Source organism: Scardinius erythrophthalmus, assembly GCF_964197995.2.
Source record: "Scardinius erythrophthalmus genome assembly, chromosome: 3".
Classification (NCBI taxonomy): Eukaryota; Metazoa; Chordata; class Actinopteri; order Cypriniformes; family Leuciscidae; genus Scardinius; species Scardinius erythrophthalmus.
This window is the reverse complement of record NC_138223.1, coordinates 20,256,957-20,329,045: the sequence shown is the minus strand read 5'-3', so window position 1 is coordinate 20,329,045 and position 72,089 is coordinate 20,256,957. Positions and strand designations below refer to the sequence as shown.

The following is a 72,089-nucleotide window of genomic DNA, read 5'->3' as shown; positions in this document are numbered from 1 at the left end:
TGCTCAAAGTAAAAAGAAATAATATTTTATGGTGCTAGTTTTAATTAAAAAAAAGAAGAAAAATAAATAAATCAAGGAAATTGGCATTTCTTTCTTTTTGCTGTATCGAAAACATACCAAACCGTAACACGTGTATCGTATTGAACCGAACCGTGAATTTTGTTACATCCCTAGTGGTAAGTGATAAATTACACTGGATAAAATAGCTCCACTTGTCTTGTACAAATGGTGTAATTTTGCAGCAGGTAGGCTAGAAAAAAAATATGTTTATGTTAGCTACCTGCCTGACGGCAAATGCTGCTTGTAACAAACAGTTAGTGCAACTTTTTTTTCGAACGGATATGTTTTTTATTGGGGGGGCCTCCATGTCCATTTTGCTTGGGGCCCCCAAATTCCTTCAAACGGCCCTGCATGTTCTAAAGAGAGAAACCCGTAATTTAGAGCGTAAATGGAAACAAACCAACTTAGAGGTCTTTAGAATCGCATGGAAAGACAGTATGTCACGTTATAAAAAGGCCCTAAAAGCGGCCAGGGCTGAGCATCTACGCAAACTAATAGAAAACAACCATAACAATCCTAAGTTCTTATTTAACACCGTGGCGAGACTAACAAATAAACAGATGTCTCCTGAACAAAATATTCCATTACAGTTTAGTAGTAATGATTTCATGAAGTTCTTCACTGAGAAAATAGAAAACATCAGAACCACAATTGTAAACGTTCAATCCTCAATCGCGCCTTATAATTCAGCCTCAATTATCACCCCGCAAGAACAATTACAGTGCTTTACAACTATAGAACAAAAAGAGTTAAATAAACTTTTTACTTCATCTAAAACAACAACATGTTTACTAGATCCTATACCAACTAAACTATTGAAAGAAGTGTTACCTGTAGTGGAAGAGCCTCTCCTCAATATTATTAACTCGTCTTTATCTTTAGGTTATGTTCCAAAAACATTTAAACTGGCAGTTATAAAACCTCTCATTAAGAAACCACAATTAGATCCGAATAATCTAGTAAATTATAGACCCATTTCAAATCTACCTTTTATGTCTAAAATACTAGAAAAAGTTGTGTCCGCTCAACTGGGCTCTTTCTTACAAGAAAATTACACCTATGAAAAGTTTCAGTCTGGGTTCCGGCCACATCATAGCACTGAAACTGCGCTCGTTAAAATCACAAATGATTTACTTTTAGCTTCTGACCAAGGCTGTATCTCAATATTAGTTTTACTTGATCTTAGTGCTGCGTTCGATACTATAGATCATACAATACTCTTAGATCGACTACAAAATTATACTGGTGTTCAAGGACAAGCATTAAGCTGGTTTAGATCGTATTTATCTGACCGCTACCATTTTGTTTATTTAAATGGAGAAAAATCTATCATAACTCCAGTAAACTATGGAGTGCCGCAGGGATCTGTGTTAGGCCCTCTATTATTCTCAATATATATGCTGCCACTTGGAAATATTATAAGGAAACATGGAATTAGTTTCCATTGTTATGCTGATGACACTCAAATCTATATTTCCTCACGGCCAGATGAAAACGCTAAATTATCCAAATTGACAGAGTGTGTTAAAGATATAAAAGATTGGATGACGCATAATTTTCTTTTATTAAATCCAGACAAGACAGAGGTACTACTTATCGGTTCAAAAAACCACCCACAAAACCTCTCACAATACAACTTTAACATAGTAGGATGTCCTGTTACTTCATCCTCTACAGTAAAAGACCTGGGTGTTATATTAGACTGCAACCTGTCTTTTGAAAATCATATTTCATATGTTACAAGAACAGCCTTTTTCCACCTTAGAAACATTGCTAAGATACGTAATATGCTATCTGTTTCTGATGCAGAAAAGTTAGTTCATGCATTCATGACCTCGAGACTAGATTACTGTAATGCGTTATTAGCCGGTTGTCCTGCATCCTCAATAAACAAGCTACAGTTAGTCCAAAATGCCGCAGCTAGAGTTCTAACTAGATCAAGAAAATATGATCATATAACACCGATTTTATCATCCCTACATTGGTTACCTATAAAGTCCCGTATTAATTACAAGGTATTGCTACTGACTTATAAAGCCCTAAACGGCTTAGCTCCAGTCTATTTAACGGATCTTCTATCGCCCTATAATCCATCGCGCTCTTTAAGGTCACTAAATTCGAGGCTTTTGGTCATACCTAGGATATCTAGGTCCACCAAAGGAGGGAGAGCATTTTCACATTTAGCACCAAAACTCTGGAATAGTCTTCCGGATACTGTTCGTTGCTCAGACTCGCTCTCCCAGTTTAAAACTAGATTAAAGACGCATCTCTTCAGCCAGGCATTCATATAATACTTTTAATCCTACAGTTAAATCCGACCTCTAGTTCATAAACGCCAGAGGAGAACTGGCCCCCGACTGAGCCCGGGTTCTCCCAAGGTTTTTTTTTCTCCATTAGGTCACCTGATGGAGTTTTTCGGTTCCTTGCCACTGTTGCCTTTGGCTTGCTCAGTTGGGGATATTTGGGGATATTTAATTTAATTAATCAATCAACGATACTATTGATCAGCATTACCAAACGTAGACGTTCCACTAGAAACAAACATTGATGTATTGTTCTAATTTATTACTGTGAAGCTGCTTTGATACAACCTGTGTTGTGAAAAGCGCTATATAAATAAACTTGACTTGACTTGACTTGACTCTGCCACGCCCATCTCGGGACTCGATCGTGAAGCCAGTGTTGGAGCGGCCTCATATGAAGCAATCCGAGCGGCGTGACCGCGGCTGCAGATGCCATATGCCCCAGGAGCCTCTGAAAAAGTTTCAGTGGTGCCGCTGTTCTGCGTCTGAGCGTGCTCACGCAGTTCAACACTGACTGGACACGGGCCTCGGTGAGGCACGCTGTCATGTTGATCGAGTCCAACTCCATACCAAGAAAAGAGATCCCTTGCCCGGGGGTGAGTTTGCTCTTTTCCCAGTTGACCCAAAGCCCTAGGTGGCTGAGGTGACTGAGCACCATGTCCCTGTGTTCGCACAACTGCTCTCTCGACTGGTCCAGAATAAGCCAGTCGTCGAGGTAGTTGAGAATGCGAACACCACGCTCGCACATGGGAGAAATGGCCGTCTCCGCGACTTTCGTGAAGACGCGGGGTGACAGGGCCAGCCCGAAGGATAAGACCTTGTACTGATATGCCCGCCCCTCGAACGCAAAGTGAAGAAACGGTCTGTGTCGAGGGAGAATCGAGACATGAAAGTACACGTCCTTCAGGTCAATCGCTGCAAACCAATCTCGGGGACGGATGCATTTGAAAATGCGTTTCTGCGTAAGCATCTTGAACGGTAGCCTGTGAAGGGACCGGTTCAGGACGCGCAGATCCAAGATTGGTTGTAACCCACCACCTTTCCTGGGTACAATGAAGTACGGGCTGTAGAAGCCGGTCTTCATATTGGCTGGAGGGACCGGCTCGATCGCGTCCTTCGCCAGTAGGACTGTGATCTCTGCCCTAAGCACAGGAACATTGTCCGCCAGAACACGGGTGAACAAAATGCCCTTGAAAGCAGGGGGACGCCGGGCGAACTGAATCGCATAGCCGAGTCTGATGGTACGGATGAGCCAGCGAGACGGGCTGGGAAGCGTTAACCAGGCTCCCAGAGACCGAGCAAGCGGGACCAACGTGCCGTTACAGACGTACCTGGGGTGGGGCAGCGCGGCGGAACGCAGGGACCCGACTCGGACGGCACAGCGGCCCGAAGTGGGGTCTGAGTGTGTGGTGCAGCACATACCTGCTTCCGCCACTGCTGCCTGCTGGCGATGAAAGAGGGGCTCGGGAGTGACAAGGCATGGCGGCGTCGTCGACTGCCAAGCGCGCCCTCTTGGGGCCCAGAGGTTTCAGAAATTGCTCTTTTTTTGAAAATGTGGGTACCACAAAAAAGAACAAAAAGAAAAGGAAACAAAAGATTCTCCACCCGGCACTCCACCGGGGGAAGGAGTGGCGCCTTCGCCATCTCCTGAAGAGCAACTTGATCCACCTCTGGACCACCCGTCTCAGGGTCGTTTGCACCGTCGCTTGCCTCCTGGTTTGGCAGCGGCCTGGATGGGCGGGGTCGGCTTCCTACGGCTTGCTCCACGCTGAGACCTGGATGGTTGCTGCTGCTGGGGCTTAGCGGGAGCATGGAGGGCGGAAGCAGCCTGTCCACAGGCCTTGTAAGCCTTCGCCGTTAGACCGGACGAAAACTTACAGGCCTTGGACGGGAGGCGTGGACTACCCCGCCAAGAGGAGGCGGACACCGGACACAGTTGCATTGCGATGGCCCGCTCCACTGGGGGGATATCCACATACCCCTTAGCTGCCCCGCCGTCGAGGGTGGCGAGGGGGGAGGAGCCACTAGAACGGCTTCGGGCACTATACGGTGCCTTCCACGATCTAGAAAGCTCCTCATGCACCTCCGGAAAGTAAAGGTACCGGGGCGGTGCACTGAGAACCAGCACCAGTCTCTTCTTTGTAGTTCCCCAGTTTTGTCATCCCCTGATATGTGTTATGGAAAAATTAAATCATGCGTTATCTCTCCTGGAATGTGTGTACACATAGCAGGAACAAAGGCACATGGTTAGAAGGGCCACTGTCTTCACAAAAGGCAGGGGGGTTATCTCATAAATATAGACCTTTTGACTTCACACCTGCGAGGACAGTAAAAGTCCAGGAGGGGTTAGAAAGACCTTTTGTCTAAACCAACTTGATCTAGTCATACGGAAAGTTACAGGAGAAAGAACCTTAGAGGGGGGTTATAAGAACTTTATTTTGTCTTAACTAACCCGATCTGGTTTACCATGAGGTTTCTTCTGGTCCTGAGAAAGCGGATTGACGGACTGATCACCCTAAAGCACAAAAGGCTTTAGTCTTACCTTGCCGAATTGAGAGAGAAGAGCCAAAACTGCTATTAGGGCCAGGAGGAACCCATTGGAATCAGAAAGAACTCGGTGGCAGTTAAAGCATCTCGGGTAAGAGACAGTAAAATTATTTTAATTTGTGTGATGTAATTTGTGTAATGACATTAACTCAAAGGGGAAATATTAATAATAATCCATAATTACCAATTATGATTAATAATTAATATTTGGGTCAGTTAATTAGATTCACTTTGAGGTAAGCTATTTAATATTACAATCAATTAATCAGTTCCAATGAACTCTTTGATTATTCATTTATTCTAAGAAAAGTGTATCTTTCATCGTCACTGAAAAATAATTATTCCTTAGCATGTACAGAAATTAGAGAATACTGTAACAAAATCAAAAGCGTAAAAGGGACTTTGTATGCAAACAGAGGATCAGAAATCAAATTCATAATTGTGCACAAGTTTTTAAACTAAATCACAAACATAAATAACACTAAACAAACATAAATACATTCATACATCCATACATGCATGCATAGGTAAAGGGGTGAGTGATGTGGAACCGGAAACAGGAAATATAACTATGGAGCACAATCTATTTTAATATAAAAAAGAACCATCAGCTTATTTCAGAGCACCACATTAAATGTATACCTTGCATGGTCAATTCTTGAAGTGGTTGAAGATTGAATTCGTCGCTGGGTCCTTGAGTGTCAAATGTGACTTTATGAGTTGCAATCATTTCTTCTCCGTTGGATGAAGGAGATTGTATTGTCGCTGCTCTCATGGCTGGAAAGCAGATTGTGGCCTGCACGCTCTGGGCTGGCAGGACACGAAGAGCACATGGTGAGAGTTGCGAGGGACTTCGTCCGTGTTGAATGACGTCACTGAACTTCTGAAGTTGTCCTTGATGCTGGAGTGAGCACATGTCCTGGATGCTTCGGAGCCTCCTGCCCTGGGCCTGTTGAGGCCGTGCTGGAACACACGGCATCCTTAAGGCAAGAGTTGTCCATTTCCTTCTTGGTTGGATTTAAGAAAGGCAGTCTGACTCGGCCTGCAGGGCCCAGTGGGGGGGGGGGGGGGATTCACTTGGAGCTGCAGTTTAGGTCCGAGGAAAAAGAGCTAAGAGGGCCGGATCTTGTGGTCAGTGACTTTTAAAGCGTGAGGATGGCACACCCATTTGAAGCTGTAAGAGCCAATAAGAAGTGTCTTCCTTTGGAGGGAAAATGTCTTTTTATGACCTTTGTTCAAGCATGCTCATTTGCAATGTGTACTTTCATTGGGTGTTTAAGAAAAGAATCTTCAAGATCCTTATAATTCTAATGCGTCACAAAGTTAGCAAAATGTAATGTAAATTGACAAATTGGGAATGCAGATTGGAGTTTATAGAGACCAAATACGCCACACATCTGATTTTGGTAAACCATAGTATGCAACAAAGTCTGAAAATCATGAGGTGGGAGAATTAGATACATGTCTACACATTTCTCAAGAGGTTATACATAGAATACATAGGTTTATATCTCCTTCTCAGCGAGAATTAAGTGAGAGTCCCGTTTTGGTTGTATAATCAAATATATATGTCAAAGTATATACATAATAGTACCCAAGCCAGTAAATCATTCACAAAATGTTCTGGAATGTATGTTAATTTCATGTTGGTCAGATCATTTTTAAATGAATGCAGGAGAGTTCGTTTTGCAGATTGTTTCTGTCTTTCCATGGTCTCTCTCTTGAATTTGGCCTGCATTCTCTAACACCCATAAAACCTTATCTGATTGTTGTCCGGTAACGGAGACTGTCTTGTTGGAGGATGGGACGCAGATCCCAGAGAAGTTTGAAAGTTTTATGGTACATGTACCAAATAAGTGTGTCTGATCTGGTCTCAGTTGTTACATTTGGTATAACTGTGAGTGAACCAGGGCGGCTGAAAACTATTTCCATGGTACGAGTACTAGAAAACCTGATTGTATGCAGGCATTGAAACCTTGTTTTGTCGGAATTAATTGAGATCTGCAGATCAGATCAAATATCAAGTAGTTTCGAGTTGATTGGTTGAACTAATTTAGGGCCCTATGATTTCCGCGATACATATTTGGTGAAGTACTTAGAGTGCAGTGTTATGTTGATTTGTCCTGAAAAGTACTGAGTAAATGTGATGTTTGTTACCTCAAAACATTTGAGGTCCATAAATAAATAAAACGAATTTTATAGAGCCCTACTAATTGGGCAAAGACCGGTACAGATTACCAGTTGGGATTAATCAGATATTAATCTAAAAAGCCTGGGCAAAGACCGGCACAGATTAACAGTCGGGATTAATCAGATATTAATCTAAAAAGCCATAATTGGTTCAGCTCCTGCCGATTTTGGGTAAAAAATGACGATGTGAATACATTTTATTTTATTAATGTTATGAAAACAAGGGTATTTAAGAATAGATTGCCATATTTTTGTAACAAGAGTTGAAGGTGCAAGCATCTAGGATAGCTGTCTGTGTAATTTAGAGACTGAGAACAAGATTTAGGGAATCTTGTGGTTTCTGTGAAACAGTAGAGATAAGTGGGACTGAATAATTATAATACAATCTTGTGATTTAAGTTGAATCTGCAAACTAACCATTTGATAGAAGAATAAGCTTTTAAAAGCAGTGTTACACGTGTATCGCGAACGCCTGGCCTGGAGTCCTCTAATTAAGGTTTATTATGTTAATTATGTTAATGTTGTCTTGTTTCCGTTTTCTTTAGTTTTGATTGGTGGTGCTGGGGAAGGAAGGAGGTGGCCTTGGGAGAGAGACCTGCTCAACGCCGTTTCGCCATTGTTTACCGTTTTGAACTTGAGTTAGGAGCGGGGAGTCTCAGCTGTGGGTTGTATTTCCTTTCCCTTTGTTGCTAAGCTCCCCATCTCTCATTTTTTCGTTAATTTGTGAGTTGTTTGAGTTATAATAAATATATATTTTTGGATCACGCACTTCGTTGTCCATCTCTTATGTTATGTGTCCCTGAATCCTAGACTCATATTTTGTGGGAACGTAACATAAATGTGGGCTCATTTTTTTTTTCTCTCTCTTCGAATCGGTTTCGTGGCATTTTTACATTGTTCTCGCATGAAATGCAGGTGAGTGAAGTGTGAATCTCATGATCTGTGGTTTTGCTTGCCTTTGCTCTCCTGTTAGGCTGAAGAGGTGTCGTCCCTGGGATGTCACCTAATTTTGTTGTTTTAATAGTGTCACGGGGACGCGGTTAGTGTTAACTGCGAAAGCAGTTATCTCGGGAGCACGTCCGTAAGATTTTGTGTGGTTGTCTATTGCAGATTGCCTCACAAACTTACTGGTTTATAGTGCATAAAATCACGCCGCAGAACTGTGTGAAGAGTAAGGGTTAAGTTAGAGAGGTGAGATTTTGTTAGGCAGGAATAGCTAGGGAGAAGCAAGGGCTAATTCTTGGTTTATATTGTACACTGTCTTTTTTGAGTAATCACTTCACTCTACAGTGCATTTGTATTTTTGCGATTACTTTGTATTTTGTTGTTGGCGGCTTGAGGCTTGACACGTTTTTTTTTTTACTGCGTGTTTTTGTGTGCCTCAACGCGTTTTCCTGAAGCTATACCTATGCATAAAATCACTGCGCCCGCTGTTGTAAAGGCACTAATTAAGTTATTTTCATTGTTTGGACTCCCTGGAGTAATTCAAACTGACCAGGGGAGAAACTTTATGTCTCGTGTTTTTGCACAGGTGGCCGATCAGCTGAACATCACCCACCGCTTTTCAAGTGCTTTCCATCCGGAGAGTCAAGGTGCACTGGAGAGGTTTCATCAAACTCTTAAATCAATGCTCTGTGCTTATTGTCTTGAATTTGAAAAGGAGTGGGATGATGGGGTACATCTCTTGATGTTTGCCGTTCGAGAAGTTGTGCAAGAGTCTACTGGTTTTAGTCCAGCAGATTTAGTGTTTGCTCATAATGTGCGTGGCCCTTTAAAGTTACTGCAGGAGAATTGGTTGAGTGAGTTCAAACAAGAAAATTTGCTTGATTATGTCAGCTCTTTTCATTACAAGTTACACAGGGCTTGTGAGTTGGCTAGCAAAAATCTGATTGCTACTCGGTCCAAAATGAAAGGTTGGTTTGACAAAAAAGCCAAGATTAGACAATTTAAGGCTGGGGATAAAATTTTGGTATTTTTACCTATCCTTGGTTTTAGTCTTCAAGCACGCTATAGTGGCCCTTATGTCATAGAGAAGAAGGTTAGTGACAGGGACTATATTGTAGCTACTCCTGACCGTGCCTGTCGAAGCAGACTGTGCCATGTCAATATGATCAAACCTTATTATGATCGCGAGCAGTTGGACAAATCCAATTCGGGGAAGGTAAAGTCGGTTCTGGCTTTGTTCAATGCTGAACAGCCTCAAACTGTGTGTTCTCCTGTCTGTAGTGCTTTTCAGGTACCTGATTTCTCTGAGGTAACATCTGGAGCTGAAACTGTCCCTGAGGTCTGGGAGTTGCTGTCCGGTTCTGAAGTTGATTGTGGTATTGAAAGTCCTTTTGTGGCTACAGTTCAGGGCCAGTTAAACAACTCTGAAATGCTTGCTAACCTTGATTCCTGTTTTTTGCATCTACCCTGTTCACAGCGTACAGATGTTGTACATTTAATTAATCGTTATGTTTTACTCTTTTCAGATGTGCCGTCCAAAACACACATATTACAGCATGACATCAATGTGGGTGACAACATGCCGATTAAACAGCACCCATATCGTGTCAATCCTGAGAAACGTCGGCGTTTACAAAATCAGGTTAACTATATGCTGTTGCATGGCATTGCAGAACGTAGTAGCAGCTCATGGAGTTCACCCTGCATTCTCGCTATTAAGTCTGATGGATCTGACCGTTTTTGTACAGACTTTAGGAAGGTTAACAATGTCACGAAGCCGGATTGTCATCCTCTTCCTCGTATGGAGGATTGTGTTGACCGCGTGGGGTCTGCAACTTTCGTGACAAAGTTAGACCACCTTAAAGGCTATTGGCAGGTGCCATTAACTCCGCGTGCCAGGGAAGTTAGTGCGTTTGTTACTCCTGATGCATTTTTACAGTATTCTGTAATGCCTTTTGGGATACGCAATGCGCCCGCTACCTTTCAACGATTGGTTAACTGCGTTTTGGGGGGGGTGCCGGGTTGTGAGGCATACTTGGATGATATAATAATTCACTCTACAACATGGGATGAGCACATCAATCAGCTACAACAAGTGTTTCACAGGTTGGCTGAGGCAAACTTAACGGTTAATTTGGCTAAATGTGAATTTGCGAAAGCAACCGTAACCTATCTAGGGAAAATTGTGGGTGGTGGCAAGGTAAAACCGGTAAATGCCAAAATTGTTGTTGTTTTTTCCCAACATTCACCATCTGGGGGTGGGGGTGTTACGCGTGTATCGCGAACGCCTGGCCCGGAGTCCTCTAATTAAGGTTTATTATGTTAATTATGTTAATGTTGTCTTGTTTCCATTTTCTTTAGTTTTGATTGGTGGTGCTGGGGAAGGACTGGAGATAAAACGGAAGGAGGTGGCCTTGGGAGAGAGACCTGCTCAACGCCGTTTCACCATAGTTTACCATTTTGAACTTGAGTTAGGAGCGGGGAGTCTCAGCTGTGGGTTGTATTTCCTTTCCCTTTGTTGCTGAGCTCCCCGTCTCTCATTTTTTGGTTAATTTGTGAGTTGTTTGAGTTATAATAAATATATGTTTTTGGATCACACACTTCGTTGTCGATCTCTTATGTTATGTGTCCCTGAATCCTAGACTCATATTTTGTGGGACCGTAACAACCAGTGTTAATGAAATTGATGACATGCAAAAAAAACTTTACACTGTATGAAGAGTAACTGAACAGTGAGATAAAAGAGAGCAAATGCTGTAAGCAGCTCTGCTCTGAAGCTCTCACTTTAAAGAGATTTGCAGATGATGTTTTTTGTAAAAGTTTGATTCTGATCGGAAAGATAAACAATAACTTGACTGGCTCCAAACTGTGTTTTATGCTTCAACTGCGTTAAAACAAAGCACGCTGGAAACATGCCTGAATAAGATCACCATGATCAAGAGAATAAAATCCATAAAAATCGCATCTTCGTAAGGTAACTTAGCCTATAACTAAACATTTGAACAGCTTTATGTGTATTTTGTATTTTCATAAGTAGTCTATCATAACATGACTCAAGTACACCCAATACTTGTGTACTCCAGCAATTAGGGACGCAACTTCTGAATTGGAATGCAGCAAACCAGTTTACTTTACCTGGCCACAGTCTTGACAAAGACGGAGATACATCACCCGGCGGCGCCGGGAATGAAACATCCCCACCATCTCCTCCAGTAAAACATAAGATAAAAAAATAAAAATGACAAAATCTTGCTCCATTTTTATTTTTAATAAATGCCGCGTAGGCAAAGAGTATAGAAGTACCAAGAGGCAAAACTCAGTTGCAGTTTTGACAACAATCACTAGATGGCGCTGCTGTCGCGCTGACGCCATTTTGGACTGAACCAACGGCTTTACCGTTAGCACAACTACCGTATACAGCATTAACATTATGTCTGGAAATAATTGGAAACAAAGAAAACAGTGTAATGCCATCAACTTCAACAACTACCAGTGTACAACCAATCAACTAGCATTTCATAGATTCCCCAAAGATCCAGAGAAGTAAAGTAGAAAAGATTTTTATTAACCTTATAGTGAGCTAACGTCAACGATAGCAGGTGCTGTAACGTTAATAAGCTTTCCCATAACCGCAGTAACAGGTTGCACAACGTTATGTATTTGGTCGAAATTGAGTCAAGACTCGAAGTGGGCTTTTTTTTTTTTTTGCATATTTTCAGAGATATATGAACACCTAACCTGGCAAATGACATAAACATGAAAATCACTATCCAAACTTAAATGGTTGTAATTCAAGAATGCTTTGGAATATAATAGACCTATGGTTGGTCTTGTTTTAAAGAAGACATGTGCCAGATTATTGTTGAAGTGAAATAAATTATGAAAGTGAAACAGAAAAAAAGTTATCTAAGTTTGAGTTTATTAAAATGTACAAATTTAAAAATATAATTATTTATATTTTATTATATATATATATATATATATATATATATATATATATATATATATATATATATATATATATTTATATTACTCTATAACTGCAAGAAAAATGAAAGCAAAAAATCTGAACAAGTTGTGTTCCACATTTTAGGTTGATATCTCAAAAAATGAGCACACTAGCACACACACACAAGGTCTCTTGCTAAAAAAAAAAAAAAAAAAAGGTCTCTTGCGCCCTCACCCTTTCTGCCATGTGCTCTACACGGTTTGGAGGCGACAGCATAATGGGGAACACCTGGTGGCAATTACAATCCTACTAAGCTAGACTCGGAGTGTCCTTCGAATGCTGGGAAGGCTGGGTAGGCTGGGTCCTTCGACGGCTGGGAATACAAAAAATCTTTAACTTTTAGGTGGCAAAATATTTTTTTGTAATTCTGTGAATTAGCCTACACTGCAAACCAAAGTACTACCCACCGGATGAAGAAGGGTTGTGTAGGATTATCCTTGAACAGTCCATTTCATATTAACCCAACACCACATTCCACAGTTCGGAACGATTCCCTAGTGAACCATTAGTAAGTCATAAAACACAGTCATGGTGGCGAGATGGCTAAAGGAGATGTCACCCCCCTTCCCCTTTTTGTGTGTGTCTAATCTCAAACCAGCGATGCCAGGACAGCAGGAAAAGATTCCTCTTTGTTCCACAAACTTAAGACCAAATGGCCAAGAACCCTGTGGTGACCCCAATGCATAAATCCACAGCCTTATCAGGAAACGAAGGATGCTAAAGCATTCTTATGGCCCAGAATCACCAGAAACCCTCAACCAGGGGACACCCCCCTTTCTGCAGTTGTAAATTCCAGAGACTTTTTGTCTCCAAAACCAATAGACTGAAATTAACCCACTCGTTGTTTAATACAAACAACGGTCTCAAAATTGCTTCCAATAAGCTGAACTGATCACCAGTATTTACCTCACATATATCTTAAGTATCATGTATATTTTATGTAACCTGTGGAGTTATTTCTGTGTGTTTAACTTTCATTACAGCCTATTTGTAAGGTTTTCTACCTCAGCTATAGGAACTAATCACCAGAAGTTGCCTCATACATGTGTATTCTCTGTAGTCTGTATGCTTTATATTACTCAAGTTAATTTTGTGTGTTAAACACTTATCACAGCTAAATCCTTATTTACTCCCACCTCAACTATGGGAAGTATATGTATTTTGGTACCTACTTGATGGGTAAATGATTTCTAGAATTTTGATATAAAGTAGATGTGTGTAGGATGCACCATATTTAAACTATTAAGTTTACTTATTAAAGCGTTTAACTAAACTCTCAGGAGTTTGGGCACACGTGATCATGTGGACTTTACGCTAATTACATGCAAGAACCGGAGAACAGGGCGTAGGTCCCGCCCAAGACAATATCTGATTGGCTGTCGCACTAGGAAGGACGGGTCAGATGGACACGCTTATAACCCAATGACAAGCAGCTATGAGTTGCTTTTTGCCTTGCTTTTTGCCTGCCTTGTGCCTCGCCTTTGCAGTGACGTTTGCTCTTGCTGACCTTTCCATCGTCCAGTGTGTATGCTTACATACTCTTCAAACCACCAAGAGCTCACTCAAAACTCATCAACTCTTCCGTAAGATCCTTCGCTGAACTTCGTCAAAGAAACCCCTCTCAGAGTCGCTCCAGACTCGGAAACTCCGTTGCATAGCAACCCGCAATCCAGGAAATCCCGCGAACGAAGCGCCACCCGGCAAAGCCAACCAACCACTCACCATCGAGTGCTGTCCCTCAGAACGCATCATCGACCGACTGCCAGCCAATCAGCGCCGAAGAGATTCCCTCTCCAGCAACTTCGTCACAGGGAACGCACGCGCTCAGCATCTAAACGCAAGTACACAATTCTCCTAATTCTGGCTGAAGTGAACTGGTGCAAATCTTATTAAGAAAACGAACTAAGATTAAAGTGCTAGTGATTCTCTCAGGTTGCGGTCAAGAAATAGTGTCTAACGCTAGACATTTGGGACTCCATTCACACTCCGTTAATAACATCACTCTCTGTCACTGTTTGAATGAATGTTTGTGTGTTTTTGTTAGTTTAGTTTGTGTGTATTAGAGTAGTTCAATAAAGTCTTGGTTGATTTTACATACAAGCGTCTTGTGCTGTGTGCTTACAAGTTACTGCCTTAAACTAAAAAGATTTTGCTACCTTGCTCATATTAATCAGTTATCATAACTTTATGATATTATTACCGTAGGCCACGGAATAATATTCTGTCCAGAATTGGTAAAATACCCTAATCTCAATTTATCGGTGGACGAATAGTTGATAAAGTGTTAAATATTAATTCTGAATAGTTTGCATAATAATTCGGTTCTTATTTCCTGTAATTCAATCCCCTTTGAGTTATATTGATCTTAATTCCCTTATTAATCTTACATATCTGGTGGAGACATATTTCGGGCAGTTTAAACTAAATTGTAAGCACAAAACAAGTCATTTGTGATTGTATCTAATCTATTGGTCCGGAAAGATAGATTAGAGACACAGGAAAACGAGTATTTTATTGTTGATGTGTAACGTTAAGAGCGCATAACAGGGCGTTGTGTGAATGAATGGAAATCTAAACTCACGTTTAGTTTGTATAAGTGTTTTGTTGTTATTGTTAAAACTGCAGTAAACGAATTTAAGATTGTCTGTTGAGACAAAAGGAAGTCGCCTTACAGCGCACCAGGAGAGAAGTAAGCGTGTTCCTTACTTTCTTTCTAAAAGGCCTTGTTATAGCTAGATTGATTAATTATTGCGTGTTCCAATATTAAATCAACTAAGCTGTCTCCCTAGGTTGACATTAGAGTAGCTAACTAATGTACCTGTTTGTATTGACTCACTTGGTGAAGTAGATACTGTTACTCGTGAAACACTACAGGTGTCCGAGCCTGATTTGAATGGGAGTTTTGTTAAACTTGATCAAGTAAATTGATGCAGTAAATCCTGCATGCTGTGTTGCGTGTCCACAGAAACTGACACGAAGAATTCCGATCCGCCGAGATCGCAATAACGTTATTGTTTTAACAGTGCATCTGCAGTGCACGAAATATTTTGCCTCACTCACAAAGAGCTGAGATTTATTGAGCGCCATATCGTAAAGAATAAGCGCCCAGTGTTTGTGTAATACTGAAATGCGCCGCCATTTCATGTAATGTTTTGAACTTTGTCTGCACGCAGACATACCCACGTGCGTCTTGAACTGTTAGGCTGTGCGTCACCATAGTAACAGCCGTGACACGGAAGTCTTAAAAGATTTTCGGGTTGACCCTCAAGTGCGCATGCGCGCACTTTTGTAAACAACTCAGGTGTTCACGGAAGTCTATGCTAAAGCCATTAGCCTCGTAGGTTAGCGCAAGCATTGGTGTGGCTCGCTGAAGCTGGATGCAGTGTGTTGTGTAGCAGTGTTGAAATGATTTAACCTTTTCACATCTCCACTCTAACAATCTGTGAACATTCACATTTTATGTTTTACTTTATTTTTTTTTCACCTCCCTATCCCCATTAAAGGAATATTGACTCAGAAGTATTTAATTTGTGACGAATATACAATTAACTAGAGTTAAATTTAGGCTAATCGTAATCACCAATACCCTAAGCATTACATTGGCAATAGCTCTTCAATTGTGTAATAGGAAATCTTGACCTTCAAAGTTTAAGTAAACCAGTTACCAATTAGATCAGCCATGTTATTTTTCTTTATTTTTGTATTATTTTATTATTATTAATTTTTTTTTCTTCCTTTTTTTCTTCCTTTATTTTACTTTATTTATTCACTCTGTTTTGTTGTTTATTTCCCATTTTCATTTGTTTTCTCTCTCATTCTGTACCGTCATGGGCGGTCCCTTTGCATGTTAATTTTTATTAACGCTTGGATTACACTGTTAGTCTCATTTCTTTTAAACAAATAACGAGGAACTTCATCGTTCATTTGTTTTAAATAAAGAGACTACGATAATTAAAATTTTGTTTATTTACTTTTAATTTTACATTAATTTTATTTTTTTTTTATTTTATTTTTTTTATTTTTTTTTTTTATTTTTTTTTTAATGAATTTTGTTTTCAAAATCTCCTATTGCCAGTATTGTTTTCCCTTCCGCTCCATTTTCCCTTCTCCTATTTTCAGTGGGAGCAGTAATGTATGTATATATTTATTGACATAAATGTATAGATAAAACACTCTGCGAGTTTAATGATAAAGTGGAAACAACTCCCTTTTGACATTGTTTTATTTAGATGTGCACCAAATAAAAGCAGCCTTTAATCGCAACAAGGCTTAGTGGATTAGCATATAACCATAGCATAACTATTGGTCAACTAGATCCACATGCTAATTGAGTCAGTATCCCTTCCCTCACTTGCATTTAACTCCTTCCTTGTCTTTTCTGCTTCTTCTCTCTTCTACCCATGATATTTCTGGAACTGAACCTGTGAGAATCAATCAGTAATTACAGGAAGTTTTCAAAGAAACTGTTCGCAGACATTCTGAAGTTTTAACAGTTGTGTGAATTCACCCTCCTTGCACCGCACGCTACCCTACATTTTGGCATCCTACACAGTCGAATAAATTGGAATAAAATTAAAATAAATTTATTGGCAAATAAATAAATAAATTAATAAATAAATTGATAGGAGGAACCATAAACGACTACCGCTCACTTAACGCATTCCAAAAAAAAAAAAGGAGCACGTAACAGGTGTATGGTGTCGATCCTATAAGAAGGAGCACGATTATTGTCGTTAACACTTTCTTTCTACCAGGAGGAAGTTATAACGACAATAATACACAGAATTAAGAGATTCCAGGTACCTTTCAATTTGACCTTCATTGAAGTATCTCTATTGAATTATTTACAAAAAAATTCTTCCCTTCCTTGAGAATATTACTATTATTTTATTTTTAGTTCTTTGTTTCACAGCCCTGATTGCTATCTACTGTCTTTGAATATCACCTTGCTTTGTCTGGTCTTTGCTCACTCTCCCTCCTCTCAGCTGTATCCTCCAAGCTGCACTATTTTCTCCCACAGAGACTACGAGTAGCAGTACACGTCAAAGGAGGCCCACAGCTCCAGCAAACCACACTTAACCACCCATCACATACTTAGCTCACACACACTTTCACAGATCTGTGCCAGTCTCTTTTCCAGGTTTTCCCTACCTTGTGCCAACATGTCTCGCACCGATGATCACACCACCCACTGGGAAGACTTAGAGAACTGGTTAAGTATCGTGACATGCAACTTCTTGCCCCAGGCTGCCAACAACCTACGACAGCACACGCAAGAACAACTGGATGCCAACATCTCTGACATCACAACACAGGATCCAACGCGCAGCTACAACCACAAAGAGATAGCAAAGATCACTGGCTCCCTAAGTCACACGCTGATAGCCTCACTCAAACTGAGTGATGAGCAAGAAGCTCACCTCCAGGAGGAGCTGACTCGCGCAAAACAACGCATCAAGCAGTTAGAACTGGAAGCACAGGACCAACAGGAAGGGTCCGACGAGGTGGAGCCAGGCGCCAAAGAGGAAATCGAAAGGCTTCAAGAAACATTGACAACCACCAACAGAGAATTAGAACAAGCTAGGGCTGCCCAAGATGATCTGGCCAACAAGTTACAGTATGCAGAGCAGCTACTGGAAAAAGCCAAGGCTGACTTCAGAGACAAGAACAGCCGAATAAAGGCCCTTGAAAACCATCTTGAAAGGTCACGAAATCAGATCAGCGACTTGACTCAACAGCTCGACTATGTAAAAGAAGAATCCGACTCAATCAGAGAGGAACTCAAGCATGCGTATGAGCTGCACCCTGAGCCAACCAGGACAAGGCGTCCTCTGGTCTCACCCCTGCCCAGCAGAGCTGCGTCCCCTATCCTGGGACTGCCACATCAAAGAAAAAGTGAAGAATCACCACCAAAGCCCTATACAGCTGTCATGGAGGAGCGCTACCCTGCTGACAAGAGAAGGGGGTCTCTCCGAACCGACTATGAAGCTGCACATGGCCTGGAACTCAAGGACCTTGACAAGCTGGCCAGGAACATCAACAAATTCACCCCAAATGTGGCAGGAAGTCAAGATGTCCAGGCCTACCTGCAAGATATTGAATTCCACTTGGAAATGAGATCCAATGTGACAGACAGAGACAGACTTTATTTGCTTCGAACAACATCCAGTCCTGAGGTGCGAAGTTTCTTGGATAGACAGCCTACACACACCAAGTCAGACTTCCACCTCCTCCGAGAAGCCCTAATTAAAGAATTTGCAGACCCAGAGGCAGACCAAGGACTGGTGGCCGCCCTAGAAACCAAACAAGGCCGGCACGAGACACCCCAAGCCTTTTACAACAGACTCAGACGAGCATACTTTGGCGCACGTAATGAACCTGACATGGAGGATGACTTGAATTTCAAAACCCTCTTTCTGAGAAACCTCCACCCTGGAGTAAGCCACCACCTAGGCGTCATGGCCTGTCCACGCACAATGACTACACAACAGTTGAGGGACTTGGCCCACAAAGCCTATGGCAAACAAAAGATGGCCTCAGAAAAGGGATCCAAACCCCCAGCAGTTTGTGATTTCAATACTCAACATCAAGGATTAGCCCTAGAGGGCACCCAGCATCACGAAAGCACCAATCTGCCACCTAAAGAACAAAGACAATCCTCCTTCAGAAAAGAACGGGACTCTCATGACAGTGTCAGACCCAAACAACCAAACAATCACTGGCACAAGCAACGAGACACGCCACACACGTCTGGACACCACTGGGAGAAATCATGGGACCAGTCATGGCCGCACGAAAACCGCTGGGATAATTCATGGAACCAGACACGGTCATATGGAAACTCAAGAGGAAAAGGTTCATGGGAGCCCAACTGGACGTCTAAAGGAAAGCGACACACGCCCCCAGGAACAACTAGCCCAAGGGGTCGACGACGAAATCCACCCAGGCGTCAATCAGACCAACCCCACACTGAGTCCACACAAGAACAACAGACTGCACCAGGTATCAGTTCACAAGAAATGATGCAGATGTTCATGAAAGAATTCTTCAAACGCAATGAAGAGGACAGGAAATGGGAAAAGAAAGACAAGTCAGATTCGGCGTGACTAGAGGTGAAGCAAGGGAACAGCGACCACCTGGTACACATCAACCAGAGCAATAACCACCTCTCTCACACTCACCACCCTCAAAACATGACAAGTCAAGCTGCCATAACCCCATTGTCAAGGAAACAAGAGACTGAACCTGAATGCCTAGCAACAGATTCAGAACCTGATCCGACACATGTCAACTCATACCATGGAAACCTCCAACAACCAGAGGAGGATGGAACCACTCAAGTACCAGAAAGTGCCATCTTGGTTGTCTGTCACCCCTGCGAGCAACAGCAAACAAACCACAACACTCTACCTGTCTCAACCCAAACTCCAGTTCCTCAACTTCTGGGTGACCTCATCGAGAAAGGTGTGGCAAGAAAGTTCTATCTCTCCATCACACTAGAACACCGTGTCAAACTAGAGGCCCTGGTAGACACGGGAGCCGACATCACCCTAATGTCCACTCAGCTCTTAGAAGAAATTCAAGAAAGAACCAAAAGAACCAGTGGAACCCTCAGACTTCAAAAGTGTGCACTCAACGTTCAAGCCTATTCCCACACGGGACTGCAGTTGGAGCAGGTGGCCCCAATCCACCTGACCGTCGGACCAATGAGCCTTATACACCCTGTGTACATCTCGCCGTTGGACACATATCCCCTTCTCATCGGCAAAGACCTGCTGAATCGCTTTGAGCCCTTAATAGACTTTAAGCACCTAAAGATATGGGCCCAAGTTCGGGAGCCCCTTCCCTTTCACTCACAATGCTCCACAGAAGCGCAGTGTCAAGTCACAGACACTGGTTCCAGCTCACTGAGCGAAAACTCAAGCCCAAGATCAAAGCAAGTCTCTAACTTGGTGCCACATGGCAAGAGTCAAACTTCTCTTCTGTGCGCATTCAAAACCACAGAACCAGGCTTAAATGGCTTTCAACTGATGACAGCTATAGACATTCAAGGCATGACAGTACCTGACTCTGTGCTAGCCCTATGGGCCGAAAACTCAGCCATCAGCCTGAAGCTCTTCAGAGCCTTAAAGAAAGACAAGCCTGAACTGCCACATGCCAACAAGCATAACCGCTTCCCTCTGAATCCATGCTCCTTAACCATGATTACCTCTAAGACTGTCTGTGCCTTAGACATATGCTGGAATGACAGACACCTGAGTCACTACTTCCTCGTTGTCCCCGACCTGCCACACGATATCTACATCGGAGCAGACATTATGGTCAGCATGCTAAAGAAGTATGTGTCTGCGAACCAAAAGGATTGGGATATCAAGCTCCCGCTAGTGCTAATGGCTATCAGAGCAACTCCTAACAAGTCCACCGGGGTGCCACCCTTTGAGCTAATGACAGGACGGCAAATGACACTGCCGCTCCACCTGCTCTACCAGCCAGGTGACATGAGCCTTGTCACGGCATATACCACCCACCAGTATCTTGAAGAGTTGCATCGCCATCTAAGAACCGCCTTTGCTTTTACGCAACAACAACTACAGAAAAGTGCAGAAGGTCGCAAAGCCTATTACGACCAGAAGGCCTCTCACCAAGAATTCAACATCGGAGACAAAGTGTGGTACTACAGTTTTGTGCAGTCACAACAATCGGGTCCCCATCGCCTGTCAAAGAAGTTCCTGCCTCGCTGGACAGGACCCCATGAAATCGTGGACAAGCTCTCACCTGTCGCATACCGAATCAAGATGAGCCAAAAGCGCAATGAGCCAGTCCTACGTTGGGTCCACCGAAACCAGATAAAAGGGCACTTGGGCTCCAACAGACAAGAAAAGGGGGAAACCAAAAGTGACTGACACAGATCAATTACACCACACACTACACCCTATTTCATGAAACACTCAATTGTCTTCATAAACACCTTACTCAGAGTTGTTCAAATGATATGCACCCACTCTTTTGAGATTGCCCCACTAACAAGAAGTAATTACTAGAAGTCATTACTAATGCTCACTTTCTTTATTCCCTTCCTTCTCTTCCACTCTCCACTCCTCTCACCTAAACAATCTTAAACCTACAGAAACTTGGTATAGGGCCTGACGATAGGATTGACTCACTACGTCCACTGTGCAAAAACGTGGATTGCAGAGTCCCGTGAGCTACCCGTCATGGCACTCTCGCAACCGATTAAATAATTATAACCATGCAGTTGTACGTAGATCCTCCATACCGATGATTTAGCTTCGATCACCTATCAGGCGACGAATCTCATACGGAACGCGAAATTCTAGGAAAAACGCTGGCAACCAAGAGCGAGCAGAACCAGATCCCGAATCTGAGAACTCGACCAATTTAATTGGGATTACGCCCCTACCCGTGCGTCGCACAACCAAAACTAGGGTAATCAAGAAAAGCCACCATCATCATCATAATTGTTAACCTGTCGCGCCATAGGCCCACAATATTCTCAAAAGCGAAATCTTGCACCAGAACTCAGCTAAGTGATGGAGTGTTGTGTTGTGTTTGTATGTGTTGTCTCTCTCTCTCTGCCTATTTTATCCAGCGCTCGCCGATGTCCTCACCTGGAACATCACCGACCGAAAGGGGGAATATGTAGGATTATCCTTGAACAGTCCATTTCATATTAACCCAACACCACATTCCACAGTTCGGAACGATTCCCTAGTGAACCATTAGTAAGTCATAAAACACAGTCATGGTGGCGAGATGGCTAAAGGAGATGTCACCCCCCTTCCCCTTTTTGTGTGTGTCTAATCTCAAACCAGCGATGCCAGGACAGCAGGAAAAGATTCCTCTTTGTTCCACAAACTTAAGACCAAATGGCCAAGAACCCTGTGGTGACCCCAATGCATAAATCCACAGCCTTATCAGGAAACGAAGGATGCTAAAGCATTCTTATGGCCCAGAATCACCAGAAACCCTCAACCAGGGGACACCCCCCTTTCTGCAGTTGTAAATTCCAGAGACTTTTTGTCTCCAAAACCAATAGACTGAAATTAACCCACTCGTTGTTTAATACAAACAACGGTCTCAAAATTGCTTCCAATAAGCTGAACTGATCACCAGTATTTACCTCACATATATCTTAAGTATCATGTATATTTTATGTAACCTGTGGAGTTATTTCTGTGTGTTTAACTTTCATTACAGCCTATTTGTAAGGTTTTCTACCTCAGCTATAGGAACTAATCACCAGAAGTTGCCTCATACATGTGTATTCTCTGTAGTCTGTATGCTTTATATTACTCAAGTTAATTTTGTGTGTTAAACACTTATCACAGCTAAATCCTTATTTACTCCCACCTCAACTATGGGAAGTATATGTATTTTGGTACCTACTTGATGGGTAAATGATTTCTAGAATTTTGATATAAAGTAGATGTGTGTAGGATGCACCATATTGAAACTATTAAGTTTACTTATTAAAGCGTTTAACTAAACTCTCAGGAGTTTGGGCACACGTGATCATGTGGACTTTACGCTAATTACATGCAAGAACCGGAGAACAGGGCGTAGGTCCCGCCCAAGACAATATCTGATTGGCTGTCGCACTAGGAAGGACGGGTCAGATGGACACGCTTATAACCCAATGACAAGCAGCTATGAGTTGCTTTTTGCCTTGCTTTTTGCCTGCCTTGTGCCTCGCCTTTGCAGTGACGTTTGCTCTTGCTGACCTTTCCATCGTCCAGTGTGTATGCTTACATACTCTTCAAACCACCAAGAGCTCACTCAAAACTCATCAACTCTTCCGTAAGATCCTTCGCTGAACTTCGTCAAAGAAACCCCTCTCAGAGTCGCTCCAGACTCAGAGGAAACTCCGTTGCATAGCAACCCGCAATCCAGGAAATCCCGCGAACGAAGCGCCACCCGGCAAAGCCAACCAACCACTCACCATCGAGTGCTGTCCCTCAGAACGCATCATCGACCGACTGCCAGCCAATCAGCGCCGAAGAGATTCCCTCTCCAGCAACTTCGTCACAGGGAACGCACGCGCTCAGCATCTAAACGCAAGTACACAATTCTCCTAATTCTGGCTGAAGTGAACTGGTGCAAATCTTATTAAGAAAACGAACTAAGATTAAAGTGCTAGTGATTCTCTCAGGTTGCGGTCAAGAAATAGTGTCTAACGCTAGACATTTGGGACTCCATTCACACTCCGTTAATAACATCACTCTCTGTCACTGTTTGAATGAATGTTTGTGTGTTTTTGTTAGTTTAGTTTGTGTGTATTAGAGTAGTTCAATAAAGTCTTGGTTGATTTTACATACAAGCGTCTTGTGCTGTGTGCTTACAAGTTACTGCCTTAAACTAAAAAGATTTTGCTACCTTGCTCATATTAATCAGTTATCATAACTTTATGATATTATTACCGTAGGCCACGGAATAATATTCTGTCCAGAATTGGTAAAATACCCTAATCTCAACTTATCGGTGGACGAATAGTTGATAAAGTGTTAAATATTAATTCTGAATAGTTTGCATAATAATTCGGTTCTTATTTCCTGTAATTCAATCCCCTTTGAGTTATATTGATCTTAATTCCCTTATTAATCTTACAGTTGTCTCTCCACAGAACATAACATATTCATTTTATTTTATTTTTCATGTTCGCATTTATGTGGAAAAAACAATGTTACGGATGGGACCGCTCTGAAAGCGGCACTAAATTTTTGATTAATTGAAACAACATCAGATAATCTCACTCAAACACTTGAGCTCATAAACGCACGGCAGTATAAAGCCTCCAAAGAGAACATACCAAAAGTATACAATTCATCCATTCATTCAGAAACATCATCCCTTTATGATAGTACAGGAAGTATGAAATAATAATAATTAAATATTTATTATTTAACAGTTTGTTCTTCACTTAACAGGTCCATCATTCACAGGCTCTTAATACTAAGCCAACATGGCCATGGGTAGTGGTGCAGGAGGCAGGGACTGTCATCACAGCACATTGCACTTGTATGGCAGGACTGGGAGAGGTGTGCTCCCACGCCGCAGCACTAATGTTCTCACTCCTAGCTGCTGTTGAGCGCAGAGAGGGACAGGCATGCACAGATAAAGCATGTGCATGGGAAGAGCCAAGGCAAAAACTTGTGAAATATGATGAACTATCAAACATCTTTCAAAATAAGGAGAAAGATAAAAAACAAGACAAGCACCATCACTTGAAAGCATCCACTGATGAGCTCAAGCTGTTTTTTGAACAGCTCCACCACAGTGAAAAACTGGAGGCCATCCCTAAGAAAAGTGCCATTTTGTCAGTTGTTGAAGGCCATTCTATCAGATACATGCCCAAGACTGTACAGTTGGACATGCCACCACCTCTTCCTACTCTGTACTCAAGCACCAGGATTGAATTGGATTTGCCCGCACTGCTGGAGGAGGCTGCTAGGATTTTTGAGGAGCTGCATCTCACTCCTGAGCAGGTAAGATATGAAAAATACTTCTTTAACAGTGGTTCTCAAACTTTTTCTTGTCATTCCCCACCATGAAGGGTGGTAATTGTCAAGCTCCACTTGTACCACATCATGCTTTTTGTAATAATTACCATTACAACCATTTTGATGATTGGGTTATTTTTGGAGTGTTTGTTAGTTGAGGAGAAGACAAGAGAGCAGAGAAAGTCCAGGGTATGGTTTGATCAGAGAGCAGGGAGAGTTACCGCATTAGCATTTCATGAGGCAGCCAGGACAAAGAATTCTTCATCGCTGATAAAGAGAGTTTGCTATCCCCAGTCTTCTCACTTTTCAACTGCAGCAACCAGGTATACGGTTTAGAAAGTAAGACATATTAATTAATTAAAATCTCCCGGAATCTAGAGCGAGTGCGCATGTGAGACAGAGACTGTGCTCCAAAGGAAGGCTAGTTGGTTTTACATAAAGTTTGAAATATTGCTGACACACTTACATGTTTTCATCAGATGGGGTCTGCAAAATGAAGACACTGCCAGGGAGTCGTACCTGAAGGCCATGCAAGATCTTGTTGTAAAGTTTTTCTTTCTTCAAAGCAGCCCAGGAGACGTTGGGGATCACGTTCAAGAAGTTATTCTTTAATGAGGACTTCGCATTGACGTGGCTGCAGTTCTTCCAAAATCTTAGCATTAAACGTAACTTTACATGGTTTCTTTATAGGCATTTCAGTGGGCTGTCCTTAAAAATGCTGAACTTACACACAGCCTTTAGGGATGACAATAGAGGCAATTACCCCCAACTGAGATAATGGTACAGGTTACAGGCACATAGCAAGTTCATTCTTGTAACTTGTGTAAGTTACAGGCACATAGCATGTTCTGTGTTGTTCATCTGTAATTGCATGCTGACACAGAAACATATTTTGCAATTAGGGTCCGTGAAGTCCTTACGGGTAATAGTCTTTTCTGGTCGGAACTGTTATTTCCTTGTGCTGGACGTGAGTCATTTGTTGGTTGACACACTTGATACTAACAGGTTTCCGAACCATGAAAAGTTATCACTCAGATAATGGTGCAGGCTTGTAGTCTTGATCATGTCGATGGATGACTGAAGGTTTCGTATGTGAGTCTCTGCGTTGTGTATTTTTCTTCTGTGTTGGTTGGCTCGGCAGTGGGTCTAGTTGTTTTCTTGAGGTTGTGGCTTCATATGCAAGTGAGGAGGTCTTTGCATATGGATCTCGGGACAGCCATCAAGTGGTATCTGCACAGAGGAAGAAAGAAAACAAAAGACGACAGAGCGGTATTTGTCCAAACACTAGGGTTGTAGCAGTATTTGTTTAAACACTAGGGTTGTAGCGGTTTCACAGTCTGCTGTTGTTGTTTGTAGCAACAATGGCATCTGGTAAGCTGCTTTCCACATTAAGTGAAACACGAGGGTGTCGAACACATCTTCTTTGTCCTTAGGAAGACAGCTCTCGTTAATTATTCCCTACGGGGTAATTCACCAGCGCCCGTGTGGCTGGAATCCCCCCCAGTTCAGCGTGAACTCCCCGTGACTTTATAGACTCGTGACATTCCAACGCACACACACAAAAACACTCGTGGACTTTGAAACAGACATTTCCACACATGTGATCCAATAGCAATGTTTTTGATATGTATTTTTATGTGTGTATAATTGGCCAGATAATGTCTGAGGTAGCTATGCAACGTTATTATGTTAATCAAAATCACTATGCTAGTGATTTTGAGGAAGTTATGTAACCCTGTATTTCTTTCATGCAAAAACGTCATTCGAGGTGTCAATGTAATGGGGAAAGCATGTCGGAGTCGAATCTTGACTGCAAAGTACAATAACATGCATTTATTCCAGGAAATACCATATTTCTAAATATGAATGTTATTTTCGATCTCTCACATGACAGTCAAAGTAGGCGTTTCTTCACAAACAAAGAAACCTCTTCCCGCTTCAGATCAGAAGATCCGATTCGCTGTTGTCCCAGAAAGAGGGCGTAAACAGATGTCTTTAAGAGGAGAAACCATCTCCTCTTGCTCCCTCTCTCACCCTGCTCTCACCCTTCCTCCTCTTCTCCCCGGCGCAACGCTTCTCCAAGGAACATCGGAAAGGCTCCGGCCTTCTCCTCGGACAAACACATGTTCGAGTCATAGTTGCCGTTCTTTGCAACTAAGTTATATATATTTGCCTCTTCCTTCACGGGAGATGAATCATTCTCGGTAACGTTACGTTCAAATGAACCTTCAAATCTTCCCTCTACACAACTCCGGAAGAAACCAGGACACGCAGCTCAGCTCTTAAAGGGACACACAGATTCCTTTTTCTCAGCTCCACAAAAGAGTGCCTCAAACTGCAAGTATCTGACATATTTTAAAGCTGAACCTAGGTGTCTTTAAAAAGGGTTATTTGTTTGTAATAAGTTGCCAGGCTCTTCTTCTCTCTCTCTCTCTCTCTCTCTCTCCGATCTCTCTCTCTCTCTCACTCTGATCGTTCATTTTGCTTTCACTTTCCCTCGCTCATCTTCTCTCTCTCTCCTTATTTTCTTTCTTTCATTTCATTTATTCCGATCACGTTATGTCTTATGTTCTTGTTTGGTTACATGTTTGTTTGTTTTGTTGTTTGCATTTTTACGTACGTTTATATTTGTAGCTCATATAATCTCTCTAGTATTGCATTTATTAAAATCCATTTATACTTTTAACTGTCTCTGTGTTTGAAACCCCACCTTATTAAAGTCAATGAAATAAAAGATCTATAAAGCTACATGCTCTATATTATAGACTACTTTGAGTAGTTTTAATTCATAAACTCAGAAAGTTTTATGTTCGTGGCCAGAAGATAAACTTTCTTGGAGTTTGTAAACAGGGATACTCCTTTTTAACTGTGATAGTCTTACATTTATTCGCTGGGCGAATGACTGATGACGAGACCAGTTACAGAACGAGGTATTTCCGAAAATTGATAAAGTAATGTATATGCGATTTATGAATTATGACCATGAGTTATGATTAGTAATATTTCCCAAATTCCCTATATTCTTGAGCTAATTCGCATTGACCCAGAGTCATTTACGTTACATGTTTCATTCTTTCCCTATTTCTTAATTGATTTGAGACCTATGGACCAGTGAGGTAAGGATGGACTAAATGGGGAAAGGCCTATGAGGTAGTGTCTTCACCCTGCGTTCACCCCCGACGCCTGTTGCGTTCAGTTCTTCCCAGGGCACCTCACTTGTCCGTGTGTCCTATCCTGTCCCTGTAGATGGGGGAAACAACTATACAGTGTGTGAGAAAATTGGCACATTTCCATTCTCCAGTGAAACATCAGTCTTAATATACATCATAATACTAGAGCATGGGGGTCTGACTGGAATATTTCTGGTATAACATTTAAGGCTGTGAGTCTTACTTAATCAGGATCCCCTAAAAGAAGGCTGAAACAGTCACTTTCCTTTTGCAGGGAACTACACTAACCTTTTCCACTGGTGGCACGCAAAACATGATTTGGTCGCACAAATTATTTATAGTAAGCCGCTCTGGATAATAATGAACAATAATGAAACTGTTGCATACAGATGTGCTTTTTATTTTACTTGCCATCTTTTAAACCACATGCCTTCTTGTTTTTGTTTTCTTTAACATTGGTTGGGATAGATTTACTGCAATAGAAAATACAGTACACAATAAAGAACAAAATGGATTTCAACATGCTATGGTTGGCACAGATGGGCAGACTCCTGAACTCTTAAGTAGTGATGCACCGATGTGAAAATTGTGGCCGATACCGATAACCGATATTAATATTGCTGTTATGGCCGATACCGATATTCACCGATGCCGATATCTCTGTATAGAAAACAAATTTACTGATAATCAAATAAAGAGAGATTTTCCAAAACACTTTTTTTTTTACTTTATAAATGACTGATATTGGGCATCTTTACCTTTGTGCAAAATATGTCACACATAGGACACACATGCATTATATTGCATTGCATATAATGTGTGCTGGTCAACTTGTCAAAAATTAAGAAACCCCTAGAAAACAGTAAAAAAAAAAAAAAACAGGAACATTGTGTACAACTAGATGTACCGCATGGCGGTACAAAATATGACCGCCGCTCAGGCCTGCACTGGCTTTCCACAAAAATAAATGACGTGGAGCAATTTGGCTGTATTGCGTGTTTATGTATATACCTAAAAAAAGTAGTAGTATGTGCATGTCTGTCTGTGTGTGTGTGTGTGTGTGTGTGTGTGTGTGTGTGTGTGTGTGTGTGTGTGTGTGTGTGTGTGTGTGTGTGTGCGCATGTGTGTTTGTGTGTGTGTGTCTGTGCATGTGGATTTGTATGTGTGTGTATGGGTGTGTGTCTGTGCGTGTGGATGTCAGTGTGTGTGCATGCTTGCGTTTGTTTGTATTCCTGCATGTGTGTGTGTGTGACAGTATCATCCTAAACCAGCAACCCTTCGCTCAACAGCACCATCTACAGGCCGATGAGTGTACAGTCACTAAATGTGCACATAAATGAATTTATTTTATACCCCCCCATGGATGAAATTCTACGAAACTTAGCATACCCCAGAGGATGTCAAGTTAATCATACACATGAAATATGGTGCAGTTCTGAACATCTCCACTGAAGATAGGGGCGATTAAAGCAGAATAATATTGCATTTTCATTTTTTATGGGAGGGGCGCAAATCACAAATGAGTGATTATGGGCTAGGTTGATGTGGGCCCTTAAGACCAACATACCATAAAAATTTCTTCATCTTCGGTTCCACGGTTCAAGTAGTTATTTAGGAAAAACTGCATTTTTTGGGTTTGGGGGGGCCCAGCGCGGGGGGGGAGTGGCCCCCGGGGACCAAAAGAAATTTTTCCGTAAAAGTCTAGTGGGGCTACATGCCCACCAAATTTCATGTTCCCCGGTGTTTCGGTGTCCCTGGTATCGTTGACGGAAAATTCAGTAGATTGACGGAAAAAAAAAAAAAAAAACTTTGACAATCGATTATGGGCTAGGTTGATGTGGGCCCTTAAGACCAACATACTTTGCAAATTTCTTCATCCTCGGTGCCACGGTTCAGGTAGTTATTTAGGAAAAACTGCATTTTTTGGGTTTGGGGGGGCCCAGCGCGGGGGGGGGGGGGAGTGGCCCCCGGGGACCAAACAAAATTTTTCCGTAAAAGTCTAGTGGGGCTACATGCCCACCAAATTTCATGTTCCCCGGTGTTTCGGTGTCCCTGGTATCGTTGACGGAAAATTCAGTAGACTGACGAAAAAAAAAAAAAAAAAAAAACTTTGACAATCCCTATATGACCGCTTTCGCTAGCTACGCTAGCGGCGGTCATAATTAAGATAGGCTACTTAATTTATTATTCCAATTTCCAAATATGATACTAAATACCACAGGGAAAAGGGCTTCTATTTGTAACGTGCTGTCTTTGCGTTTAAACATTGCACATTTTAAACAGGACACGCATTAGCTGAATAAATGTTAGCCAATACAAACATATTTATAGAAAACAGTTGATAATGAATAGACAGGAGTCCAATAATAGCATAACCAATCACTTATTCTAAAAATAATATCAAGTATAAGTTAGACGAATCCGACATAATGAGGGCTGTGTTAACAGTAAAACGTCCGTCATTTAACGAATTTTAAAAACACGGATGGATAATACAAAATGCTTTCTGACATTTTGACAGAAAAAGAACAAGCAAGAACAAAATGTAAACTATAGCCCGTCAATTTTCATTTTACAATTATCTTCTCTCATGCGTGCGTCCGTGTTTGTGTGAGAGAGAGCTCAAGCAGCACTGATACAATGGTACGTTTTAATCTAAGTAACGGTCGCAGGGCTGAAGCCAACTTGATGTTGAATGCTCAGAGCACGTTATAAAACTTATTCTTAAAATACACATTTCTGTTTTAATAAATGCTCATAGTAAATCATAGCATATTGCCTAAAACATAGGTACAAAAATAATCAGTGATACATTTGCGACCCATTAAAAATTATGGTCGCAATGGCATTTCAAAAGGTCGCATTCCCTGTTTTGTTCTATTAAACAAAAATCAGTCTTTCATCTTTGTTGTTGTTTCTGGGGAAATTAAGCAATCACATCCCAAATGGTTAACACCTCAAAAAGCTTACCCACGAGTCCAATGACGAGGGGAGGGGTTGCTTCAAAGTAGCCAACAAATGTAGTAAAAGCTGCATAACATTAGCCGCGTTTCCATTACAGATTTGCGCAAATGTTTTGCGCTATTATCTAAATATCGATAAAAAACTATTGCGAAATGACGGCGTTTCCATTAACCGATGTTATGCGACTAAAACGTCTTTTTTTCTCTCGCGATAAGTCATTCCAAAAATCACGGCAACGGACGTTGGTTATAATATCACAGCCACCGCATTAGACATTATTATTATTATTAATGGAAGGAGACGTGGCGTGTTATCCAAGCATTAATGACAGGGAAAGCCCCTCGAACGACACATAAGGAGTTTCTTCTGGGTGTTTCGCCCTCATTTCTGCTCCGATTGTGGCATTTCTTTGAGATTTAGAATCCAGTATTCCTATAGGCTAATTATTGTTTCTTTTATGAATTTAATAAAGAATTCTGTCTCGTATTCTGTCCAAACGATCCATGTAGGCTACTTTTGTGTCTATTTGTTTTTCCTTTTTTTAACCCCTAATTGAAAAACGAAAAATGAACGGTTGTCTTTTTAAAACGCAAAGTTGAACACCAACATTTTAATTTGAACTGGCTACACACAACTGCTGTGCTTTGTTTATGACTTTTTGCCCCTTTATTAAACATTTAAAATATTCACAAATTAATATGGAAAACATGTCGATTTTACTGGTTTTCTAAGGCCAAATTATAAACTGGAATTGATGTCTTTCCCGCAGTGCTGAATGAGAAGAGCCATTAATATAATTAATAAACTATTGTTGTCTAAGTGTCGGCTAAAATCACATCTCCATCTCCGCTGTTAAGCAGATGCGCTTTTAGAGAGAAATGCAACTTTCATACGGATTAGCCTACATAATCAGAAGGTAGGCTATTAGCTTTCGATTCGAATTTGTTCGTTTTAATGTGGACATTTCAAGCTTTAGCCTACATAGGCTATATTTTGTTTCAGTTCTCGCGCTCCAGTTTACGGAGATCATGAAAGTGCGTCTGATTGTTTCTTTTATTTTACAAAAGCACAGCGTTTTCTTATTATTGTGAGTTTACACAAATAAAAGTGGTTGAGAATAATGTATTATTATTTTAATAGAGTATTTTAAGTTGTTTCCACTGTTGATATAGGAAAATGCAAGTGTTCGCGGCCGCGCCTCCGTGTCATGCAGTGCGCGCTCCACGCTCAGCTTTGTTCCTTTTTTGCATAAATGCGTCTTCTAAATATAGCCTATTAAATGTTATAATAAAATAATATAAAATTATTATTATTTGCGTAGCTATACATGGACTTCAAACACACTGCGTCTTCTAAGTCAGGTGACTGTAAATGCGCAAAAACTGTTTCCATTGCAGTTTTGCGAAATATTCCTTTTTCGAATTGCCTGAAAAACCACCTCATGAGAGCGTAAAAACTTTTTTGCGATAAATGGGAGTTTTTGCGAAATTGACCTGTTTCCATTAAGCGTATTTTCAATTCGCAATTTCAATTTGGGCAATTTGAAGGGTAATGGAAACGCGGCTAGTGTTAACTTGTCTTAAGTTATTTTTGTTTTTTCTACATTCTTTTCCAAAATGTCCGTGCTTGCCACAGTAAGAACAACTGGCTTCTGTAACCCAGGCTACTAGTAAACAAATGAGAGTAAAAAAAATAAGTATGTGAGTTAATCGAAAAAGAACAGCTGAAAAAAAAGAGAAAAAGACTGTTCTAGACTGAAAAGAGAATCACCCAATCACACATTGCGCTGCAGTGACTGACACTACTGCAGTGACTGAGCCAATGGCAGCAGCGCATCAGGTTGCGCAAGTCCCTCTTTGAATGTGAGCGGCAGATGAGACAAAGCAAGTCAGAGAACGCAGCTGTGCGGAGTAATCTCCAGAAATTTGCCGCATTTAAGCGCTAAGTCAGAGTGAAAAGAGACCAGATAAAATAAAGTTGAATATTTGAATGAAACGTTGATAAGCTGTCATCGAAGTGAGAAGAGGACGAGTCAAAGAAATAGTGACTGATGCAGACCAACGCAACTTTAAAGTGCTGCGTATTAACTTCCCTGCTTGAATATAAACTATTTTCTTGCCTTGGTGAGTCCTATTTCAAATATAAACTTGATAATATATAAGAAAAAAATGTTGCAGATTTTTCAGCGAACTTATATGAGGTTGATATTAACTTGATATTAGTATGTGCGTGCATAACGATCTAGCCAGCTAGTCTGCACGCGGGCTAAAGCTAGTCTGCACGCGGGCTAAAGCTAGTCAAATGTGAAAAAAGGCTAGCGAGTCAATGAAATATGACGCAGATTCATGTTTAATTGTCAACGTGTTTAATAAGTTGGAATATTGAGTTAATTTGTGTTTTACTGTAGACATGTGAATTGTTCATGACTGAATTGAGTATTAATTATTGGTTCTGCCTTGTGTTTTTACAAGGCTGGGTTTTTTGTGAGAGATAGTGATTCACCATCAGAAGTTTTCCTGTTCCATATCAGACACACGAGACGCAATAAGCGTATAAACACGGCGAGCCATCCACAAACTCGATTCCCTTGTTGAACTGTGCTCATCATCTCTGGTAGGGAGAATTCCTTTCTTTTTGTTTTCGTTGCTCTTGGACACAAAGAGCTTGGACTCATTGCGAACTGTTTTTTTTATTATTTTTCTCCTCTCCATCTTCATCCAAAAGACATTGACTTTGAACTGAACTGTCCTAAACGAACAAACATTTTCTTGAACTGAGTCAATTGATTCTGTTCGTCTGAGTCGATTCCACCAATTGAATCTTGCGCATTTGATTCACAACCTGAAAAGAATACCACAGTTTTGAGGGAAAAAGGGTTTTGAAAAAGTGAAATTGAGAATTACATTCTGTACATTGAATCAAATTGACTGTTTATACGAATTCTGAGTATTCAAGTGAATGCATTATTTTGTTTGAGAATATTGCTTACTGTTTCCTTGAAGTATTGAATTTTTCCAATTGTTTTATTTTTATTTTATTTTATTGTACAAAGAGAATAATCTGATTTACATCTGAGTTGAGCTGTTAAGGTTGCTCATTCAAGTACTTACAAAAGAGTGTGGAGAACAAATATTGTCAAATATTGTCCATTGCTAATTAGTTGATTACATTGTGATTTGCATATTTCAAACAACAAAAAGAAAAAAGATCATTTTACTTTAATATAAACCCTCAGTTGAATCATAAAAAGACTCTGTTGATAATTCACCACCACTGTGCTGCCTTCCTCTCTCCAGTAGTCGCACCTATCTTCTGATCCTTTGGCCCATAGTGAAATACTCACCAGTGTGACACGTACCACGCTACACTTCTCTAGGACTTTTGCGTTTCTTTTGCTTCTCTGAGTTGCCCCTAACAAAAAACTGCTGCAATTCTTACTCTCTCTTTGACATCAGAGTCTCTTTCCCAAGTAACTAAACTATCCAAGTTGTCTTGCAGGGTCCTCGTACACCATGTGATGTTTAAGTAAGTCAACGCCTTTCTGTGTTCTGGCAAAATACAATGAAACCATGTGCGAACCAAAGGGCCATTATCACCTAACACCTTCTCTGGAGTGTCTGCAATTCCACTGTACGCTGCAGCTGTCTGGCAAAATCTTTCTGTGTACTCACAAACAGTTTCACCCTTCTTCTGTAAACAACTAGTGAGCTTTGACCAGTCCACGTTCGGTCCAACAATGTTTTTTTTAATTTTCAAAACACCTTCTCTCAAATCACCTTTACTGGCCTGTTGCAGTTCAGAATTGCTTACAGCACTTTCAAAATCATTGAATTCTGACTCAGTCAAGATCTGTGATATTAGCTGAGTGACTTCAGCTAGAGACATATCGTAGAGCCGCATCTTTTTGGACAACTCTATCCTAAACTCAGAAAAATTTCTTTGCACTGATGGCAAACTTTCAGCAATTCTCTCAATATCTTTAGGACCTAAAGATGTTTTGACTGCTTGTGACTGCAATATGGGGGTTGCAAATGGAACTGTATCAACACCTTTTCCCTGAGGCTTTTGTCTAGCTCCGCACACTTCAGCTGCATTTACATCTGCATTGACATTGTCCTCTATACTATCAAAAGACTGTAAATCAGGATAGCTTTCATCTGACTGTTGGTTTTCTGAGTCACATTTGGTTGAGGCCGTGAGGCCCACCGTTTTCGTGAAACAGGACACTTGAGTATGCAATTGTTTGTTCTGTTCTTTCAACTTATCAATACAACAAGCTTGTTCTTGTACAATGGATAAGCTAAATTCTCTGTGACAGAAGATAATACCTTTCACATTTTTCTTCCTGATACATGCACCCAACACTTTCTTGCAATCTTCAATTGACCACACTTTGTCTGCATCAATGCCAAATTTCTTTGTTAAATTCAATCTGACTTTCTCAGTCACGATGGAGTCCATGTGCTCTGATAACAAAGACTTGAATTCCCTATCTGACCATAAAGGTGTAGCTCGTCCAGCTTTTTCAGTTGTGGGAATTAGTCTCGCATTCCTTCTAACCATTTTGTGAGTTACTTTGTTACCACACAAACAAACACTAAAAACTTCTCTCTACTGTCTACAATAGAGGGTACAATCTTATTAGCACATGACGCTAAATCTTCTCTAGCTTACAAAGGATAGGTCTTCTCTAGCAAGAGGATACACACAATATTAACATGTAACTGTTAATCTTCCCTGCCTGAACAACAAACAGAGGATAAATTTCATCTCTAAAAGAAAACTTATTTAGAGGATAGACTTAGTTAACCAAACCCTGCAGCTGTTTGTTAACTTCTTCTCTGAACGGCGCAGAGGAAAAACAAATTTGTACTGGTCTGCAATGGTTCTTTGAATGGAGTGAAACTCACCAAGTCTTTCGTTTGTAGAGAAAGATTCCGTCTGGAAAAATTCAGTCTTTCAGATATTTTTGGAGCTTGAAGTTTTTCAATCTGGATTCAGAAGATTCAGTCTGGAACTTAGTCAGGCTTTGTTGAGATCTTTGAGCTTGAAGTTTCAAGATTCAGTTTCCTTTTTTCTCCATCCGGGTCACGGGGCACAATCTGTTGTAAAGTTTTTCTTTCTTCAAAGCAGACCAGGAGACGTTGGGGATCACGTTCAAGAAGTTATTCTTTATTGAGGACTTTGCGTTGACGTGGCTGCAGTTCTTCCCAAGTCTAACTAACGTAACTTTACATGGTTTCTTTATAGGCATTTCAGTGGGCTGTCCTTAAAAGTGCTGAACTTACTCACAGCCTTTAGGGATGACAATAGAGGCAATTACCCCCAACTGAGATAATGGTAAAAACTAACAAAACCCCTTCAAAGGAAACTGTTAAATCTAATCAGTAAATGGATGCCCTCATGTTCACCTTGAATGCCCAATACAGTATAGTTCACCTTAGTTTTTTGTGTATTGTTATGTAAGGAAGTAGGATCAGCAGATCTAAAACATATTTGAAATAGATTCTTAAAATTTGTTATTCTTCAATCTCCATGTGAACTTCAGCATTACAGCATCAGGGCTCATTATCAACCCGGACCAACCATGGCTAGGAGCATCGCCAGATGGTGTGGTGACCTGTGATTGCCATGGAAGTGGTGTGCTGGAAATAAAATGTCCTTTTAATGCTAATGGCCGTGCTCTCATGGAATGTGTCAGCGACCCACATTTCTGCCTTACTGTGACTGCGGAAGGTATGACCCTCAAGCAAGATCATAGTTACATGTACCAACTGCAGGCCCAAATGCATGTAGCTGAGGTAATGTACGGAGATTTTGTTGTGTGGACACCACAATAAGTTTTTAAGCAACGAGTACAATTTGATCAATACTTTTTTGATGAGGCCTACACTAGGGTGGAATAATTCATTAGAACAGGGTTATTACCTGAGCTGTTGGGTAAATAGTTTACTGTGCCACACCTCTCCTCAAGTGCTAACCTTGAGAAGGCACCTGAGGGATGTTACTGTGGAAACCCTGTTGATGACACAGACATCCTCTCTTGCACATCCGAGCAATGCAAACGAAAGCGCTTCCACAAGTCATGTCTGAAGCTGAGCAGGGTGCCAAAGAGTTGGAAGTGTGTAGAATGCAAAAAGCAAACAAACAAGAAATGAAGTTGGCAAAGCAAGGTAGTTTTATTTGTATAGCACATATCAGCAACATTAAAGAGTGGTTAAAACATTAAAACAGATAAAATACGAGAAGTTACAGTGAATGAATTTATAAATGAATGAATTGATATATTACTTTTTTGTTTTGTAATTGTATATATTGTATGTTGTATTGTGTGCATGTATTTGTAGGCATGTATCAAATACATTTGATCCATACATCCACACATGGAAAATAAACAAATGATTAATAATTGCATGTATATTCATTGTAGTTCAGAGTCCACGCAAATACTAAAGAGATACTATATACAGTAAAATTTACAAGGAAAGCAATTGTATCACCTCTCTACTCTGTAGGGACGACAGATGGGCAAATGTTGCAAAGAGCACAGCAAACTGTTACCATTTTGTCAATGGAGGGCTGTCCTTGCGCGTTGGCTTGGCAGTGTATTTATTCCTCACTAGGCCAATGACTCGCTCCACGTGGATCCTGACGGCTGCAAGTCCCCTTGTTGCCTCTAGCTCCAGTGGATGCATCTGTTGCTTGCCTTTGGTAAACGCTGGTATTTTCAATTGAGCACAATACAGACCCACTGTCTCTTTCACATTGAAGCCTCTATCAGCTACAAGCCACAATTTTCCACAATGTGCTTGTCACTTGTGCGACCACCCCATCCTTTTGACACATAAGATATAACACCTTGTGGTGTTATTGAGATCAGGTATTTTGCAGTGTTGTGGTGCTTGTGTGATGTAGACAATGTAGCTCGACTACGCCACCCAATTGAAGAGCTGGGACTCGATTAATTAAATAACTGCAAGTTCTTTTAGTTTGGTGGGAGCAACACAACAGATTCACCAAGACAACAAATTTAGTAAAAAAAATATATTTATTATAATCTCTAATTCAATAGAAAAAGTAGGTACACACACACACACACACACACACACACACACACACACACACACACACACACACACACACACTCTCTCACTCAGGCTTTTAAAACTATTCATCAAGGTAAAAGCTGGACATCAGACAAACACGTTCAAGTCCACTGGAAGTCCATAGGTGCACAGTCCATAAGCGGTCCCTCTCGCGCAAGTCCGTCTCACGCCAGGCAGTAACGTATACGCAGCAGGCCACCTGTCAATCACCCCACGCACCAGCACAACACTCACACAACAGGAAGAAAACCGCCAGTATCTCCACAATAGATAAACACAGCATAAGCACAGCACCACACTAGAAAGCTATCAATCGTGCACTAATCAATTACAGCACTACAATCCGTGAATATAAGTTATAATGGTATGACTACAGTGGACAGACTGACGCTCTCTAATTTAGATGAGACCGTGGCGTGGATCTTAACTTCGGACGAGGCAAGACAGCATAACTTGGGATAGAACGTCACTCACCCATAAACTGGGAGCAGACGAATCTAACTCCCAGTCTCGTTGAACAGCGCTCCTCAAACCACAGGACCAGAACGAACGAGGCGGGGCTCGGACAGCACAGCGGAGGACAGCAGCAATCCCAGCGCAACAGAGGACGGCAGAAATTCCAGCACAGCAGAGGATGACAGCAAGATTAGCACAGCAGAGGACGACACCAATCCCAGCGCAGCAGAGGCAGAGGTGTCAAAAGTACTCACATTCATTACTCAAGTAGAAGTATAGATACTAGGGTTTAAAAAGACTTCTGTAGAAGTTGAAGTATCAACTCAAGCTTTTTACTCAAGTAAAAGTATAAAAGTACTGGTTTCAAAACTACTTAAAGTATAAAAGTAAAAGTAATGTAAGGAAAAAAAATGCCATTAAGGACAAAAGCTTAGGCCGCGCCACAGGGGCCTATATAGTGCACTGCCCCAGCTCCTCAAAAAAAAACACATTTTTCTAAAGGCCATATTTGACTATAATTATATTAAAATGTCGATGTTGAAAAATTTGGGATGATGCACTAGGCTACCTGTTTCAGCCGTATATATGCCCATAGAAAATTAATTTCTAAATAAATAAGCTAAATAAGCGAAGGGATCAGGAAATTAATAGGATAATGTATTAAGGTTTTTAGTCTATATTGACCTTAACAATACGTAAATTAATTAATTCTTTAATGTTACAAATAACTAATAAAGACATGGTGGCAGTTTAACAGAGACTTAACTTTACTCCGCTCATAGTGCAATGCAATAGTGCAATACTGTCTTGTTCCTTGCTTTTTGAAGAAGCCAAACACATGTCTGCATCTTTCATTATAGGGATATAGTTCACCCAAAAATGAAAATCATTTACTCACCCTGAAACTGTTTCAATCCTGTATGAATTTCTTTCTTCTTATGAACACAAAAAGAACATATTTTGAAGAATGTCGATAACCAGACAGTGGATGGACCCCATTGACTTCCATAGTAGGAAAAAAAAAAATACTATGGAAGTCAATGGCTACCATCAACTGTCTGCTTATCGACATTCTTCAACATTTCTTCTTTTGTGTTCAGCAGAAGAAAGAAACTGGTTTGAAACAACTCGAGAGTGAGTAAATGATGACAGAATTTTCATTTTTAACTAAGTGAACTAATCATTTAACAGAAATTAAGTGTTGGCATATGTTTCACATCAATACTGTCTAGTTTGTCCTGTTGGACACGACACACAGCAATACTGTCAAGTGTCACTTGTGACCATTGCTCTGAGCCATGTTTTCAGTGTCCTAAGAGTACTGAATGTCCAGCTGATGAGACTGGGATGATTTGATCAACAGGCCTCTCATTTCAACAAGACCATCCTTCAACAGATCAAGCAATGTTATTTTTTCATGTTTTGTGGGGACTTTCCATAGACAATGATTTTTATACTGTACAAACAAACTGTGTATTCTACCCCCCATAGACTAACCTTACCTATCACAGAAAACTGTCTGCATTTTTACATTTTCAAAAAACAAGTCTGATTTATAAGCCGTTTTCTGAAAGAAAAAAAAGAAAAGAAAAAAAATCCCCAAAAGGACAAGGATTTCGGATATTGACATCTTTGTGGGGATATTTTGACCCTATAATATAGAGTTACACACACACACACACACACACACACTCTCTCTCTCTCTCTCTCTCTCTCTCGCTCACGCTCTCACACACACACACACACACACACACACACTCTCTCTCTCTCTCTCTCTCTCTCGCTCACACACACACACTCACTAACGATTATGTTAGTGTTATGTTACGATTGTCATTATATTGTAAAAACGTCTGTCCCCAAATCAATATTTTACGCGATTTGCCCCGTATTCTTGAGCACAGAACTGTTGATTTCTCCCTCGCTTACCGCATCTAGGTTTCCTTAGAACTCGGAGGAGTTTTGGCGCTTCGCACAACCAAATGTGACTACAGCCTCTCACAAGTAAGAAAAGAAAACACAAAGCCATCAGTTTAGCGATGTGTGTTCAGGAGGCGGGACTCAGATCTATTAACCGTTTGTGTAATTGGCCATTTTTTTTTTTAACAACAAATATGTGACATTGTATCATTTTGAATATCAAAGTTTTTTTGTGTCTTTTTTGTGTTAATGGGGGATTTTAGATCTGCGGAGTAAATAATTGGCACAGAAGCATAAGAATGATATATTCTTATTCTATAATAAGAATAACATCAAGTCATTTTCACATCCTGTAAAATTTTAGCTATGACTTCTTGTCCTCTCTTTGAATAACTTTATGCTGACAACTAAATATGCAAATGTTTCTATTTATTTCCATTAATAAAACATTGACTGATGCATCATCATCCTGCATATACTAAATGTTACAGTTTAAAAGTAAATACACATTGTTCTTAAAGGGGCCTCTTATTCCATCTTCCATACAAGTTAAAACTGTTGCAGTTCTGAATGTAAAGCTTTTATTTTAGTTGTGAACTACATGATCACGTCCTAGACCATTGGAAAGAAAGGACAGTTTATGTAATTTATTTGCTACTAATTTTACTACTCTCACTGACACACATCCAAACATATCAGATGAATAAAGCACAATATTGTAAAAGAAAATAAATTGCTAGTCTACATTTTTTAAGATTCTGTTGTAGAACAAATATCACTATAAAACGGAAAGTAGCCTAGAACGAAATACTGTCAGTGTCAGAAGAATAATTGCAGTAGCCTACATCCCTGGAATTCCCCTTCCTTTCTACACACTCATGTGTGCAGCTAATCAAATACTTGAGAAAAAATGAGAAAAGTGTAACGTAAATGTAGCCTATGCTTTATTAATGTTGTGTGTATAGGCGTTCCATAGTGTACTGACAAAATAATGACTATAATTATATGTAAATAGCAGTGTAAACAATACAGTGACCAATACATTGCTAAATCTAAAGTAGACTAATGTGGGATGCTGAGGGAGTCATAATTAGCCTATTAGTTATAACATTGCGTATCTTTATAGCAACAAGGCTTTGAATTATTTATTTATTTTCTTGGGTAGGCTATAACCTCCCGCTTTGACTTCCAAAATTCGACTAACGTACAGGCCTACGTGAATGGGTTTTTATAATTACTATTAGACACCGAAAAAGAAAACTCGTTCTCGCGATTGTTCTGTTTTAATTTATTTAATACCAGTTTTTTTAAACATTAACAGACTCTCTTACTGCTTTATCGTGTCATTGTAGCTCCAAGTCTTCCTGGATCAGCTGTTTGAGTGCGCCTGCGCAGTACATACAGTACTGCAGCACGGTTTCGGTTTGCCGTGACGTTGATAAGAGGCAAGTCCGAACAAATTCTCCCTACGTGTAATAATTATTAGGCACAACAGCTTATGAAGGAGCTGATTCAATTCATTTACGCAGCGCAGGGGAACATTTTATGTCTGTGACCGGGAAGATTGAAATGCAGTGATTATTTTCGCATATCGTCCTCATTGCTTTTACCTGTCAGAGTGAAATTCTTCATTGGACTGATGATGAAGAGGATGCATGCCGAGGATGAACTAACCAAAGCAGCCGCCACTGGAAACACTTGCCGTGTTCAGTTTTTACTTTCTAACAGAGTGAATGTCAACAACGTTAATAAATTCGGAAGAACGCCTATACAGGTAGGCAACGTTTTCAGACATGTCCTAATAATAATAAAGCCTACATCAGACGGACTGCTTACATACACAATATTAGTTATTAGGCTACATACAACAGAAAGGCATTTAAATGTACGAAAGGTCAAATTATTGAATTATTGGCAAATAAATGAATATCACTTTAGGATTTCACTTAATTCTTTCTCGCAGTTGGTTAGGCTACAGGACTTAATTTTAATGAATTAATTTAATTAATTTTCTTATTTATTTATGTATTAAAAATGCCTATTTATCATTACATAGACTAACTGGAACATTTTTGCCTAAGCCTATTTATAGTAGCCTATGGCCTATTATCATTCTAATGACTTTTAATAATGTCATTGATGTATTTTTTTGTATAGTCTAAAGAATATATTAATAATATCTTAATAGTGTATTGTAGAGGTAGGTAGCACTAGCCTAACAGGCTATTTCACTTTATATTTTAACATAGCACCAGTAAATGGCCTTTTTTTTAAACTCGAAAAAAAAAAAGTAAAAAAAAAAAAAACTTTGCTGTTTTATTTGTCTTGAATGTAAGATAGTTAAGGTAGATTTTTAGCAACTGGATAAAACGACAATATAAAATAATGTGCTTCAAAGAACAAAAAAGTGTCTCGATGTCACATTTTAGTATTCTTAAATCTACTTATCCTACTTGAGTTAAAAAATAAAATAAAAATCCTATTCCTAAACTGTGTAAATTATGTAAAAAAAAAAAAATGAAAAAAAAAATGCTGTTTTTAGCCTACCACTACCACCAGGATGGGTTGTAAATCTAATAGAAAACCTGGACGTTTACATTCTGCCATGTATTTAATGTCCAATTTTATTAGCTTCTTCAAAATAAATAGCCCCACATCACAATTCACCACCCCCTCACAAACTGCAAACATTTTAAACCAGACGTTAAAAGCATTTTTTCTAAACAATTTGGTCACGTAGGCTATATAAGCTATAATTTCGTTGCTAATTTCTAGTCGGTTCAACTGATTGGTGTTACAGCTCATTCCATGTTGCAATTCATTCTGTAGCCTACAGGATAAAAATAAAAAAAAGCTGGAGGGGTCAAATAAAGTGCCTACAAAGTAAAACAGACAATGTCGGCTTATAGTTTCTTAAACTTAAAATGAACAAACAGCAAAAATGCAGAAATTGTAATACCACCGTATTGCTTGAAGTGTCAGGCTTATTGGTAGCCTATAACCTATAAAGCTTTTAATCTTTTAACGAAATATGTTTAATATCACAAGTGTGCATACTCATACGCACTTAACTGATAAACAATAGCCTATAGCCTACTAAAGGCTAATTAAAACGAGATAATGTTATGAGTCGTTGCATTAAATAGCCTACTGCCCGTGAATGATTTCATTATTGCTGCAAAAATTTGAATAACCTACAATTAGCCTATGTTCTTACTGCACGAAAAAAATCTGTTCCTTAATGATTAAAATAATGCAAGAGTAGAAATTGCAGCCGACGTGTTTCTTTTAAATGAAACAGTTAGCCTATTTATGCCAAACGGTAGTTTTTTTTTTTTCTGAAAGCGAAAACATTTCACGTTTTTCGCAGGTGATGATGATGGGTAACACACCATTGGCTCACCTGCTGCTGAAATATGGAGCGGATCCTAATCTGCCTGATCCCGGGACAGGAAGCACTCCTCTGCACGATGCTGCCAGAGCCGGATTCATAGACACTGTGCGGCTTTTAATCCTTTTTAACGCTGATCCCAATGCAACAGATCACTGCAATTTACGACCTGTGGATGTGGCACGGCAGGCTGACCATGTGGACGTGGTTGAATTTCTTAGTCGTTTTTAAACGCTAAAGTTTTTTTTTTTGTTTTTTTTTTACATACATATAGCCTATTTTTCACAAATGACAGGCCTATACTGTATTTAAAAAAATAAAGGAATGAGCGCAGTTAGTTAATGCACTTTAATTGTGATTTATTAGGTTATACTGTCTGTGGATAGGCTACTTGCAGTTTAGGCTAAACATTTTAAGTAGGCTATAGGCCTAGGCTATATTTTATGTTTTCTTTGAGAATTTTTTGTTCTTCATTTTTGAATAGGAAACATCTATTCAAAACATCTCCGCATTGTGTTTGGTATATGAAAGAAACCCAACCTTCAGTCTGAAGCATTAACGATAATGTTAGCCTACTAAAAACTGTAGACACGGCGTAATGATACAAATTATTTACTAGACTATACAAAATATTTGTTTTTAACTTAGGCATGGTGATGAATGATGTGGCTATATGGAATCAAATCTATGAAATAATGAAATCAAGTCGTCCGTTTTGAGCAGCCTATGCTCACAATGCAATAATAGCGCGAGATTTACATTTTGGTGAGCCGTTTCGTCAGTTCTCTTTTTTTGTAAAGATATTTTCGTTTGATTTATTATATTTTATGAATAAGCTTAAACTATAAATAGGCCTACTCAACCATGCAAGCTTAAATTCTTTTTTTTTTTTTTTAACGAGACCAATGCGCTTAAGAATGTAGAAAAAAAAGCCTTTTAGCCTTTACATATGTGAATGTTTTTAAAATGTTATAGCCATGAATAAAATGTTTTTATGTTTTTTCTACATTCTCGAGTGGCTTGGACCAAATGGGTTTTTTTTTTTTTTTTTTGCAAGTTGTGGTTATAGCCTACCACATCCAAAGAACACTGAGATAGTCTATGGACTTTATACCCTAGTAGCACTCTTTGCATCTTGTGTTCTATGAAACTTAAATTCTTTGTTTTGTTCTTTATAAATCATACACTGTTTTACTGGGGTTTGTAGAGTCCAAGTAAACATTTAGCTTGTGTGGAATTGGAATTTTGATTGCAGACATTATTGATTTGCCTACATCATTTTATCTCCTGGCTGAATACAGATTGGCACTTTGTATGAGATAGAGAACTAAATGTAGAAAACTAAATAATAAATAAATAACATAAAAGAGAATTAACTTTTAAAGTACCAAAAATGTCTGGTTATTTGTAGAATTACCTATTAACTTGGGAGTTTATCTCCATCTCTATTTGTAAAATTATTTCTGAAAGGTATTGGCAAGCTGATCTAATCTCATGGAAAGAACGGAAAAACAGAATATGTTCAGAAACTACTGTAGTCAAAGTCAGATTAGGAAGGCCTCCATTTTGAAAGCAGAAATCTTATTTTAAAAACAATGACCATATTTCTGTTAAAATTGCTTCAGGGAAAAACACTGCAGAAAAAGTTTTTCCTTTCTTTCTGACAAGCAACCAGTTTAACAATTTTTGTTACAAATAGACATCCGTTCTTTACAAAACTCTGGAAAAACAAGTGCACTGCTGACTCAAAATGGAGAAGTTTCAGCACTGCTCATTGAAATGTGGCAAAATGAATACTAATATAATAGGGGAACAAATGCATACATTTATTTGTGGTTATGAGAGAAATGTATTTAGCTATATAAACAACCAAATACACTACTACTATATTTACTACATTTAAAAGGCACTGAAAAAAACTATTCCAAAATCAAAAGATCCTGTCCATTCCCTCTACCAATGCTTCCATGCATTGTCTAATTGTTTAAAAACAACAACAACAACAACATAATACTGTATTTTAAAGAGTGGTAAATGCACATTCATGTCAGTGTGGCTGACAAACAAACCCCTTTTTTATTTTTTTTTTATTTAGGTTAATATAGTGGTAAGAATGTCACACTTGACAGATACATGATACATGATTGCATTTGTTCAGAACAGATACATGATTGCATTTGTGGACACCACATCTTCATGGCTCCTTGATGGCAGAGTACTTTAATGTTTGGGCAACATTACTGAAGACTGTGACATCAACTGGACAGCAACAGAAAGGAAGACAAATTATGACATGTAAAGTTTCATACATGTCAGAAAAAAAATGTCTATTATATAATTACATATTGAAATAAGATAAAATAAAACAGTAATTTACTTAATTTCAAGAGCTTTAAACTCACTTTTTGTGCATTTATTGTGCTCTCCCAGTCCATCTGGCTGATCTGTGGGATTGCTGTGAGCAGGATGCTGCTAGCTTTGTTTGCGTTCTCCTTCATGGTTTTTAGAACATTGTCCACACACACCTAGAAAAAAGAAAAAGAAAAAAATTGGAGCTAAGTTTGGTACATGCAGGTTTATAAAAATATATAGGAAAAACAAAAATAATGGTACATTAAAAAAATGGCTATTAATGGACCAGCAAGCCACAGAGAATCATTAACTGATAAGATATGAAGGTGCAATGAATCCGGACCTTAAAATGATCACATTTATTCTTAAAACTGTATGTTACCTCTACAAACAAACAAATCATATTTTTTTTTAAATCCACATAACAGATATCACACTGTTAAGTCTAAATGAGTCTCACGTTTGCCTGTGGCCACTCAGATAATGCAGATAAGGTTGCCATGAGTCATGTATAACCTTTCACAAGTTTTATGCTCAAGCAACAAATGGTCTATTGTCTCGAATGCCTGACTTTGTAAGTCATAGTCGTCTACAGCTACATTGTGCATTCAAATTCTACAGGGGGCTATGACAGGATCTATAGTTAAACTACTGAATTGAAACAGCAACAAGAAAAATCCATGTGATCAAGAAAGAAAACTGAACTGTAGACTGTTTTTCATCACCAATGTTTTCCTTTAGAGGAACTGACTAATTGGCTGGCAGCAAAATGTGTTGATCTGGCAGCAAAATGATTGTCTGTGCATGAGTCAGAGAGAGAATGAGAATACAGGACAGGGACGGAAGGATGTGGTGAAGTGGGGCGTGAAAACTAGAGGTCAGCAGCAGGAACTCGGAAGGAGGACTCTGAACTGCAAGGGGAAGTAAACATTGCTTCAAACTACAAGCCTAACCGGTTGTCCGGCTATCGGAAACTATAATCTGTGGAGAGTGTATTGACTTAAAAAGGAATATCCTATAACAATCCTTCTGAACCAATAGGATACAAACAACTTTGAATGAACACAATAGCAGCACATATGCCCTTTATTATGGCCTTTCTCTGACATGGCATCAAAAGATTATATAAAACATTGTCGCTGTTAAAACTCACATGGTCTAGTTACAATGAAAATTAACCATAAAAACCTTTTTTAATATTAAGGGCTTTTATGTGGCATGTGTAAGCAAGAGACAAATGCTTCTATTTATAGCACTCTAATTAAATTGTAGAGAAGCAGCAGACCAGTATTGTAAAAACGGATTACATTTTATTTTACTTTTTTTTTTTTTTTCTAGAGTGAGTATGTGCCACAAACATAAGAACCAATGAAATACCAGGGTTTGTGTGGGTCCAAGGTTGTAGATATTTATCAATCTTCCTTTGACCTAAAATAAATTACTAAATTACTCAAACATTACATTGTGCAGTTTATTAATAAGGCAGTGTTGAGTAACACTTAGTTACATCAGTTAAGTTTCCGTTCCAGACTGAAATCAAAATGGACTGTCCATTCACATAGATCTGAGTAAAGAAATTTGACACTTTTCCCCCCCACACACATCTATAAGTCTGCCTCCTGCACAGAATCTGTTTGGTCTGTGTGGGAGTAACATCAGAAATGTGCAGCTGTGCGTGTGCACAGCTCATTGGGAATAATGGCTTGAACTCAACTGATTCAAATGAAGTTTACTTATCTAAATGGGGTCATTCTAAAGACTTTTATGGTTTTTAATTTACAGCTAATTATTATAAATGCTATAACCCAGGGGTTTTCAAACTGAGCTCTGCTGACAGAAAACTTACAGCATTTTTACAAGTAAATTTTTTTTTTTTACTTTATTTCTATATTGTTTTACAAACAATATAAAATAAACAGTCCAACACCACCAATAGAATTGAGCTCCTGGATGTCCCGTAAAATATGAAAATGGTTAAGCAGGTACACACACAAATACACAGACAGAGGCTTCTATCTGCTCACCGCCTCTTCGTGCTCTTTCCAGCAGTCATAATCAGTTGCCATTGCAATACTAGCGTAGCACAGCCCGGCCTCCTTGGCAAGAACCACCTCCGGTACTGTGGACATGTTAATGACATCAGCACCCCACTGTCTGAACATTAGGCTCTCTGCCCGAGAAGAGAAACGAGGACCCTCTATGGTCACCATTGTCCCTCGAGTATGACACTTCACACCAAGTGCCTGGGCAACCTCCAGGAGAACCTACAAGAGGAGGTAAGCAAAAGGTGAAGAGAATAAGATAAGATGAACAATATGGACAGAGAGCTGGGAAATGTCACTAACCTCTCTAGTCTTGCTGCAGAAAGGTTCAGCCATAGGGATGTGACACACACCTGGGGGGCTGGTGGGCTGCCCGTCATAGAATGTCTGAACACGTTTTGTTGTCCTTGATTTGAAGGTGGTGGGTGACATTTTGGCATGGAATTAAGAAAAGGAAATGAAAAAGAATATGCATCGAACTGACAAGGTGTGTTGTGAAGAACAATAAAGACAGTTGCAAAAAAAAAAACACATCTGTTTGGTTTTGATTATCATCTCTATCGCGGTCATGCTCACGTGACATGTTCTTCATCATTATGAAAGTTTATTATCTGCATGCATTTTAAAGGTTAGCACCCACATCTAAAGCATGCGCACAGAAAGCTGGACGTCAGTCGACGGGTCCCATGAGTATTAAAGTTCTCTCTCACGTGGTATTGCGCATGGACATAATAAATACATAGATGCCCTATTGGCTGCTTTGGAACGTTGCTGCGATACGTCAACGCGTCCGCCATATTGCTGAGGGCAAGACTCCGCTGTAAACAAATGCAAGTAAACCGGTGAGCTGCAGTTTTTCTGGATAAAAACAAAAATAACGTTTACATTTATCAACCCATTTCAGTGGTTTGTACGTGGTGTACAAAAAGTTCCATCTCTAGTTATTTAAAATCTCGATAGTTAGACTTATTAAAAAAATATTTTATAAAGAATTGTCAAAGCTCAGGCTTGTCATGTATTTGGCTTTTTATTCTTGGATAAGAACTGTGAAGACCCCCATACTGAGATATAATTTTATTTTCACAATAAATGAAAAAGTTTTCTTTTTGTGGAAAAAGCATTTTCTGTCTTTAACCCGATTTTAGCTTTTCTTGTGCTTAGCATTGACCGCCATTGAGAAAATTAAACAAATCGGCAAATAGGCCTACAAATCACACCGGCAGGCTGCTTTCTGTATTTCTATAGCACTAAAATGATAGATATTTACAGATAGATACTCCTAATATACAATAACGAAGATAACTGATGGATCCTTTATGGTAATATATATGATATGGTACAACTACAGTGCTAGCCTCGCTAACATCAGACCTCTTCTCATTGAGACGTGGTCTGGGAACCACATGTTCATTTTCTCATATTTGAGGCGTGGTTTACGAATGCCCAGAGCCATTTATTGGGCGCTATGAATGTCTATCAAATACGCCTGTACGTAGCTCATAGCCAATCGTTTCAATTATACCAGACAGTGTTGCCAGATGTACGATAATTATCGTATTTGTACGATAATTTTGACCTCTGTACGATGTACGATCAATAATGGAAAAAATCTTCCGGCCGGAAGAACGTGTAGAGAGAGGGAGTGAGAGACCTTGCGTGTGTGTATGCTAGTGTGCCTCACGAAGCGCATGTAAGGACCCAACCAATCATTTGTAAGTGCGGGTGGGCTTTTATCTATACTCCCGAACCGAATTAATCAGAACTTTTTTTACACACCGCGTAAGGCCGGCAACACACTGGCTGCGTGGCGTGTCCGTTTTTTTTCGGCTCCCATGTTAACAGGTAGAGCTTGCACACTGCCTGCGTGACACGCGTCTCAGGCGCGGCTCGAGCCGCACGGAAAACACGTGCATGCTAGAAATAGAACCGACACCTATTTTTCACGCGACACGCAACCGTGTTGGAATTGCGTTTCCAGGCAAAATAGAACAGGAAAAGATGTTTATATGTCATTTTTACAAGAATACATATTAATAAATGTTATTTTGATGTTTGAAAGTCTCGGAAGTAATTGAAACTTAACAACTTTATTGTCCAACTCTAGGCCAGAAAATAAACAGTGAGAATCGATTATGGCACTTTGCCGCATCGATGCTGAATCGTGCATGCCCCGCATTGCGATGCATCGCCGAATCGATTATTGTTGACACCACTAGTACCTACTGCTATATATGCTGTTAATATGAATCAAACAACAAAAGAAAAACAGAAAAATCACTCACTGCTCTTGATTGAATACTAGTAGCTTTAATACAAATAAATGTCTTACTTGAATGCTAAATGCTCTGGTGAGGAGATAAACATGGCGGACTATTTACAGCTCACTCAGGGCGGGGTCTATGCTATTAGAGCAGAGTCTGTCAGCAGTCGTGGGAGGAGCCTAAGCATTTGTGACGTCACAAAAGCTACAATCCGCAAATGGCTTGTTCTGAGACACTGCTTATGATTTATAGGGATTAAAAAAAGAAGAGTGGATGGATTTGTATCATTACAGGGTGGTTGTGTACACACTCGTGGCACACAATCACAACACTGTCAACCCCCTTTGAGTAAAGATGTGAAAATGCACTATCCAGACTTGGTTGTAATTCATGAATGCTTTGGAATACAGACCTAAGGTTGGTCTCTAGAAAAATGATTAATTGTAAAGCAAATGTACTGTACTACAACATTTATTTTATTTTATATTAAATATATATTTACCAAATAATCTAAAAAGGCTATAAAATCAAAGCCATATGTCTAACCAAGTTGTGTTCCAAATATGAAGATGATAAAAAAAATTGAAGTTCACAAGAGATTTTTAGAAGAGATTTTGTTTGAGGTGTTCTCCTGTCACAAATTAATACATCTGTGTCAAAATATCACTTCTTTGTTCTTTCACAATGCAATCACCAAATATTAAACCTTGAGTTTCAGATGATGTGGTTTGTTAAGATTAGGTTAAGACTTTGTTAAGATTAGGTTAAGACTTTGTTAAGATTATGTTAGTCTTGATAGTAAAATAGCGCAGTAAATTTTGTAATATGAAACCTGACACTGCCCACAGGATGAAAAGGTGTAGGCTTTCGAAGGATACCTAATAATTAATGATGATTAATAAAAAAGTAAATAAAAAGAGAGAGAGAGAGAGAGAGAGAGAGAGAGAGAGAGAGAGAGAGAGAGAGAGAGAGAGAGAGAGAGAGAGAGAGAGAGAGAGAGAGAGAGAGAGAGAGAGAGAGAGAGAGAGAGAGAGAGAGAGAGAGAGAGAGAGAGAGAGAGAGAGAGAGACCCAAACAGAGCTAGCGGGACGATGACAGTTACAAGTGTATCTATTCTGGTATTTGTGTTACAGGCAATGTCTGTATTTGGTTTCTGATAGGTGACTGAGGGTCTGAAGCAGACAGACTGCTTCAGGAAGGGTCAGGAAGCAGACAGACTGGCTAAACCGACCATCTGCTAGCTGTCTCACGTCACCAGTGTCAGATAAATCCCATCATATAGAGCCTCTTTCACCTAGCTATCATCACATAGAGACGGTGTCTGTTCCCCGAATTTGGAAATCCAAAAAAACGTTTAAACCCATCTAAGGTTAAAAATGTAATTGATGTTCAACAAATAAAAAAAAACTATAATACAGATGAGCAAATAATAAAGCTTGGGTTGCTGAATATTCGATCCCTTACTTCAAAAGCACTTATTGTTAATATGATTACTGACTATAATCTAGATGTGCTGTGTTTGACAGAAACCTGGCTAAAACCAAACGATTACATTACTTTAAATGAGTCCACCCCGCAAGATTACTGTTATAAACATGAACCTCGTCTGAAAGGCAAAGGGGGAGGTGTTGCTGTAACTTAGGGGCTGTTTACACTTGGCCACTTCATGCGTTTTCTCAGATCGGATAGCTAACTAATTTATCAAAACGAATCCATTTACACCTGGTCACATAAATGTGTTTATGGAAACGGATTTAAATCCGATCTTCAATTCCCGCGCTATATGCAGATGTAATGGAGTGCACGTCACCGAAAGCAACAGATATAAGCTGCATTTTATTGATCATCAGCAAAAATTTCAAAATCAAAGACCGCAATAAGAGAGAGCGACAACAGCCCTGGTAAGATCATTGGTTTCTCTACTTTAATGATGATGATTGTGTATTAAGCGTCTGCGACTTACTTTCACTTTGATTTGCGATAGTTTGCACGTTGGCTTAATGAATAGATGCTCAGCTGCTCATCTGCGGTGATGCGAGTTCCAGTAGCGTCATCATATCTGGCTATAACATTAGATATAGCCTATAACACGCTCTCACACGTTTATTTTTTAGCATTTTTGGGAGGAGTACAATTTACATATGTGGTTTCAACAACCAGATGCATTTACACTTGTCCAGTTTCGTCTGGAATGCGTCCCAGACCACCTCCTGAAGTGGTTTGAGCGATCGGATTCAAATCCGTCTCGAATGCGTTTCGGAGGGCATTTACACCTGGTCTTTTCACGATTGGATATGTATCCGATCTGAGAAAACGCATGAAGTGGCCAAGTGTAAACGGCCCCTTATAGTAATATTTTCAAAATCACTAAGAAATCTAGTTTTAAATATACTTCTTTTGAAGTGTTGGTGCTTAATGTAAAAATATATAGTGTAAATGACAAATCACGTTTGAGATTTGTGCTGGCTACTGTATACAGGCCACCATAAAGATTTTAATCAAAGAATTTGCTGACTATCAGAGTTAAGTATTGGCTGCAGATAAAGTACTAATTGTTGGTAATTTTAATATACATATAGATAATGAAAAAGATGCATTGGGATTGACATTTAAAGACATTCTGAACTCTATTGGAGTTAGACAACACGTGTCAGGACCTACTCATTGTCGTAATCATACTCTAGATCTAATATTATCACACGGAATAAATGTTGATGGCGTTGAAATTCTGCAGCAGAGCGATGACATCTCAGATCATTACCTAGTCTCGTGTAAATTACATTTAGCCAAGGCTGCAAAGCCGACTCCGTGTTTCAAATATGTGAGACCTATCACTTCTGCCACTAAAGATTGCTTTATTAATAATCTTCCTAATTAGTTTCATCATCTCGATATTGCAACAGAAACTTTTAACTCTCTCTTTTTCAGCACTATAGACACAGTTGCTCCGTTGCACAGAAGATTAAAGAAAATAGTCCAACGCCGTGGTACAACGAGCACACTCAGGCCCTTAAGAGAGCAGCCAGAAAAATGGAGCGCAACTGGAAGAAAACAAAACTAGAGGTATTTCGCATTTCATGGAAAGAGAGTTCGATTGCATACAGAAAGGCCTTAAAAGCTGCTAGATCTGCTTATTTTTCAACCCTATTAGAAGAAAATAAACAAAACCCTAGGTATTTATTTTAAACAGTGGCTAAACTAACAAAAAGACAGCTTCAAGCCCAGAAATTTCCAAGCAACACAGCAGTAATAACTTTATGAACTTCTTCACTTGTAAGATTGATAATATCAGGGACAAAATTATGCAACCGTCTACTACAGTATCGCATCAGGGAGTGCATTGTAGTCTCCCTAAGGAAAAATTCGATTCATTTATTGCTATAGGAGAGGAAGAATTCACTAAACTCATTAAATCATCTAAACCGACAACATGTATGTTAGACTCTATACCGACTAAGCTACTGAAAGAGATGCTTCCAGAGGTCATAGATCCTCTTCTTACAATCATCAATTCATCTTTGTCTCTAGGATACGTACCAAAAACCTTTGAAAAGCTATGATTAAACCGCTTGCTAAAAAAACGCAACTTGATCCTACAGAATTAGTCAATTACAGGCCGATCTCGAATCTACCTTTTCTGTCAAAGATACTAGAAAAGGCAATATCTTCACAGCTATGTTCCTTTTTAGAAAGAAATGATATCAGCGAGGATTTTCAGTCAGGATTTAGACCGTACCATAGTACTGAGACAGCTCTCATTTGAGTCACAAATGATTTGCTCTTATCATCCGATCGTGGTTGTATCTCTCTATTAGTGTTACTCGATCTTAGTGCTGCATTTGACACTATTGACCACAACATTCTTTTAAATAGACTTGAAAATTATGTTGGCATTAGTGGAATTGCACTAGCATGGTTTAAATCATACTTATCTGACCGTTATCAGTTTGTAACAGTAAATGAAGAGATGTCTTATCGATCACAAGTTCAGTATGGAGTACCACAAGGTTCAGTACTATGACCGCTGCTGTTCACTCTGTACATGCTACCATTAGGAGATATCATTAGGAAGCATGGAATTAGCTTTCACTGTTATGCCAATGATACTCAGCTCTATATTTCTTCACAACCTAACGAAAACTACCAATTCACAAAATTAACGGAATGCATAGCTGATATAAAAAAATCGTATGACTAGTAATTTCCTTCTACTAAATTCTGAAAAAACAGAGATTCTAATCATTGGAGAAAAAAACTTCCTCACGTAAAAACCTAAAATACTGTCTAACACTTGATGGCTGCTCTGTTAAGTATTCATCGTCGGTTAGGAACCTGGGTGTGCTCTTTGATACCAATCTTTCATTTGAAAGTCACGTGTCTAGTATCTGTAAAACCGCATTTTTCCATCTTAAAAATATATCTAAATTACGCCATATGCTCTCATTGACAAATGCGGAACAATTAGTTCATGCGTTCATGACCTCAAGGCTAGATTATTGTAATGCTCTACTGGGTGGTTGCCCTGCACGCTTAATAAACAAACTACAGCTGGTCCAAAACGCAGCAGCTAGAGTTCTTACCAGAACCAGGAAGTATGCATTGGCTCCCTATTAAACATTGTAGAAATTTTAAAATATTGCTGATTACTTACAAAGCACTAAATGGTTTAGCTCCGCAGTACTTGAGCGAACTCTTAACGCATTATAGTCCTTCACGTCTATTGCGATCTCAAAATTCCGGCCAGTTGATAATACCTAGAATATCAAAATCAACTGCTGGCGGTAGATCCTTCTCCTATTTCGCACCAAACCTTTGGAACAGTCTTCCTACTAGTGCTGGGCGGTTTGACCAAAAATCAACATCACGATTTTTTTCTAAATTATACCGGTTTCACGGTTTTTACCGTTTTTTTTTTTTTTTTCAAGCATGATGGGTGTTAACCACATTTTCTACTGAGTGAGAGGAAATACTGCAGTAGATTTACTTATAATGCCCTATTTTATTGTCATGAGTGAATATTATAGAAAAAATCCACACTAATATTAATAATACAGGTTTGCAAGGCTGTTTACAAAGAGGTGCCAGCAGGACGCGCTTTAGGAGCGGCAGAAACAGTGGTTTCCCCGGTAACGGCTGTACACAAAGCAGCAACGCTCATAAACACTGCTTTATCAGGAAAGATAAAGAAAGATTCAATCGTAATAACAAAGAAACTTTTCTAAAGACCGTCAGTTCACTTCAGGTACGTTAATACAGTATAAAAACACGCGCGCCGCGAGAAAAAAGACACTCTCACCCCCACACGTCTCGTGCCCATTCTAGTCAATGCTTGTGTTTCAGATCGAAGCTTCCGGCTCTCCGCGCCGCTTCGCTAAATATAGGCGCCTAGTCTATTTTGACGCACCGCGTGGAGGACGGAATAAAACCTTGTCGCAGCTGTAATGCGCCGCAGACGTGTGTTGTAAATGAGGGGTGAGACTGTGTCGCGCAGCGCCGCGTTCCGATTAAAGCGACATACACCGGTATTGCGGTATATTAAAAATTCATATCGTAACAAGAATAAACACCGGTATTCGGTATGAACCGGTAAACCGCCCAGCACTACTTCCTACCATTGTCCAGGAAGCAGACACACTCAGTTCAAAGCTAGACTAAAAACACATCTCTTTGACCTAGCATACACACAGCACATTATAGACTATAATTCAATGTTAGGTTGCATAGATCAGGTCAGCCGGAACCGGGAACACTTCCCATAAATCCTGATGTACTCGTTACATCATAAGAAGAATGGCATCTACGCTAATTTTAGTGTTTTTGTTTATCCTGAGGTTTTCCCGCAGCCTGCCGGATCCAGGCTGTATCCAGATCTGATAAAGGACCTGTGCCTGGACCCGATGTCATAGCGGGGTGCTTAAGTGCCAACTAGTTTCTCCTTATGGAGGATCCCTTACAGATAAAGCGTTGTCGGGAAAATTCGGTTCGCGTATCTACCCCGAAGTGATACAATTCTGTATCAAAATGTTAAGGCCAGACAAGTAGTTTTTTAAGGCTTGGTTTGTAAGGAATTACAAACCTGCGCACATATATTCAAACGCGCATACCAATAGACTGAACTCATAATACGCATGTGCACGCCAACAGCGTTCTCACAGGTTCGCGTTTAAAGTCTGTGTAGAGTTTCCTGTTAAAACGGTGTTGTGTTAGCGGCCCCTAAGTTAATAACTAATGATCGTTGCGAAACTATCCTTGTATCTCTGTAAAGCCGCTTTGGAACAATCTACATTGTTAAAAGCGCTATATAAATGAAGATGACTTGACTTGACAGGAATGCAGTATAGGCTAAGTGTTTACTTATTTAGCCTGGCTTGGCAGAGAATAGATATGTACTTGTTTTGTAATTAATTAATTAATTAATTAGCTCATACAGCAAAATCAAGAATTGTCAGTTTGAACTAATTCATTTTATTCTGCTCTTCTCATCTAGTTGTATGAGACAACTGTTTCTAAGGTCATGAAGGTTAATAACACACTACATGAATTCATTAACACATAGGCTATGCATACTTAGCATGTGTAATTATTTTTAGGATTTATTGCACCATTGGCCACTATATTTTAACTATGAGAGTGAATCATGTACAAAAGTTTATATCAGTGCTCTGTGCACATGTGTGGAACGTGTTCATGTTCTGACAAAACTCAGCCTTGAAGGGAAAAGATATAGCTAGCCTGTGTTTTATCCAATTGTGTTTGCAGGGGCTGTTTATTATTATTATTATTATGAGACGCATGTGACCATGCCAAAGGAATAGTCTCCAGAAGAGTTCAAAATGTTCCAGATGAGAAGTGTCTTTGACTCCTATGACACACCAGTGACCCTTACCAAACTTTCTCATGTATATGGGACAGAGTGCGTCAAAGATAATGACTTTAAATGACCTCATTTGCGTAAAGAACAAATACAATACAATAGAATACAGAATTATACAAAAAGAATACAATATTCAGATGTTGCTAAAGTTATCTGTACTGTTAACCTGTACAGAACCTGTAGAAATAACGTGATTATCCATATGACTATAGGTGCTTTAACACCGGAGGAACCTTTTCATAGTTCCTAGAACTATTGGCGGAAGTACCCGGATTTTGGCATGTTCGCACCACAGGAACTAGTAGCGATTTTAGTTCTAGGAACTCCTTTTGGAGGAACTAATTTAGTTCCTACTTCAGAGTAGGATCTAAACCAGCACTATAGGAACTATCCATGGCGTTAGTGTATGCTGATTGGCCGAACGCACGCGAAACATCAGCACCTGCCATTTTTAAAAAGGCTGTGTAAACACACAGATTACAGCCTATATATTTACTCCAGAAATTAACTCTACAAAAATGGAAAACGGTGATAGATGGGCCTCTTAACCTTTACGCTGAGAAGAAAATCCAAACTTTGAGGGGACCAAGCCAAACATGATTTCTGCTCATCTAGCAACACTGGATATCAACCACACGCCATACGCTAATACATTTTCATATACCGTCTACCTTCTATGTATTATTACCTTATTAGACAGGACTCGTAAACTAATGAACACGGAGATAGCACTGTGAGCTCAGGCTTTAGCGTTCTCAGAGCCGTCAAAATAAAGGTCCACCACATGTTAAAATAAAAGTCGCAACAACAAGCGCGGCTTACGTCACTTCAGAGTTCCTACTGGCGGTGCGAATGCAACCAGGAAAACGTTCCTAGGGGAACCATTTGTTCTCGGTGAACCATCCTGGTGGCTAGTTCCTAGAACTACCCGGTGCGAAAGCCCCTAATAAGTACTAGTGTTTCTGTGTCCAAAGTTAGTTCTAGGCTGGATCATCTTACTCCTACTACAGCCTTTGGAAGTGTGGTGTAAAGCATATTGGTCTCTTTATGTGCTCTAACTGTAATTCCACTACAGAACAAAAGTGAATAGAAATGTGTAATTCAAACTTTTTTAACAAATTAAAGGTGCAGTATGTAATATGAATAGCTAGTGGTGGAAATGGGTACTGCAGTCCAAATTCTAAATATTGGAGAGAGTTGTTTCCCCCGCCCCCTTCACCTCAGACTCGACACTCACACGGGTTGCCAGATTGAGGACACGCAACAGGAGCGAGCGCAATTGACAATAGAAGGCGAGGAGACTTGCAATTAGGGCTGGGCGATATATCGCATGACATTGTTATGCGCATCTCGTCAGTAAAGCCGGTTCCTTGATTAGTAGTAAATCGCCATCACCTGCTTTCAAATGGAGCGGCATTTACTACACAAAGCCGTAGTTCACTGACAAACTGAGCCATATCGCATTAATTATCGCGGACGTATCGCCTGCGATAATTAATGCGTGAACTACGGCTCTGTGTAGTAAATGCCGCTCCATTTGAAAACAGGTGATGGCAATTTACTACTAATCAAGGAACCGGCTTTACTAACGAGATGCACATAACAATGTCATGCGATATATCGCCCAGCCCTACTTACAATGCAAGTTGATGATCAATTAGATTAGCTTTTTAGGTCGGGTAGAATCTGCGATCTCTGACCCAGTTCGTTTGCTGGCTTCCATGGCTGCAAAACGCTGTGTTTTCCACCTACTGGCAACCTGGGGTGTCGAAATACTATTGGATAAATTGGCAGTGGGCGGAATCACACAGACCAAAACAAAAACAGACATTCGAACACAGAACAAACATTTCTAAGTAAAATAACTGGCATTAGCATTGTTTTTCAGAGAAACGTTAGGCTATGTGAACGTTTCCTAAATATCTACAAACATATGGTATTTTCATGCTTTAGCGAAGTCAAAAAAAATTACATACAGCACCTTTAAGTAGCTTATTACAAACAGCAGCCAATCAGCAAACAAGAAGCATTCTTATTCATTATTCCAACGGAAGACAAGAGCAAGAAAAAAAAGCATAAGAATTTATCTTAAATTTGTTTAGCAATATCAGTATTAATATTGTGTCTGGATGAGGAGTCGATTCCTTGACTTTGAACAGCTCTAGTATGGGAGTCGAGTCTAGTACCTTCAACAAAGGTCAAAGGATGTCTCAGTGTTTTATTCATTCAGTATTGTTTAGTAGCTTTGTAGGTCCTCCACCTCTATTGTCTTTAAAATATTATTTAAAGTGAGGGTGAAATTAAAAGTGTAATGTCAAATTATTATAGACAATTGAATACTTACCTATCAATAAACTGGTCAATCAAAACAATGTCCCCAGGCTGGATGTCCTCTCTGAGAGAACCGCATGCTGTGGTGACTAGCAGGTGAGTGCAGCCCTCTTCCTTCAATGCCCAAATATTTGCCTGGTAATTTACATTGGTGGGCATGATGGTGTGTTGTCTCCCATGCCTTGTGGGGGGTGGGGTGGGGGGTAGTGGTGGTGGTGGTGGGGGGGGGGGGGGTTAGATTAGACTTTTGTCCTTCATATATAAAACCAGCAGGCATTTCAAGTAAAAGTCAAAGCAAATGTATTGTATATACAGTACCAGTCAAAAGCTTGGAAACATTACTATTTTTAATGTTTTCGAAAGAAGTCTCTTATGCTCATCAAGCCTGCAGTTAAAAAAAAAAAAAAAAAAAAACGTAATATTATGAAATATTATTACAATTTAAAATAATGGTTCTCTTTTTTAATATACTTTAAAATGTAATTTATTTTTGTGATGCAAAGCTGAATTTTCATCAGCAAGTACTCCAGTCTTTGGTGTCTTATGATCCTTCAGAAATCATTCTAATATGCTGATTTATGATCAATGTTGGAAACAGTTGTGCTGCTTAATATTTTTTTATAACCTGAGATACTTTTTTCAGGATTATTTGATGAATAAAAAGTTAAAAAGAACTGTATTTATTTAGAATAGAAATCTTTTGTAACAATATACACTACCGTTCAAAAGTTTGGGAACAATAACTATTTTTTTTTTAAGAAATTAGTACTTTAATTCAACAAGGATGCGTTACATTGATAAAAGGTGATGGTAACGATTTATATTGTTAGAAATGTTTTATTTTGAATAAATGCTGTTTTTATGAATAAATGCTGTTAACGTTTTACTCAATGAATCCTGAAAAAAGTATTCCAAAAAAATATTAAACAGCACAACTGTTTCCATCATTGATAATAACTGAATATCAAATCATCATATTAGAATGATTTCTGAAGGATCATAAGACACCAAAGACTGGAGTACTTGCTGATGAAAATTCAGCTTTGCATCACAAAAATAAATTACATTTTAAAATATATTAAAAAAGAGAACCATTATTTTAAATTGTAATATTTCATAATATTACTGTTTTTGTTTTTTTTTGTTTGTTTTTTTAACTGCAGGCTTGATGAGCATAAGAGACTTCTTTCAAAAACATTAAAAATAGTAATGTTTCCAAACTTTTGACTGGTACTGTACATGCCAGTGTAATCACCTTGCAAGAAGGACACATTCAACATTCTTTATTTTGCCCAAAATTAGCGCATCAGATGGCTGTCAAAAGAGAGGAGGAAATGAGTGTCAATAAATAAACCTTCTGGCTCTGCCCATCTGTGATATACTATGGTTACCACATGATTTCAAAGCAAAATCCTAACAATTTGTGATTTGATCAACTTCTCAGTTCAATTCAAGCAAAGGGATATATTCATTCCAAATATGCTCTATTATAAACACTCATGTTAGAAAGCACAGCAGACACAATGCAGAGACACTCACCTTTCCAAATGGTGTGACTACATATCGTTCTGTTCTTCCCTCCAGTATATCTGGATCATCAAGACCAGATCCACCAATTATTCCTATCTATAAGAACATGAGATGCTGTATTATAGACATATCTAAAGGTGGGATGGTGTCTGCAGTTGTTTGTTTCAATTAAAGGGGTCATGGAATGCATTTTTTTATGTTTACTGAGGTGAACTTAAAATGTTAGTATGATTTTTACATTGTCAAAAAATATCATAATTTAGAAATAAAAGGCCTGATCTACCATGATTTTAGCCTTCTGATTTGAATGCCCTATTGGAGGGGGCGTGTCCACTGTGAGACTTTAATGTAAATGCCCACTGCTATGATTGACTAACATCTTTGAATATGAAATAAGTATTACATGTGGAACTCTCTCGAAAACTTTACAACGTTTTAACTATTACAGCTGTCGATAAACAAATCGTGAAAAGTGTTGATTATAGCTTAATATGTAGATCTACTCCCGTGGCATGAAAGGTTGCAGCGATGACTATGAGCAATGTAGCCGATAACAGACGTGTCTCTTGAGTGCATTAAATGCAGTGATCTCGTCAACACAACTCGATTTCTGCACTCTTCCGAATGCTTTCATCATAACTAACAGTGCAAACACTATGTAAATAAGAGATTCATTGTGCAGTGTAGACAGCATCACTGATTATAATGGGAGTTTTGGTGAGAGTCCAGAACACTGATAAACTTGTGCTGTATGAATGAAAGCTCCAGTGATTATAAAGGGAGCATTCTTTAATTGCTTTCTGTATATAATGTAATCACAATTTAAACAACAGATTATTTTCACGCTATTAAGAGAAATAATGTGAAACTGACAGTTTAGTCACTGGCTTGATTTACTGACCCACAAACAACAAACAATAACATGTGCACCCAAGTAATATCTAATGAATAAATACATTTTACAAACAAATTTCCCCACATTTGCCCACTCAGCATATCTGCCAGCCCACCCTTCTATAGCTGGCAAGAACCGGGCCTTTCTGAGAAAATGGCAGAGGTTATGAAGAAAAAGGGTCAACACTATAAATTTTGACTCTTTGCATGTATTAAATGTTTTTGCCAATTTGAAACTTTGAAACTTATTAAATGCTTACCTTTGTTCTACAGTATACCATGGAAACATGTGGGGGAAAAAATCAACAAATACTGAAGTAGCAAACTTTTCGAAATACAATATTTATGTCAATGCCAAAAAACAAAGGAACACTCTCGTTGGTCTCTCTATCATGAACCAGCAAACAAAACTGTTTGACCGTAAAGCATGTTGTCATATTAGGTTTTCAACATGCTCTAAAGAGCGAAACGGGCTGCTGACATTGGAAGGAAAGAGAAGTGCTCTATTCTAACGATTACAACAACACAGATATATTATTATAAAGTTAATGTTCATTTCAGAAGCCAAGTAATGCAACATTTGGTTCTGTCGAATGTTGACGTGAAAACACTGCAGTACCACTCCCCTAAACTATTTTCTTACATTACTCACGTGTCATATTTCATAATAATATTTAATTTACCTTTATGCGACTGTCCGATGCCATTTTCTTCTATGCTTCCACGTGCAACAATAAACTATAACATCAGCTTCCTACTTGTTCTTGCTTGTTTTATGGTGCTGCGCAAGCGAAACAAGCGCAGTAGCGCCGCCTACTGTGATTTTACTAAACCCAAGTAATGAAATAATCTCAAACCCCACAAGAGTGGATCAAGGAGAAGATAACCATAAAACAACTACATTTTAACGATGAAGACAACGCTACTATTAGACTTTATGTTATGGGATGTAATTTAAGCACAGAAACTTATTTTTGTTTTGTTTTTTGTTACACTATAATCCATAAAATGTCTTAGAGTATATGGTGCACGATTTATTCCACTAAAATGCCATCATAACTCGTAAATTAAATAATGTAATGTAATAAAAAAAATAATGTGATGTGTACACAATACAAAATGAAATGTCTCAGCAAACAAAAATGGATTTTGCAACACTGAAAATGCATGTGGGCATTTCAAGAAGTCATTTGCAAATCTTTATTCATCACAAATTGAGGAGTTCAATTACAGTTAAATTGAACACATAAAATCACAAAGGCATTTGCGTTAATCAGTCTTGAGGTGATTCCCTGCATCACCCACTGAACTATATTCAGTTCCAGCAGTTGACTGTTGCTCCATGTCTAGGAAACTGGACTTGAGCGGCTGAGTTTCAGTTTTTGTAGAACTGTTTGCTGTTGTAAAAGTGGAGCTAGCTGCACAGATATTACTGGTTGAGGGTTCACTGGAGTCAGCATTGTCACTGTCACTATTAATTGTAATGAGAACAGGGCTGTGCTTTACCACCCTCCTCTCACTATTATGTCTCTTGCTCTTCTTCTTGTGTTTCTTTTTCTTCTTCTTGTGATGTTTCCTACTGTGACCCTCAGATTTGTCATCTACGCTTGGACTCTTACTTTTCCTCTTGCACCTTTTGTGATGCTTCTTGTTTTTCTTTTTTGCACCATCTTCAGCAGAATCTGTGAAAAATGTACTAGGACTCTTCCTTGAGGGTTCCTCATAATGCTTTGTTTTGTACTTCCTTTTCCTGCCATATTCACCATGAAGTGATGTCTGATGTGAGGATTTGGAGTTGATTCTAGAATTGCTCCTTGAGCGACTTCTTTCCTGACGGTTGGAGGAGTTGATTCGAGAATTGCTCCTTGAGCGACTTTTGTCCTCACGATTGGAGAAGTTGTATCTAGAACTGCTTCTAGAGTGATTTCTGTCCTGACAGTTGGAGGAACTGGACTTGATTCTAGAACTGCTCCTTGAGCGACTTCTGTCCTTACGGTTGGAGGAGTTGATTCTAGAATGGCTCTCATAATGACTTCTGTGCCGACGATTCGAAGAGTTGATTTTGGAATTGCTCCTTGAGTGTCTTCTTTCCTGGCCGCTGGAGGAACCGGACTTGATTCTAGAAGTGCTCCTTGAGCTACTTCTGTCCTCACGATCCATGCTTCGCATTCTGCTGTGTGATAGAGAATGAGGGCGATTATAAACACTTCTGTAGTAGCTGGTGTAGGATGAGCATGTCTCTGTATAACAACTCCTGTCACTGCCTTGCTGACTATAATGGCTATATGAATGCCAATAACTAGAGGTGTGGCGACTTGTATCCTTTCCTTGGTTCCGGTTATGCTTGCTTTCTTTAGACAATGGGTGCTTCCTGCTACAAGAGGAAGAGTGTGTCCTGTTGCTGTGTGAGGATCCTTCTCTAGATCCTGACAACTCCCTTTCATGATTCCTTTTACCATATGTATCTTCTTTTCTAAGATGTGTAGAGGTGTCATCAGGTGAGCGAGAGGACCTTGTTGGCCTCCTTGAGGGTCTCTGAGTTGCAATGGGTGACAAATCCGACTCTGAAGTAAAACGAATGTGTTGGGGTGCTTGAGGGTTTTGTGGCTCTTCATTCTGCTCAGAATGTTCAGAGTCAGAAGAAAGCTGGACCAGTTCTGGTGTCCTTTCTGCCACTGGCTTAACATAGCTGATAATAACACAGTCTTCATCACTGCCAGAAGAGTCCTCTTCTTCCACTGCAATAGTGGCAGTATTTCCTGGACGGTCCTGATGTGGCACTGCAGCAACAGACACTACTGCTTCCCCAACACTACTATCAGAATCTGAGTCCCTCACATGGAAAGGTAATACCTGAGATAGCTCTGAAGTGTAGGATGGCCCCGGGGTCTCATCATCCCATGCTGTTTGGCTTAAAGTCACCCTAGGAGTGGCATAATCCTGGGCTCCTGACACTAAAGAATCACTTTCATCTTCAGAGATGGCAATCACAGATGTTTCTGAACTGCTACTCTGTCCGGAGGGCCGAGGCAAGTCATAAACAGCACGCTGGTCATATGCCTCCATGTTGAACGGGGATTGAGCAAAGCTGAGAAACTCATGCAGGAAGTGCTCAGTGTGGGACAGCAAGAACGGCCGAAGCTCATGTAGAACAGTCTGGTCGTCCAAGTTTTGCCGAGTGATCAGAGTCATGATGATGTGCTGCACTATATTGACAAGGGAACCATGGGTACCGTACAGAACAGTCAGCTCTCGTCTCAACCAAGGTACAAGCCTGTGGAGACAAGCAGGATTTCTTTTAAAGAACTCTGCGGAGGTCTCCCTGGTACGGCCACCATCCTGCACGCTTTGGACTCGCACACCTCTTCTGTACAAGGCTCGTCTGAATTTAATCACTTCTTGTTCACGAAGACTTTGAACAGACCTGCCCTCACTCTCTCTTCTTTGCCTTACTGCCAGCCTCCTTATCATGCTATGGAGATCTCTGCTGTGCCGCTGTGGAAGAGATCCTCTCAGGCCCTCAAATATGACACCATGGTCAGGTGGAGGAGACGTTCTCCTCGTTGCTGGTCTGCGGTCACCGGTAAGTGTGGTGCGATACCTGAATCTTTGCCCTGCCATGTTGCCAAATGAGCCATTCTCAGTTGGTCGCAGGTCAAATCTCTTGTAGTTATCTTCAGATTTAATGGTGTGATAGATTGAATTAAATGGCTGCTTGCATAAGGGGCATTCTGCTTTGTTCTTTGACCACTCATGAATGCAGCAGAAGCAAAACTTATGTAGGCACACATCAAGATATGATATGTTTTTAAAGTGATCCAGGCAGATTGGGCACTTTGATTCTGGAGATGCTGCTTTTGATATTGTGTTTAACACAAAACCTGATGGGCGTTCCTTCATTTGTGGTGATGCCATTATCTGATGGAAGAAACATTTGAATTATTAGGCTACTTGTACTGTTCTCAGCATTCGCTACATTTGTCTAAATGTGAATGTTTAGAAAGTTTAAATAACATTATTAATTAAAAGAAAAATAATGAATTGGAACTTATTTAGATATTTTAAGGAGTACAAAGCCAAACATGTCAAAGTGATACTGTCCTGAAATTCCCTAAAAGAAAACCTTTTTAGGTAGTATAGCATACTGTTCTATTATTCCTCAGATTTTTTAAAAACAAAACAGCTTCACTGCTTAACATTAGAAAACGTTTGTACGTCACATTATTATGAAATATTCTATGAGTAAATATGACTACATACCAATAAATAGCCTACTAATATATTAGTATTTCTGTGATCGTGTTTACTCACATTACAATTTTTCTTCTTAGTAATAATAACCTACTTTTTGATAGATACAACAAAATATTGGAAATTTGCTGCGTTTCAAAATAGCCTACCGTGCAGCATATAAACAAAACTATACAGTGTCATACTAGCTTTTGTGTTAATCGCAATAAATACATTTCTATAATAAATCTATGTATAAGCGAATAATGTAGAACTAACATATTCCCTTAAAAATTGTTTTACTTACTCTTCCTTGTATTTGTTGAAACTTTCGAAGTTAACGTAACGTTACTTAGATCATCTGGATTCCACTGGAAGCATTTCGCTTAAGTATCCGAAACAAAAAAGGAGCATTATGACTTGTACCGTTTAATAATTGTAATAATGCATTACAGAATCCACAAAAACATGTAACCTGAAAATAATGTACGTTAACTTACTTAATGCCTAACAAAGCAGTGCCAGTTCAAAGATCACTACACGATATTCAAAAAGTCTGAAATACATAATATCTGACGGATTGTATTGCTACACCTTTACTGTAAATATAGAACCAAAAATGACCCAACTTCTCTCAGTCGGTCTAGATCTACATAAGCAATGTTAATAATGACGTAAAAAACAAGAACATCTCGGAAGTGAAAGGCAGTCACTTTCAGAACTTCCTGTTTCTCACTTCAAAATAAAAGCATATCACCAAAGTGCAAGAAAGACGTCCAAAGCTAAATTTGACGCGTTAATGTTTTTAATTTCATAATTTCAAAATACTAAAACACTCACAAAAACATGAGATAATTGTTAACTAAATAGCAACGACAGAGTGTATTATATTCTAATTGTTTAAAAAAAAAAAACTTTAATTTTTCACTACTATTTAGGAAAATCGGTTTTATTTGACATTTTCTCCCTAAAAAATATCATGCAATAACAAATGTCTAAGACTCCTTGTGTTGTTATAGAATATTGCTCTTGACTGTTGTTTTTATCAAAATAGAATCATATTAAATAGCCTTAATTTTAATGATCAAAATTAATTTTTACTCAGTACCAGAATATTTATATTAAGGAGTAATCTACCCAAAGGGGCGTGTTACTGTCACTTGAAAGCACAGGAAAAGCACACAGAATCTGTATAATACATTTTATTGACATAGTATACACTCAAACATGTTAATTTTACAACCAGTGCAGACAGGATGTTTATACTGAATATAAACGGGCATCTTTAATGATGACCATGACTCTCTGCTTCAGGAAGATCTGGGACAACTTCTCCTGTTTCCAAAACGGTGTCTCCCTGAAAAACAAACATGCACAAAGAAAGATGTGTATGAGGACATTTAGAAACATCAATATGAATGATTACTTGAATGTTAATTTACAAAACATCATACTGATTACTTTACTATATTCCTTTGTCTATGCTTTAAATTATAAGTCGCTTTAGATAAAAGAGGCTGCTAACTGAATAAATGTAAAATGTAAATATAAATGATTACTAGTGTGATAATACTGCTTGGACCAAATATACTTACAGGAAACAGTCTGGGTTTTAGCTCAACAATTCCATATGGCTTTTTCTGTGGAAACAAGAAATATCATTTTATTTGAGTTTTAAATTTTAACATGATAATGATCAACCAAAACACAAAGATATTTAGTGTTATTTTATCTGTCATTTTATCTATGGAAATATTTCAGTCCCTCAGTTTTGGTATAGTTTTGGTTCACCAAAATAGAATGTAATTAGCCTTTTAATAGATATAACCATTACACTGAATTGAAAGAAATACTACATTTATATTTATTAAGGGTACAACAATATAACATGTCAGGATATATATCACAATACAAAAATATGTTATCGTGGATAGAAACAATATGTATAGTTTTCCCAAAATTAAAGTTTAGACAGATTTAATTTAGTATCAAATATGATAAACCCAGATTGTCAAACTAATTTTCTGATACTTCACTGATGAGGTAGGTTACAGTAAATAGATACATCTGAAATCATTGATTTGATTGATAACGTTAGCTAGCATGTTCTATTTTTAAGTGAATGTTCTAGATACTTCTTTCAGTATGTTATGTTTTATACCTGTTTGATTTGTTGAAGTATTAAGTTTAGGGATGGGCAATTATGTCCTGCAGAGTTTAGCTCCATCCTTAATCAAACAGACACCTGCCTGTAATTTTTAAGTAACTGAAAACTTTGGTTAGAATTTTCAGGTGTGTTTGATTATGGATGGAGCCTCCAGTATATTATCTGGTATTTGCGTAGAAGTAGTATAGCTTTTTAATGCCACGTCAGCAACTTCATGGCAAAAACCGAGTTGAATAAATACAATCAAAACAAAACAGCAGTTCAAATCATACATCAACCTGCATGATTTTCTTTCTTCTGCTCAACACAAAAGAAGATATTTTGAAGAATATTGGAAACCAAAGAGTTGATGGGACCCCATTGACTTCCATAGTATTTTTTCCCATACTGTGAAATAGATGTCAATGGGGTCCATCAACTGTTGGTTACTAAAATTCTTCAAAATATATTCTTTTGTGTTCAGCAAAAGAGAGAAATTCATACAGGTTTGGAAGAACTTGAGGGTGAGTAATTAAATGATGACAGAATTGTCATATTTGGGTGAACTATGTGAATTTTAATAGAAATTAATTAGGTGTCAAATAAAATATAAACATGCATAGATTAAATTAATGTTGTTAGTAATTGTTTAAAATTGCCATGGCAAAAGTGTTCCAATATATAAAATATGGTTGGTCAATGTCATACCCAAACAGTTATCAGTTTTGATAGCTAGAACCTAGACAATTTTAGCAAAGACCTTTACAATAAATTAAAATGTAAAATGATGAAATGATCTGCAGCACACAATAATGTTTTGGTGGGGGGGTCTGCAATGATCAAAATCTGGAAACACCCTGCACATTTGAGCTTCCATGTTTATTATTTATGATTAAAAAATTAAATATACAATACATTATTTTATAAAATACAAAATTTAAGACTTTAAATGTTTGAAGTCAGGGACAGAGTGCCAGCATGTGTGTCTAGCATAATTTTGTATTTTTATCATGAGTCATGAATATTACTATTCTGGTGTCATCGTTGCCCTGTACATGGATAAGTTGAAGCCTATTCAAGCCCATGCCTGATGAAATACCAAATTTAACATTTTAATAAACCATACTTTTTGTTAACTGTTTATCATATCATGTCTTCTAAGTAAATATACTGTTAACAAATGAGACCTTATTGTAAAGTGTTACAAATAATAAATAAATAAAAACAAGTACTTCAAATCTATTTTGACTTTGTGAGTGTATCGAGCCAAAACGTAACATAAGTGTTGAACTCCTTTTTTACTCCTACTTCTCATCGAATAATGTACATCCTTACGAACACGAATACACACACACACACACACACACACACACACACACACACACACACACACACACACACACACACAATAATTAATTAATTATGTTCAAAGAAATCAGTGTGACCATAATAAACATGCACTTACAGCGACATGGTACTTCATATAGTAATGCACGACCCAGGCCGGGATCAGAATCCGCGTGATAGCAAAAACACTGGCATTATAGGCTTTAAATGTCTGGTTCGTCCGCATAAAAAGAAGAAAAGACAAAATTGCATGTTATAATAATATCCTGCCGTTAAAATGCTCAGTTAAACTTCAATGCATGTTACTTATACACAACATACATTTTCACTCTCTGGATAAATAAATCATATAACTAAGGCATAAACTCACGTAAAGTCTCCAGAGTGTCTTGGGCTCCAGAAATCCACCCCAGAATCGCTCGATGCGGCCGTGTGTTTTGGGTGCAGTGACAGGCTCTCGAGGACTGAGTTCCTGATCTTTAAGCCATTGCCGCCGAAGCTTTGTTAACTGCTCAAAGCGGAGCTTTTCATCCGCTGTGGATCCAGTCATACTGTTTTTCTATTACTTTACAAATGAAATAGAATGTACAATGACATCTAAAGAGGACAAACCTCCCAGAGTGCAAAGCGAACTCAAGAACACTCGGCATAAACATCGGGCTTTTACACTGCGACACCTATTGATCTGGAGTCAAATAACCACTGTGACGATGATAAGCAAAATAACCACACGAGGTCGTGCGTTACCCAAATAACTGCATTTTCACTGCCTGCGACAGGACAAGAGGTCAGATGTTCTCTAAAGCCCCGTTCGTTCACACCGCCAGCGACTTTGTCGCTGTATGTCGCTAGTCTCTGTACTGTGAAGTCGCTTGTGGGCGTTCATAGTGCTGTCGCTCTAATGTTATTGGTAGACTGCACGTCTGGCCATATCTATACAAAATACCATCACATGTGATATATACAACTAACTATATCATTTTAATTTGACTAGGAAGGCTCAAAAGAAACAGTATGCTGTTGGGAGAGTGTTTTTATATTATCACAGCAGTGTTCAGTGGATTAAATCATTTAGCCTACTGGATTAACGATCAAACGTCATTCGAATTTGACAAATAATCAATTTTCTTGTCCCTAATAGTCAACATAATGCAGGGGAAACTGTTAAATGAACTGTAGCAGTGCTAAACTTAAACTTGCATCATAAAATTACAACACTCGAACTAAATGTGTGAATTAAACTCACTGAGACTGTCGACAGTTTCTTTTCCATGCATCATTTTATTATATCCATGTATGTGGTTAAAGTCAAATCATATAAAACAGTGAAATCGCCCTCGAGCTCTTCTGTCTTGCCTGCACTCGAGACGGTGACGTTAGCTGAGCTCCACTGAAAGTCTTCTTTCCTATTGGTTGTCGCTCGCGAAAATCGCTTCTCATTTGCATAAAGTTGAAATTTCTGAACTTTTGTCGCGCGTCTCGTGTCGCTTGACACGCCCACATTCTGTCGCCAACGGTCACTGTCGCTGACAGTCGCTCGTGTCGCCGGAAGTCGCCAGCATTCCATTGAAATGAATGGGATCATGTCGCTTTGTCGCTGCGTGTCGCTGGCGGTGTGAACGGCCTTCCTTTGTTTGGTTTATAAATTATTTTAAATAGTTTTTTACCTCACTGAAAAAGATCAAATCTACTAAAATTGCCAAAAAAAATGTGTAGTGATATATCTAGGAAACTACTGTTTTGATTAATCTCCCCCTGTCGCTTGTGCCGCTCCTTTTTTAGTCTATGTGCCGCTCCAAATGTTAATTTTATTTTCTCTAGCCGTTTTCCCTTTGACTTGTGTATTTTTAAGTAGCTCCCCCTCTTTGGTTTGTTTTTTGTTGTTTTTCTGATTAGTTAATACTTTTTTGTATATTGACAACATGTCATATGTATATATGCATATATTCTTTCCCCTACGAGAGTTTTCTATGTTGCTGGGGGTTTTTTTGTCAAAAAAAAAAGAAAAACCAGACAAGAGGTCAATCAATGTTTTGTTGGGTAGCATGGTCGTGTTAGGCTCTCTACTGGTAGAACTACATTATCTGGGTGCAAAAAGCATCTTTGCTGACATATTAATTACAAATATTTAGTTAAAATTTTAGAAACATTTTACCAGTGCCCAATTTGTCTATATTTTTTCCCTATCTGCTGCCTTTCAGAACCTACACTGCATAAGATATATTTTGTTTTGTTGATACATGATTGTCCACAGAACATGAGGGCTAAAATGTATGATCTACACTCCAAACCTATATTTTCACAATGGCTGTTGCAAATTGCAAATAATGACCGTAGACCCACTATGTATAAAACATTTTAATTATTTATATTACAATACAAGAATACATAATACCTTAAGAGTGTGGGCTTAAACATAGCCAGCACCAGGTAAATATGTGTACGTACTCACAGACACACACACACACACACACACACACACACACACACACACACACACACA

At 39.2% G+C, this 72,089-nt stretch overlaps 4 protein-coding genes across 6 annotated transcripts; 1 reads left to right on the top strand and 3 right to left on the bottom strand.

The window, feature by feature from the left end:
- Positions 1–41,839: 41,839 nt before the first annotated feature.
- cdkn2a/b (cyclin-dependent kinase inhibitor 2A/B (p15, inhibits CDK4)) lies at positions 41,840–43,810 on the top strand (the record flags this gene model as incomplete). Its single annotated transcript, XM_081360683.1, has 2 exons — positions 41,840–41,962; positions 43,559–43,810. The coding sequence occupies 2 exons, from the start codon at positions 41,840–41,842 to the stop codon at positions 43,808–43,810; spliced, it is 375 nt and encodes a 124-aa protein (XP_081216809.1).
- Positions 43,811–44,631: 821 nt separating this feature from the next.
- mtap (methylthioadenosine phosphorylase) lies at positions 44,632–62,723 on the bottom strand. 3 transcript variants are annotated; one of them, XM_081361650.1, is made up of 9 exons: positions 62,547–62,716; positions 61,980–62,009; positions 60,979–61,065; positions 60,695–60,753; positions 59,453–59,620; positions 48,277–48,379; positions 47,956–48,195; positions 45,982–46,104; positions 44,632–45,838 (listed from the first exon to the last, which is right to left on the bottom strand). In XM_081361650.1, exons 1-9 carry the CDS (start codon positions 62,568–62,570, stop codon positions 45,800–45,802), a joined length of 873 nt encoding a protein of 290 aa, XP_081217776.1. In that variant the 5' UTR covers positions 62,571–62,716; the 3' UTR covers positions 44,632–45,799. The 3 variants fall into 3 exon arrangements, with proteins under 3 accessions (XP_081217776.1, XP_081217777.1, XP_081217778.1); XM_081361651.1 differs by lacking the exon at positions 61,980–62,009 and having other exon boundaries at positions 62,547–62,723; XM_081361652.1 differs by lacking the exon at positions 61,980–62,009 and having other exon boundaries at positions 62,124–62,638.
- Positions 62,724–62,905: 182 nt separating this feature from the next.
- toporsa (topoisomerase I binding, arginine/serine-rich a) lies at positions 62,906–66,820 on the bottom strand. Its single transcript, XM_081361649.1, has 3 exons — positions 66,594–66,820; positions 66,401–66,478; positions 62,906–65,781 (listed from the first exon to the last, which is right to left on the bottom strand). Exon 3 carries the CDS (start codon positions 65,776–65,778, stop codon positions 63,133–63,135), a length of 2,646 nt encoding a protein of 881 aa, XP_081217775.1. The 5' UTR covers positions 65,779–65,781; positions 66,401–66,478; positions 66,594–66,820; the 3' UTR covers positions 62,906–63,132.
- A 460-nt stretch (positions 66,821–67,280) lies between these two features.
- On the bottom strand, positions 67,281–70,443 carry ndufb6 (NADH:ubiquinone oxidoreductase subunit B). Its single transcript, XM_081360446.1, has 4 exons — positions 69,957–70,443; positions 69,705–69,797; positions 67,689–67,733; positions 67,281–67,450 (listed from the first exon to the last, which is right to left on the bottom strand). Exons 1-4 carry the CDS (start codon positions 70,134–70,136, stop codon positions 67,379–67,381), a joined length of 390 nt encoding a protein of 129 aa, XP_081216572.1. The 5' UTR covers positions 70,137–70,443; the 3' UTR covers positions 67,281–67,378.
- Between the last annotated feature and the right edge of the window lie 1,646 nt (positions 70,444–72,089).

Excerpts from the sequence above, each read along its gene's own strand:
- mtap (XM_081361650.1), bottom strand. The coding sequence starts at position 62,570 with ATGGCATCGGACAGTCGCATAAAG. Across the intron at positions 60,754-60,978 it reads TAGTCACACCATTTGGAAAG|CCATCTGATGCGCTAATTTT; the intron begins GTGAGTGTCTCT and ends CTCTTTTGACAG. Across the intron at positions 48,196-48,276 it reads TCTGCAGCAAGACTAGAGAG|GTTCTCCTGGAGGTTGCCCA; the intron begins GTTAGTGACATT and ends CTCCTCTTGTAG.
- ndufb6 (XM_081360446.1), bottom strand. The coding sequence starts at position 70,136 with ATGACTGGATCCACAGCGGATGAAAAGCTCCGCTTTGAGCAGTTAACA. Across the intron at positions 67,734-69,704 it reads ATATGAAGTACCATGTCGCT|AAAAAGCCATATGGAATTGT; the intron begins GTAAGTGCATGT and ends TTGTTTCCACAG. Across the intron at positions 67,451-67,688 it reads TAAAACCCAGACTGTTTCCT|GGAGACACCGTTTTGGAAAC; the intron begins GTAAGTATATTT and ends TTTGTTTTTCAG.
- toporsa (XM_081361649.1), bottom strand. The coding sequence starts at position 65,778 with ATGGCATCACCACAAATGAAGGAACGCCCATCAGGTTTTGTGTTAAAC.